Source organism: Cherax quadricarinatus, chromosome 16, assembly GCF_038502225.1.
Source record: "Cherax quadricarinatus isolate ZL_2023a chromosome 16, ASM3850222v1, whole genome shotgun sequence".
Taxonomy (NCBI): domain Eukaryota; kingdom Metazoa; phylum Arthropoda; class Malacostraca; order Decapoda; family Parastacidae; genus Cherax; species Cherax quadricarinatus.
The window spans coordinates 42,626,768-42,698,856 of record NC_091307.1 but is presented as its reverse complement, the minus strand read 5'-3'; the positions used below and the strand labels follow the sequence as shown (position 1 = coordinate 42,698,856).

Here is a 72,089-nt window from a genome sequence, read left to right as displayed (position 1 = left end):
ACATGGTGCAACCAAAGTTGAATACGAAGGACCAGTAGATGAGGGGAATCAAATTGTTTAATGCCTTTAAAGTGCTGAGGGAATCTGAAATGATCACAAAGCTGAAGGAGACATTTAAACATTATGGAGAAGCGTTATCAGGATGACTTACAACTCGGGAGTAAAAATTCTAGCTAAGTCTAACAAATGCCCCCCTACAACATCGTCAGGGTACACAGCCACAAACCCATTACTGTCAGAAGATTTAGAACCATCTGCGTAAACAGCAACGGCACCAGCATCTGACTAGAAGTGATGAAGATAACGAGAACAAGAAGTATCCATAACTAGGAAAGATTTAGGACACGGTAGTACGGAAGAACAGATACGAACCGTCGGAACCTTCCAATGGGGAAGGGAAAAGACAAATGCTATATGAACATATAAGGGAGGCAACTGGAGAGAAGATCGGAATGAAGACGAAGAGAAAATGGTCGGAGTAAGCAGGGGTGCCGGAGAAATAAAAGGTTTTACTAATGTCAGAGACCAATCTATACCTAGAAGGAACATGGTCATGAGTGTGGACAAAGTAACGAAGGCAACGAGCATCGCAAGGATCGCCTAAGGAAGGAACATTTGCCTCAGCATAGAGTCTTTCAACAGGAGATGAACGACAGGCACCAAGGCATAAATGTAGATCCTGATGATGAAGGGGATCTGACTTAGTCTATTCTGCGGGAAGCCGCAGAATAGACTTGGTCACCATAATCCATCTTAGACAAGAATAGGGTGGAATGCAAATAGAGGAGAGTCTGGCAATCTGCTCCCCCATGAATGATGTGCAAGAATTTTAAGGAGATTCAGCCGACCATAGCAACCTGCCTTCAGTGTCAACTGGCGATCAAACAGAAGGCCAAGAAACTTGACTGTATCACATTCTGAGATACGTAAGCTGTCAGGCTGATTGCCCTTAACCTCTCCTCGTCGGGCATGCCCCTTAGCTCTTGGACGTCTTGTTTCTAACCTTCACACTTTCTCTGGTTTCTTTATGTGCTTGATGTGGATTTCAAACTGGTGCTGCATACTCCAATATAGGTCTAATGTACACGGTGTAGAGGGTCCTTAACAATTCTTTAGTGAGATGTCATAATGCTGTTCTGAGGTTTGCCAGGTGCCCGTATGCTGCAGCAGTTATTTGGTACATGTGATCCTCAGGAGACGTTCCTGGTGTTATACTCATCCCAAGATCCTTTTCCTTGAGTGAGGTTTGTAGTTTATGGCTTCCTAGACTATACTCTGTCTGCGGTCTTCTTTGCCCTTCCCCAATCTTCATGACTTTTCACTTGGTGATGTTGAACTCTAGGAGCCAGTTGCTGGACCAGGCTTGCAGCCTGTCCAGATCCGTTTGTAGTTCTGCCTGGTCCTCCTCCGATTGAATTCTTCTCATCAACTTCACATCATCTGCAAACAGGGACACTTCCGAGTCTATTCCTTCCGTCATGTCGTTCACAAATACCAGAAACAGCACCGGTCCTACGAATGACCCCTGTTGAACCCCGCTCATCACAGGCACCCACTCTGAAACATTGCCACGTACGATGAATCTCTGTTGTCTTCCTGACAGGTATTCCTGGATCCATTGCAGTGCCTTCCCAGTTATCCGTGCCTGGTCCTCCAGTTTTTGCACTAATCTCTTGTGTGGATCATTGTCAAACGCCATCTTAAAGCCCTAGAAAATGCAATCTATCCACTCCTCTCTCTTTTGTTTTACTGCTGTCACACCGTCGTAGAACTCCAGTAGGTTTGTGACACAGGACTTCCCATCCCTGAAACTGTGCTGGCTGTCGATGATAAGCTCATTCCTTTCTAGGTGTTACACCAATCCACACCATACTATAAATGTCAGTGACACTGGTCTGTATTATTATTATTATTATAATCAAAAGGAAGCGCTAAGCCACAAGGGCTATGCAGCGCTGCAGGGTAGGGAAGGAAGCGAGAGTATTGGGCGGTAGAAGGGGGGAGGGATGATCAGTAGGTTACAGAAAACAGCAGGGCAGTGGATTGTGCAGGGGTAGAGGGCAGCAACAGATTGGGGTAGAAAGGGCTGAAGGTATCATCAGAGTTTGTGAAGTAAGTTGTTGTCAAAAAGTCAATGAGAGAGTCCGGATGAAAGGTGGGTCCATCAGCGAGATGGGAAGGTAAAGAGAGAGCAGTGGAGCGAAGACGACGGAGGTATATTCTGCATGCTCGTTGACAAAGTGGGCAGTCTAATAGAATGTGGCTAACCGATAATGGAACCTGACAATTCTCACAGAGAGGAGCAGGATGCCTCTCCATGAGATAACCATGAGTAAGACGAGTATGGCCAATGCGAAGACGGGAGAGAGTAGTCTCCCAACCTCAATACTGGTAACAAGAAGACGACCAGTAACCTATACTCAGTTTAATAGATTGAAGTTTGTTACCGAGCAGAGTAGACCAACGTTGTTGCCAACGGGTGTGAAGGTGGGTAGCTATTGCAGCAAAATAGTCCGTAAATAGAACATCTCTATATGAAACTGGTAGGTCATGTACTGCTGACTGCACAGCAGTGTCTGCCTGTTCATTGCCCTGTACGTCAACATGACCAGGGACACAACAAAAAACAATATCTTTATGCTTGGAAGAGATGCCGCATAGCCAAAGTTGGATACAGAGGACTAAGGGGTGAGGTGTATCAAATTTCTGTATAGCCTGTAAAGCACTAAGAGAATCTGAGACAACCACAAATGATGACACAGGCATAGATGCAATACGGACAAGTGCTGCAAGAATAGCATGCAATTCAGCAGTAAAGATACTAGCCGAAGATAGTAAATGCCCTCGTACGATGCTGTCCGGAAACACTGCTGCGAATCCTATGCCGTCAGAAGACTTAGAGCCATCTGTGTACACTGCAATGGCATGAGAATGAGAGTGGAAGTGGTTAAGAAAAAGAGAGCGGGAAGCTACCATAGACAGTAGGGCTTTCGAGCAAGGGAGTGAGAAAGAACAGACTCGAACAGCTGGAACTTCCCAGGGGGGTAGGGAAAAGGAAGGTGCTACATGAACAGAGAGTGGGGGTAATTGAAGAAAAAACAAGAGCAAATGTAGGCGAAGAGAGAAGGGATGGAGCAAACAGGGGCGGCGAACAAATAAAGAATGTCTACTAATATCGGTGACCATTCTATAAATGGAAGGATTGCGGAGATCATGAGAGCGTACATAGTAGCGAAGGCAATGGGCATCACGGCGATCGGATAAGGAACGTTTGCTTCTGCATAGAGGCTCTCAACAGGGGAAGAGCAAAAAGCACCAGGCATAAACATAATTCTTGGTGGTGAATGGGGTTAAGGCTAGAGAGAGTAGCAGGAGAAGCCGCTGAATAGATCTGGTCACCGTAATCAAGTTTCGATAAAATGAGGGTGGAATGTAGGCGAAGGAGAGTTCGACGATCAGCTCCCCATGAAAGATGAGCAAGGGTTTTAAGAAGGTTCAGCCGGCTGTGACAAGTTGCCTTCAGAGAGGTAATGTGAGGTTTCCAGGATAACCTATGGTCAAACAGGAGGCCTAGAAACCTGGCTGTATCACGTTCAGGGATACGGGAGCCATAGAGGTACAAAGGATGATCTGAGATGACAGAGCGTGTAGTGAATAAAATACAGTTTATGAGGTCTATACTTTCAGATTTACAGATGATAAAGATTTAGAAAGGATGTAGAAAAGTATTAGTTTGGAAAATGGGTTAGTTAATGAGTGGAACAGTCTACCTAGTTTGGTTATTGAGGCTAGGACTTTGGGTAGTTTCAAATTTAGGTTGGATAAATACATGAGTGAGAGGGGTTGGATTTGAGTGGGACATGCATATCAGAGCTTATTTCATGGGTATCATTGAAAATTGGGTTGGGCAAATGTTTTGTTAGTGGGATGAATTGTAAAGGACCTGCCTAGTATGAGCCAACAGGCCTGCTGCAGTGTTCCTCCTTTCTTATGTTATGTTCTTAATTTGATGAGTTTTGGTACTGGAAAATTTAAACCCATGTGTGGTGGCCCAATTGGAAACACGGTCGACCGCATGTTGGAGAGAAACTGTAATGAGGTGACAGTCAGCGCCTGCACATGCAATAGCAAAGTCATCAACATAGAGTGATGACCAAATATTGAATGGAAGACTAGAGGCCAAATCATTTATAGCAAGGAGAAAAAGTGTTGTGCTCAGGGGAGAGCATATTATTAACCCGAACACGGAAATGTCTGTCAGTTAAAAAGTTCTTAAGGAAGGATGGAAGATTGACTCGAAGGCCTAAGGAGTGGGCTTGGGCTAAAATATTATACCTCCAAGTTGTGTCATATGCCTTCTCAAGGTCAAAAAATATGGCAATAACTGAGTGGTTATTCGCAAAGGCATTACGAACATACGTATCCAAGCATAGTAAGGGGTCTATGGTAGAACGGCCTTTACGAAAGCCATATTGACGAGTGGAGAGACTGTTGTGTGTCTCTAAATACCACACTAAACATCTATTTACGAGGCGTTCCATCACTTTGGAAACTGCACTGGTAAGAGCAATGGGACGATAGTGGGAGGCTTCATGTCCCGTAGTACCCGGTTTGCGGAAAGGGAGAACAATGGCAGATTTCCACAGCTGTGGAAGAACTCCCTGTGACCAAATAAGATTGAAAAGGCGTAATAGGACTACAAGGGCTGACTGATGTAAATGTTGTAGCATATGAATATGAATGTCGTTGGGCCCAGCTGCCGATGATCGGCAAGCTGAGAGTGTTGCCTCCAGTTCCTGAAGTGTAAAAGGCACATTATACTGTTCTTCTCTGAGAGAAGAAAAGTCGAATGGTGCTAACTCTCTGGCAGACTTTGAGGAAAAAAACGAGGGGCATACATGGAGCCCCTGAGAAATACAGACCAGATGATTGCCAGTTTCATTGGCAACATCTAGTGGGTTTGCTATATCAACACCGGCAACCCGCAGAACAGGAGCCGGGTCAGGAGAATATTTACCACTCAGTTTTCGTACTTTTTTCCAGACTTCACTCATAGAGGAAGCAGAGGTGATGGTGGAGACATAATCTCGCCAGCAAGTGCGTTTAGCGTCATGGATGACACGGCGAGCGATCACACGCTTCTGCTTAAAATCAAGAAGTCTCTCCGTGGATCTATTGTACCGGTACCTGCCCCACGTAGCGCGTTTCAAACGTACTGCACGAGCACAAGCAGGAGACCACCAAGGCACGCATTTCTGAGAATGCCTGCCCGAAGTTTGGGGTATAGAATGAGAAGCTGCGATTTAAAACGGAGGACGAGAAGAGGTGTAAAAGCTCATCAATGGAGGACGAAGAAGGAACCTCTCTAAAAACAGTTAGTTGTGAGTAAAGGTTCTAATTTGCTTGATCAATTTGCCAGCGTGGGTTACGAAGAGGTGGTGAATATGAAGGGGAAGTAAGAATGATTGGGAAATGATCGCTGTCATGTAAATCCGGGAGAACAGACCAGGTGAAGTCTAATGCAGAGGAGGAAGAGCAAACTGAGAGATCGGTGCAAGAGAGAGTATGAGTCCGAGGATCAAAATGTGTGTGAGTACATGTATTTAAAACATGGAGGGAGTGGGTAGCAAGAAAAGCCTCTAACTTAATGCCATGGGAATCACGGTGAGACCCTCCCAGAGGAAATGATGGTCATTAAAATCGCCAAGTAACAGAAGTGGTGGCGGTAATGACGAAACAATAAAGGCAATATCTGGGATAGATAATGCCTGAGGAGGAGAGAGATACAAAGAACAGTGTGTATACCACCTATGCAAGTGGATACGGGCTGCTGTGTAATGCAGTGAAGTACGAACAAATAGCTGATAGTATTGAATATCAGTGCATAGAAGAAGGGCACTTTCATTAAAGGTCCCATCAGGAAAAGGATCTGAAGAATACAATAAATTATAGCCTGAGATAGGATAGATAACGGCAGTGTAATTTTGGTTCCTGTAAGCAAACACCAACAGGGAAAAACTGGGAGAGCAATATCTGAAGCTCACCCCGATTACCCCTGAGGCCGCGAATATTCCACTGTAAATAGGCCATGATTGGCAACGATAAAGATACCTGAAATCCGCAGGTAAGGGTACCTACGGACTAGAGGGGATAGAAAAGTCCACATGCAGTGGCAAAGGAAAACGTTCAAGTAGCGAAGGAACGATGCATTGTGAAGAAAGGAGTTGCACAGATGGAGAAGAGGAAAGAGAAGGAACAGAGGGTGGATCAGTGTCCATTGATTGTTTGGTCTCTACAATATATTCATAGATTGCTTCAAGTGTTTCGGAGTTCAGAGACGTCTTATGGGAGACAATATTGGAGATGGAAGGAGGAGGAGTTTGAGTAAAGATCGGAGCTGTAATGGACTGTACGAAGGTAGGGGGGGGGCGAAAGGGTGGAGGGAACTGGAGAAGTGTGGGAGGGGACAGAAGAGGCAGAAACATGGGAGGTGGCAGAAGAGGAAGAAACGTGGGAGGAGATAGGGGAGGAAGGCACAGTACGAGGAGGAGGATGAACCTCCACACTTGTAACAGAGCCAGTGAAAGGGGAAGACTCAGGTACAGAGACAGGAAAGGTAAAATGTGGAGGTGAATGAAGAGAAGAAGGGTTTAAAGGAGATTTTTTGGGCCTCTGAGAAGTAGAGGGACGATTGGGAGGAGGTGTTGTACGAGGTCTTGTCCATACCGGGGTTTGTGAGGGAGGACACGAAGAAGTGAGGACAGACTGAGTAGTTGAAGTAGGGACGTCTGAGCCCAGGACAGCAAAAGAATTAGATACAGGAGTGACTATGGGACTGGCAACCGCAGAGGATGCTGCAGAAGATGTGACCCCAGAAGTGGGGGGATGCTTTGAAACACGAGAATAAGAAACATGGGGCAGTCTCCCTTGGAGGCAGAGATGAGAAACCACCATAGCATAAGGGAGACCTTCTGCCTCTTTGAGGCAACGAATTTCCCGCTCATTTAAGTAGACTTGGCAACGGCGAGAGTACGAAGGGTGAGCCTCATGACAATTGAGGCAAGAGGGAGTTCGACTGCAAGACGTATTAAAATGGTCATCGGCACCACAGACTGGGCATTCGGCTATAGATCTGCAATATTTTGCTGGGTGGCCAAATCGTCAGCAATTCCTACACTGTTGCGGTGTAGGGATCACCTTCCGAACTTGTAACCGATGTCCTGCTACATAAACAGAGGATGGGAGTTCATGGCTGTCAAAAGTTAAACGAGCCACATTGCAAGGGTATCGTCTTCGCCCGTGGGCAGGAAGAACATAAGTGTCTACCTTGAGAATTGGGAGATCTTGGAGTTACAGCTGTTCGAGAATGTCAGTGCCACATGTCTGGAAATTCTGTTGGAATATGGTATGGGGCAGAATAACAGTACCACTACAAGAATTGAGGGAATGATGTTTTTCGATAGTGATAGAAATAGTATCCATATGTGAAAGAAGAGAAAGATCATGAGCTTGAGTAGAATTCTGGACTGTGATGATGCACGTACCACTCTTAAGAGCATGAAAGGAAATATCTTTACCAACGTGGCATAGGAGCCCTTTGCCAATACTATGGTCGGAAAGATAGGCAGTAGAAGAAGTCAGTCTTAATGTAAAGAATTTAGTCCACTGTGTGGTCTGAAACTGAGTGTGGAGAGGGTGTGCATGACGTGTCTGTCTTTTCCGAGTAGAAAGGGAAATTAACGAAGTAACATCATTGGGAGATTGTCGTTGACGTTTAGAAGTGGGACCAGAGTCGGTCCGACGTGGGACGGGCTGGCGATTCGAAAATCGCCGCACCGTAGAGGGAGAAGCCAGAAGCATAGTCAAAGGAGAGTGGAGGTCAGACAAATCGAAGGAGTCAGTGGAAGCCCCGGTACCTGAAGCGGGTGAGGAAACAGCACCAGCAAGAAGTACAGGGGCCTTCGGAATGTCCGAAGAGTGGCCAAAAGACGAGGCAAGGTCAGAACGGGGTGTGGTAACAATAACGGGCCCGGGGGTAGTGGGGTCATGGATCGGGTACCCCATGGTACCCGAAGAATAAAAAAAAAGGGGGGACCGGGGAGGGATAGTTCCTAGGAGGAATGAAAGGGCCAGAAATCTCCCTCCACGCCCAAGAGGACCCCAGCACTGCAAGTAGCGCAGATGCAGCATGGAACCCGTGCTATATCCTACCCATCATGCCAGTAAACCAGCAATCTGGGATAGCAACCTCACATCTGCCGAGCTACCTCGGTAGACAAAAGAGAGGGCGGCCGGATATCCACCACAAAGCATACCTCCTTCGGCCACCACCCCCGGAATCCGAAAGGTGGCTTCCAGAGATACACCCGTCGCTCGAAAGACACCCAAAGCCACCCTCCAGGATACCGGAGAGGGATCGGGACATCCCCAGACGATCCAGATTCCACGGCAAACTACGCCACTGCCAAGAACCTCAATGGAATGGGATAGACCCTAGTACCCTTTCCCCTACCCAGGAATTAGCATGCCTGTGGGAAAAATCCCAAAGGCCAAAAAAGGAAGGGCAAAAAGGAGGGGTGGGGAGGAGGAGGAGGAAAGGAAAAAGGGGAGGATGGGGAGGATGGGATAGGGAAGGGGGGATTGGGGGGTAATTAGGTTCGGTCTGAAGAAGGAGACCGACAGGTCTAATTCCTCAGATCAAGACACACTGGTCTGTAGTTTAATGCTTTGTGTCTGTCTTCTTTTGTAAAACTTGGGACTATGTCTCCAGTCTTCCACACCTCAGGTAGTCACGCTGTTTTGATAGATGTGTTGTAGATAGTTGTTACTGGTACACACAGTGCCTCTGCTCTCATTTTTAGGACCCATGGAGAGATGTTATCTGGCTCCATTGCCTTTGAAGTATCTAGCTCGCTAAGCAGCCTCTTCACTTCTTCCTCGGTTGTATGTAATGTTTCCAACACTTAAAGGTGTGGCCCACCTCTCTCTCTCCTCTGTGAAAACTTCTTTGAAACTCAGGTTGAGCTCATCACATACTTTGCAGTTGTTTCTTGTGATCCCCCCTCCTTCTTTCCTCAGCCTGATTACCTGATCCTTGCCTGTTGTTCTCCTCCTGATGTGGGGATACAACAGCTTCAGGTAAAATTTGGCTTTCACTGCTAAGTCCTTTTCGTATTGTTGTTGGCCCTCCCTTCTTACCTGTGCAAATTCATTTCTGGATTTACGACTTCTCTTCTTATTCACCTGGGTCCTTTGCCTTCTATACTTCTTCCATTCTCTAGCACACTTGGTTTTTGCCTCTCTACTCCTTTGGGTGAAGCAAGGATTCATCCTGTCTTTCTCGTTATTTCTGTTACCTTTGGGTACAAACCTCTCCTCAGCTTCTTTGCATATTGCTGTCACTTATTCCATTATCTTATTTTCTGACTTCCCTACCAGTTCTTTGTCCCACTGAACTCCATGCAGGAAATTCGTCATGACTGTGTAGTCCCTTCTCTAGTAGTTTGGCTTCATTCGCTCTGCCCTTCCTACTTTCCTCTCCACTTGTAACTCTACTATTTATTCGAAGCTCAGAGCCACGTGGTCACTGGCCCCGATGGGTCTTTCATATAAGTTGTCCTGAGTATCTGCACTACTCAAGGTGAATACTAGGTCCAGTGTTGCTGGTTCATCCTCACCTCTCTCTCTCTCTGGTAGTGTCCCTTACATGTTGGTACATGAGGTTTTCTAGTACCATCTCCATCATCTTAGCCCTCCACATTTCTGGGCCCCTGTGTGACACCAGGTTCTCCCAGTAGATTTCCTTGTGATGGAAGTCACCCACAATCAGGAGCTTTGCCCTGTACACATGAGCCCTTCTGCTCACTTCAGCCAGTGTGTAAACCAATCACTCCATTACTTTCATCATACCCTTGCCTTGCCCTCGTGCTGTTCTGTGGTGGGTTATACATCACTGCAATTACCACCCTGGGACCTCCATACTGAATGTTTATATTATGTAGTCACTTGCTTCTCTTCTGTCTTCTCTCTACAGCTCATTAAAATCCCACTGGCTTTTGATGAGTAGTGCTACTCCTCCCCCACACTCTGTACCCCCTGTCTTTCCTCAGGATCTGATATCCCGTTGAAAAGATGGCATCTGTTATCATTCCTGTGAGCTTGGTTTGTAAGAGTTATGATGTCCAGTGATGCCTCTGACTCTTTTGTGCCACTCCCACAAATTCGTTATTTTATCAGTGTTTGTGTACTATACCTTCAGCTTCGTCTCCACCACTGTGTTATGGGGGTCTGTGGGGGTTTGGGACCTGGCAGTGTGCTGTGGGGTTCTACAGCATAGTGTGGAGAGGGGGCTGTTAGTGTGGACTGTGGGTTGTGTTGTGATAGCATGTATGGTTGTGGGGTTCTAGGGGTGTTTCTGTGTATGCTTGTGCTTGTTGCTCTGCCCTTCTCTGGTTGTCCTCTACTGACTCTGTCCTTCTCTCTCTTCCTAGCTCCTTTCATTTCTATGTCCTCTCCCTCAGCTGCTGTCATTCTGTTCTTGTCCTGTTGCAGTCTAGAAACACCCTCTTGCATGCTAATGATTCCTTTAGCTGTGGTTTCACTTGCAGGATCCTGTTCCACCCCGTTTCTGTCTTGAAAACCAGTTTGACTGGCCAATTTCTTCCCTTTAAATACCCCCCAGTCTCTGAAAATTTACTGTCTCAGTCATGTCCTCCTCATCTATTTCTTTGATGATGTTTTCAGTCTTCTGTTTTTTTCTTCTTACCATCTTTAATTGTGTGTCCTCTCTCTCTCTCCTCTAGCCCATGAATAAATACTGACTTCTCCCTCTCCTCCTTCCATTGCCTTTCCCTCTGTGCCTCTGGGTCCCGTTTGTGGCCATTGTTCATTTCCTGTAACTCTTGGTGGCATGGTCGCGCCTCTGCATGGGACCTGTCCCCTTCTCCACCTTTTACCCTCCCTAATTGCTATCACTGCTCCCAACAGCTCTCTCCCTTCATTCCTCGGTGCTGCTTGGTAGACTGATAGGGCCATAGCATATGTCCTGTCTCCTTCCTTTCCGGTGAGCTCCTCATTCAGTAGAGGTGTACCTGCTTCAGATGCCATGTCTCCTCTGGGTAACAGCCCTGTAACTTGTTTCAGCCTATTTACCTCATAGTCTAGGGCCTGCATCCTGGCTTCTGCTTCAAGGGTGATGGACTGATTACATCGCCTTCACATCTCTGCTGTTCCTGCCTACTTTCTGTATTCGACTGAAGAAGCCTACTGTGTAGGCGAAACGTTTCGGAATAAAGTTGCCTAACTGTTGCCTATGTGTCTTACCTACCAACCTGTCGGTATTGTATACCATATTGATGTTCATATATTGAGTTGAAGAACAACCTGAGGACTTCTATTATTTATACTTCTAGATATGAAACCAAGAATTCTATTAGCTTTATTGCGAACACTAATGCACTGTTGTCTTGGTTTTAGATTACTGCTAACAAGAAATTCTTTTTGCAATCAGTAGTATTAAGGTCTACATTATTTAGTTTAAATGTGGCATGGTTATTTAACTGTCCAACATTTAGAACTTTGCATTTGTCAATATTAAACTGCATCTGCCAATTCTCCGACCACTGCATCAGTTTATTTAAATCATCCTGGAGTGCTCTAGTGTCCTCAATAGAATGAATTGGACGGCCTATTTTGGTGTCATCAGCAAATTTACATAGGTTACCTGCTTACCAACCTTCACCCTCGGAGAAGTCAGAAGACAAACTTTTGGTAGAATGTATATACCTAAGAGGGCACCAGGAGCTGCAGTTTAATATCTTTCGGGACCTAGAGAACTCAGAAACATCGGATTTGGGACATGAGTTGTAGCACACACTCATCTTTGACTAATGCTGGTCATTGTTCGCATCGCTATTGGGCCGTGCGGACGGGCTGCGCAGTAGCTCCCACTTTACCTGGTTTCTGCGCAGTTTTCACTGATCAAACATGGCGGATTACAACGGCAGGAGGATCAACACAGTTTGCATTGAGTTGTTAAGGGGTTCTCTGAGCCCTGCAACGATGAACGTACTGCTTCCTGCAATTATTAGGGATCTATACGGCATCCCTAACGAGGAACTGTATGGTGTGGCCCTTAACGGGTTGAAAAGAGTATTTGTGAAGTTTACGAGGGCCAGTTTCTACAGCAGTGTGGTGGAGGAGTACCAGGAACGCCGAATGTGCCTCAACTCGACGATGGATGTGTGCATGCATGACGTATCTACTTACTACACGTGGGTACGAGTGAGAAATGTACCTTTTGAGGCGACCAAGTTTGGTATAGAGGACGTTTTCCGCAACTACGGAGTCGTTCATGAGGCTAGAGGAGGGGTATGGCGGGATGGACCATATGAGGGCCTCCCGGAAGGTTCATACACCAAGATGACATTAAGGAAGCCTATACCTTCATATGTTATGTTAACAGGCAACAGAACTCAGGTATATGTGTCTTATGCGGGACAAAGGGGGACGTGTCGTCTTTGCAACTCTTATGAACATATAGCGGCGCAATGTGCATGTAGAGTTGTCCCAGGGGTGCCAGCCCTGGTGGAGGAGGTCCAGCAGACGAGTGTGGTGGCGACGGCGAAAACTGGGACTCCTCTATGGAGTGAGGAGGTGGAAAAGGAGGGAGAACAGTTGGGGACGTGTGTCACACGCCCGGTGGAGGATGGAGATCCTCCTTCAAAGCCTGTGGTGGTGGAGGAAGTGGCGGAGTCGACACAGGAGGTGTCCTTAGAGTCTGTGCTCCAGGAATTCTTGGAGGAGGCTTTGGTAGGAGAGGACATGGATGGACGGCCCAGTGATAGGCAGCGATTGCAAGGGCTGAGTGAGAAGAAGGGAGTAACAGGGAATAGTGGACAGGATACAGTTGTGGTGGCAGAGGTACACAGGGAGGATGTACCTGAAGAAGAGATGGCTTTGGGAGGCAGCTCTAGGAAGCGGCCAGCGAGGTTGACTGAATTAGACGACGTTTTAACACCTGGGCAAAGACGAGGTAAGAAGGCATGGGCAGAGGCGGTACAAAAATCCCCTACAGGGGGGGGGAAGTACAGGGAAAATCGGGGGGGGGAGGGACAGGGGGGGTAGAGGGTCTTATTAAAAAGAGTAGTAAGGAAAGTGTGAGCAGCTTGAAGGGAAGTGTGAGCAAGCCACAGCGGCACAGAGGTAAGCCGCCTTTCCTTGACCATTCACGTGTGTAACACTAAATGCTAATGGCCTCAAGACTGAAGTAAAAAGGGTATGGTTGGAGTGGTTCCTCAAAAGGTATGACGTGGATGTTTGTTTCCTACAGGAGCATAACCATAAGTCAGGTAGTGAGTTGCGATTGAGAGGATATAAGTTGTTTGTAAGCATGGCAATGCTTTTAAAGGGAGTAGTGGCTGTTTTAGTAAAGGAGACCAGTCCATTGCGAGTCATGAGGTGGGAAGAGGGTGGAAGGGGGAGGGTTGTTCGAGTGGATGGGTGGTGGGGGGAGAGCAGGGTATGTTTTGTGGGAGTTTATATGCCTGCAATTGGTAACGTGAGGATAAAGACAGACTTTGTTCGGGACGTATTGTTATACTATCTCAGGGGTTTACCTGCTATCGCGATAATTGGAGGTGATTGGAATTGTGTGATTAGGCATGGAGACGTAATACCTAGGGGGGCGGGGTGTGTGTTGGGTGGCTTACAGGATGCTTTTCGAGATGTCGGGGTCGTAGATGTGGTCGGCAGGGGGAGTGTCAGGTGGAGCACACCTATGTACAGGGGTGTTATGAAGCAAGGTTGGATAGGATTTATGATAGGCAGGGGATAGGAGTGGAGAGGGTTAGAACAGTAGACGTGGGTTTGTCTGACCACAGAGCAGTGATGGCTGACCTTCGGGTGGATGGTATTCCGAGAATATATCAGAGTTATTGGAAATTAAATGTGAGGCTTTGACAGGAGGAAGATCAAGGTTGCTCCTTTCAGGCATGGTGGAAAGGGTTTTGGGAGGCTAGGGATGAGGAGGTGGATTTGCTAGATTAGTGGGAGTTGCAGGCAAAGGTGCAGATTGCAGGATTTTTTAAGAAGAGGGGCAGGGAACAGGCACGCTGGAGGTTTGGATTGCAGAATTATTTAGAGGGCCAGTTGAATGATTGTTATGGGGGGGGGGGTAGGGAAGGTGTGGGAGGAGTTATGGGGGAACTTAGAAGTCGTTTAGTGGAGATGCATAATGAACGTTTTGATGCACTCAGGGTCAGGGCAGGCTTGGAGGACGTACTAAAAGGTGATAAGCCAACCGGGTATGTACTCCGAAAATTCAAGGACAGACAGTTGAGGAATACCGTGGCACATATTGTCGTGGAGGGGGGGGAGGGTTATGTGCAGGGACAGGGTCTCTCCGACAGATTGTATCAGTAGGTATACTGATTATTGGTTTACAGAGAAATGGAAGAGAAGGGGAGGGGTGGTTGGGTTAGAAACATTTAGAGCTATAGGGGTTCATCAGGGTTTGGGGCAGGGGGATCGGGACATGTTGGAGGGAGGCATTAAGGAGGCAGAGGTGGGGGAGGTGGTGAATGGGTTGAGTCAGAGGAAGGCACCGGGAATAGATGGGTTATCTAATGATTTTTACAGAGCACATTGGGAGGATCTGAGGGAGTGCCTAGTGGCGGTTCTGAATTATATGTTGAAACGTGGTAGGATGGCGCAAACACAGAGAACTGGGGTTGTTGTTTTGGTGCCAAAGAATGGGGGGGGGAGGAGACAGATTTGGGAAATTATCGTCCGTTGTCGTTAATGTGTACAGATTACAAAATTTTTGCGAAGGTATTGGGTAACAGGTTAAAGAAGGTAATTGGGAATAGCATACACGAGGGTCAGTATGGGATACCGGGACGGACTATGAAGAATGGGCACAGTGGGATAAGGGATTTTATAGAGAACTGCCAGGGAGGGGGCGTCCTTGGCTTGGATTGGGCTCAGGCCTATGACTGCGTGAAGAGGGACTTTTTGTGGGGCTGTTTGGAGAAATTGGGTTTTGGAGGGGGGGTAGTGAGGTGGGTGCGCACTCTATATGAGGGGGCTGTCATGAGGGTGCAGGTTAATGGAAAGCTGGTGGGGACGGTGATGATGGAACAGGGATTAAGGCAGGGTTGCCCACTGTCGCAGTTGCTCTTTGCATGTGCACAACATCCTTTCTTTGAGACTGTGGAGGAGGAATTGCGGGGGGTAGGGGGGAAGCATGGGGGGAATAGTAGGTTATGTGGATGACACAACTGTTTTAGTTACGAGTGGGGAGGCTTTAAGAAGGGTGGGAGAGGTGATAAGGAGTTTTGGGAATGTTTCAGGAATGGTAGTTAATTTAGCAAAGTCTAGGTTATTGGAGGTAGGAACATGGGTTGGGGGAGATTGGGGGAGGAGATGGGATGGACGGTTTGTGACAGAATTAGGGTGTGTGGGATATGGTATATGAAGCAGTTGCAGGAATGTAGGAGGATTAACTCAGAAACAGTCACGAGTAGGGTTATAGGCAAGTTAAAAGGTTTGAGGGTTAGTGAAGTTGCGTTACAGCAGAGGGTGTTGGTAATTAACTCGCTGGTGTATAGTAAGGTCTGGGGTGTGGCGGAGGTGTTCCCTTTGAGGGTGCAGGATATACAGGAAATACAGAGTTGAGGTTTGAGGTTTGTGTGGGGGTTTGTGAGGGCCTGGTTGTCCAAGGAGGTGGTCATGATGGAGGTGAAACGGGGGGGACTAGGTTTGTTGGCCTTAGGGCCTAGGGTAATGGCATTATATATTAAGCAGAGGTATCTAAGGGTGGGGGGAGAGGGGAGTTAGGGTGGATAGGGTGATGAGGGATGCTAGAAACTGGTGGTGTGGCAGGGATTTGAGAAAGTGTGAAGATGTAATAAGATTCTTGTTGACAGTGAGGCAGGTTAAAAGTTTGAAGGTAAACACAGTGGTGGGTGTAGTGTGGGGAAGGGGTGTATTGCAGGGGGTTGCAGTATACCCCATGTATAACTGGAGGGTCATATGGGGGGAGTTCAGGAAGCTTAGGATACCAGCAAGTGTCAGGGAGATGGTATACAGTTTTCTCATGGGTGTGGTTGCATCTAAGCAAGTGTTGCATAAAATGGGGTTGGTGAGAGAGGCAACATGCTCATTTTGTGGGGAGGAGTAAACTGCCTATCATGTGGTATATTTTTGTTCATCTTTGGGCGTGGTGAGAGTCTGGATGGCAGGGTTTATTAGGTTGTTGGAGGGAGGGGAGTTGGTCTTTTCTTAGATCTTTGTCGATGGATGTTAGTGGGGTAGCAAGTGAAGTGGGGAGGGCTTTGATGTATGTTATGGCAGATTATTTGCATGTTTCTTGAGGAATGAGGCAGATTAAAGGGCAGTTGAGGATAAAAGCGTTAGCAGCAAGGTTCTTTAGGACAAGGTGTAGGAATAGATTAATATATGGGGGGAGATGGGAATCAAGTTTTTCGGTGGGTTATCGTAATCTCACTGTAGCACAACTTCTCAGGGAACAGGGGGGGCAAGGGACGGGTCTCCTTTAATGTGAGGGGGGGTGTAAGGTTGTGCTAGTAGTGTGGAAGGTGATGAGAGAGTGAGCTAGTGAGAGCATACATTCGTGAACTGGTTATGTTCCTGGAGGGTTATTTTATATTTGCGTTCAGTACCATGGTTTCATTCAGTAACACCTAGAACGTCATACATTTACATATTTTGGTTTGGGTATATTTATTACACTCACTGTCAAGGATAGGTGGCTTACGCAGCTGTTATGGTGTTTTATGTCATGCAGTACTGAACATGTACAACAATGATACTGCCAGTGAATTCTAGTAATCCTTTTTAACGCTGAGCGGTTGTCAGCTGTTGCTCCTCAGTCCCGACACCTGGTGGAGGAGTGTTTACAACATCAACAACAATGGCGACTGCGTTTCACTGCCACGTTAATACTGTTTGTATTCAACTAACGCAGGGATCTATCACCGGCGAATCAGTAAATGTGTTACTGCCAGCAATCATTCGTGATACTTATGGCATTCAACATGAATCCTTGTGTGGCGTCGCCTTGAATGGAACTACACGGATCTTCGTCAAGTTTTGTGACACTCAGATGTACGAGAAGATTGTGACCCAGTACCAGGATATAAGTAAGCAAGTCACCCCAGCAGTTTCTGTCCAGTTGCATGACGTTTCACGGTACTATACGTGGGTACGTGTGCGAAACGTGCCTTTTGAGGCCAATGAAGTTGATATACGTGACGTTTTTGAACGTTATGGGAAGATCCACCTGGTCACCATGGGTAGGTGGTCTGACGGCCACTATAATGGCCTTCAGGAGGGGTCATTTACGTTGAAAATGTCCCTGCGTCAGTCGATTCCTTCGTACATTCAACTGGAGGAGTTTCGTTCCCAGGTGTACGTTACGTACCCTGGACAGAGAAGAACTTGCCGCCTCTGCGGTGCTCTGGATCACATAGCGGCTCAGTGTGTCCAGCGCCAGCCGCCATCGGGGCGTGGTCGTCGACCTGACGGTGAGGTACCCCGTCAGGCTCTGGAAGAGGAGGTTTTCGAGACATCGCCGCGTATGACATCATGGAGTGCTGAGGTTGATAGGGCCATGCTACTAGAGTCATCTTGTGTGACTCTACCTGGGACTGCCTCCCTTGACGAGGTGGAACATGTGAACAGTGAAATCCCTATAGCAAGAGAGGCAGGTGAGATGGAAGCCGACATTGTATCTGCGTTAAGTGACCTATTAGCGTCGCATGAGTCTGATTCTGTGTTGTGTTCTGATGAGGGGAAATTACGTGCAGATGATGCTGATCAGATAGCTAAAGTGAGAGATTTTGAGAGTTCGAGTTTTCACACTGTTGAGGCAGAAATTCACAAGGAGAACACCCCAAGTACTGACATGTCTGAAGATGCTGTTTCTAGGAAGCGTGCGGCTACCCCGTCCGACTCCGATGATGTCTTGACCCCTGGACAACGTTCAGGGAAGAAGACGTGGTCGGAAATCACGGGTGCGGGGAGGTCGCGTGAGTCCAGGACAGCAGGTAATATCACGGGGATTGCCAAAGGTGCCGGAAGTGCCTTGGGTGCTTGCCGGCGCAAAGAGACAAAGGGAGTGGTAGCCCCTAGAGGAAAGCCACCTTTAACACAGTTAGGTGTGTAACTATTAATGTTAATGGTTTGAAATCTGTCAGAAAGTGTGTGCAGGTGCGTGAGTGGTTGAATCGTTTTGCAGTGGATGTGTGTTTTTTGCAAGAACATAACCATAAAGTAGGAAGTTTGTTTGAGATGGATGGTTATGACATTTATGTGACTCATTCCAGACGTCTGAAAGGTGGAGTGGCTGTGTTGATAAAAGCAACCAGCCAGTTTGTGCTGAGACATTGGGAGGAAGGAGGGGAGGGTCGCGTGGTGCGAGTCGTGGGGGATTGGGGTAGTAGAAGAGTTGGTTTTGTAGGGGTATATGGGCCGGCTGAACATGATGTTAACATTAAAAATACTTTTGTTAGAGATGTCTTGGTATATTATTTGAGGTCCCTGCCAGAAATTACAGTGGTAGGTTGTGACTGGAACTGTGTAGTGCGCCGAGGGGGGTGGGGTTCTGTTCGCTTGTTTTGGGTGACTTGTTGTCTGGTTTGGGGTTGGTAGATGTATGCGGAGGACGTGACTTTGGGATTGAGCATACTTTTGTGCGTAGGGGCTATGCAGCATGTTTAGATAGGGTGCATGTGTCTCGGCGGGTGGTCGTAATCAATGTGCGTGTATTGAATGTCTTTTTCTCCGACCACCGGGTAGTTTTTGTGGAGCTCGACTGGGGAGGTCTCCCGCATCGTTTTAAGGGATACTGGAAACTGAATACGTGGATGCTACAAAGTGCGGATGATAGGGAACTATTCGAGGACTTCTGGGCGTCTATGGGAGTAGACTCCTGGGAGGGATGGGATTTAGTACGACAGTGGGATGAGGTTGTGAAGCCTCGAATTAAGGATTTTTATGTGAATCGATGTAAGGAGGCCACTTGCATGGAGTATGGTTTTCAGAGGTACCTGGAGGGTCATCTACGACAATGTTATGCACAGGGAGAGGCATCTGGGGTTTACCCAGTGGATGAGATCGATGCTATTAAAGAACAAATCCAAGTAATGAAAAATAAGGTTTTCGATGGGGCGCGCATTTCGAGTGGGGTGGAGGAGGCTTTGTGGGGTGACAAGCCGTCTGCTTGCGTCTTACAAAGTCAGACACAAAGGCGAAAAGCGACTGAAATTGTGAGTTTAGTGGTGCAGGATGAAGTTGACGGGTATAGTGAGGGACAGGTCTTAACAACAACTGAGGGGATAAGTTTTTATGTCGATACTTGGAGTAAGATCCAGATGCAAAGTAAAGACGTGAGTGAGCATGCAATACAGGATTTGGGGAGAGGCGTACGATGCGAGTTAAATGATTATGATCGCCTTCTCATGGGTGGGCCTATATCTGAGGCAGAGGTGTGGGAGGCACTACAAGGAATGAGTAAGGGGAAGGCTCCAGGCATTGATGGCATCCCTTGTGAATTTTATATCAAACATTGGGAGGTAATACGGACTTTTATGGTTCGTTTACTCAATGCGATGAAGGAGGGGGGGGTGTTAGGTCTGTCTCAGCGTACGGCGGTGTTGGTCTTAGTTAGGAAATGTGATGTGCCGTTAGCGATTAAGGACTACCGTCCCATATCGTTGATGTGTAGTGACTATAAACTATATGCGAAAATATTGATGAATAGAATTAAGAAAGTGTTTGATAAGGTAATCCATAAGAGTCAGTTTGGTGTGCCAGGTAGGTCAATGTATGATGGTCATGGGAATATCAGGGAGTTTGTTGAGGAATGCGGGGTGAGGGGTGGGGGTGGTGTTTTGGCTTTAGACTGGCGAGCCGCTTTTGATAGTGTGGAAAGAGAGGTTCTGTGGAAATTTATGAGATGGCAGGGTTTTGGAAATGAGGTCATCATTTGGGCCCGTTCGTTGTAAAATGGAGCGGGTTTTAAAGTACAAATTAATGGCAAGTTAGGTGTTTTTGTACACATGAGCAGGGGCATTCGTCAGGGATGCCCCATGTCTCAAATGTTTTTTGCATGTATGCAGGACCCTTTTTACTGGGCTGTTTGTGGGCGGGCAATAGAGACATCGTTGGGTCCGAGTAGTGGTCGACCAACCCTTGTGGGTTATGTTGATGATACTACTGTGTTATTACGTTCACGGGAGCAATTGGGTTTTGTTGGGAGACTTGTTGACATATTTGGCAAGGCTACGGGGATGTGTGTTAATAGAGAAAAATCGAAAATTATGGAGTTGGGGGAGTGGGTGGAGGATGGGGTGGATGCAGAGGGGTGGACTGTGGTTGATCGTATCACTATATGTGGTATTCATTATATGCGGGAGTTCGATCAGATGAGGGCGTGCAATTCGGGGAGGGTTGTACATAGTGTCTTGGGGCGCTTAAATAGTTTACGGCCGCGACATTGCTGCACTGTATCCTCTGTTGCAGGGGGACGTCAAACGTCTTTTGCATAGAATTTATCGATTTTTGTGGGGTTCTGGATGCGATTGGCTCACAAGAGCGGTGGTGGAGACACCACTGCATCAGGGAGGGTTGGGTCTCATTCCTCTAGAGGCTCGTGTCATGGCATGTTACGTGAAGCGTCGTTTTCTCCGACTGGGTGGGATGCATGGCGGGTTAAGCGAATTGTATCACGACCTGCGCAGGTGGTGGAGAGGGAGGAATTTAATTTGGTGCGACGCGATGCTTCGCGTATTATTGAACATGAGGGATGTGCGCTGTGTAAAATTATGTACCTTAGAAAGGGCGGGTAGGGAGGTAGTCGTGGTGCGAGTTGAAGGAATGTATCCCATGTATGCGTGGGGTGATATATGGAGGCGAGTTCAACAGTTGCGTCTGCCTGCTCAAGTACGGGAAGTGGTTTTTAAATTTTTACATGGAATCTTGCCGTCTGGGGTGGTGTTGTATAATAGGCGTTTGGAGGAAGACTGGAGTTGTCCGGTGTGCGGGATGGAGGAATCTGTTTTTCATGTTGTGTATTTCTGTGAGACTTTAGGTATGGTACGAGAGTGGTTCAGTAGGGTTTTGCGTTTGGTAGGGGGGGGAGGTTTGTCGGTACTCCGGGCGTTGAGTTTTGATGTAGGTGGGGTTGACTTGCGTGTACAACGTGCGGTGTCGTATGTTGTGGCCGATTATATTTTCGTGTCATGGGCTATGAGGCACGTTGATGGTAACAGTAGAATTAGGGTGTTAGCAGGGACGATTTATAGGACAAAATGTCGAAATAGGTTGGTATATGAGGGGAGATGGGAGAGAGACTTCCCGCCTGAATATAAAGCCTTGGAGTTACGAGATTTGAGATAGTTGTGAGTGTTCAGTGGGTAATCTAACGGGCTGGTCTGCTGTGTCTAATTGTGTTTGTCAAGTGCGTGAATGTTTTGTGTTCTCAGAGTTTATGTTCGTCTCCTATGTAACGGTGATGACAAAATATCTTACGTGCTTTGTATATACAACTTTTAGGAATGTTTGTCGTCTTTTATGCCTCATTTACAAGTCATTGGTGTACTTTTTGTATATGGTGTGCTTCCTAGCACAGTTGAAACGTTTTTCTTATTTCCGTTTATACTTTATGCCGTGTCCGTGTGCTTTTCAATAATATATGTATATATGCAAGTTTTCGTTTTCCTGTAAGCTGTGATGGAGCTTGAACTATATGTGGAGGCAGTATTTTTCAATGTGTGCATCTTGTCAGTATATAAGTTCACTTATAGCTGCTGGCATTTGTGTTTTATTGAGATGTCAAATATCACAGTGTATTTTCGTTTTGTTATATTAGATATTTTCATTGTAGTAAATGGTAGCGTCATCCTGATCCACCTTTGAACTGTAGTGCCTATTCTTAGTCCATGATAATAACCCTGTGATAGTCGCCCAAATTAACGTATTGTTGTGCACTTTAAGGCACCTGAGTTCTTAGAATAAGTCTTGGATACGTTGTGTGTTGGCAGGCGGAAGCCACGCCTAGTAATATGCCAGATGAAGTATCCCGTTGTATAATACGTGATTGCTTGTGTATGTGTGTAATTCTGTGTGCTTGTTTTTGTCACATTGTTTATTTGTATAGTGTTTATTTTCCTGTGTTTTGACTTTATTATTTATTTATATAAGAATCTAGTTAGTGCCTGGTATCTCGTTGACATATTTATTTTATGCACCCATAATTTTTTTTTTTTTTTTTTTTTTTTTTTTTTGGTACCTGAGTTTTCAATAAAATAAACAATTCTTATTGTATAGGGGTTAATTTTGGGAAGAGCATGTACTTGTTTTTAACTGAGATTGTGATGTAGGTCATTAGTCTGATTATATACTGTGAAGGTTGTGAACCTTTGTCATAAGGCAGTCACAGTATGTTAACTATACAAATCTGAAAGGTTTATATAATTTATATTTTATATAGTTTATATAGTTATAGTTTATATTGTTTATATTATAGTAGTATGTTATATGGAAAATTTGGTGAATGTATATGGGTAACCTCTTTTATGTCCATTACAATGTGTTGGTAAAACTTGTTAGTGTATGTTGTGTAGGATTGAGGATCCTACTGTACCCATTTTATATCTTTATTTAATATTAAGCTGTAAAGTTTTTTAAATAAAATATAAAAAAAAAATCCTTTTTATTAATATGAGATGTGTTAAAAAATTAAAATAAAACAAGGAAACACTGTAGGTCAAGTGTACGTTAGTATGGGATGATGCTTGTATTTTTGTAGTTTTAAACATGCAGCTGCAAGTACTTTCCTTTAAAGCTGTACTCCTATATAGAAGAAGGATTGTAATACTTTTACACACATTCATGTAGTGAATATTACTATGTCAAGGATGTATACTTTGTGTTTCAGATAGGGAGATTAGGATCTTATGTCCAGTCATTAACAAGTTTGATCTTAAGCTAGGATTTAGTTAGTTGTAGGGGAGTACCTGTATAGTCTTCATTGAGGGGGTTTCTTGCCCCGTCCTTGTGTGGGGAGAACCAATTTGACATGTGTCAATATGATAATTCTAGTCTTGGATTATATTAAATATTTACATAAGCTAGTTTTAAAGATGAGGTACGTGTAAACTCCATGTTATGCAATGTTGTTATGACAGTTTGAATTTCATGGTTGATGCATTATTATTGATATTAAATATTGTGGGTGAATATTCTTCCGCTTATACAGGTGTGTGTGTATAGGAATGTAATGTCCATATCTGTTGTCGTATGTACTTTTATATTTTTTTTTGTTTTTTGTTCATGAATCACCAACTTCTGGTAAATTCCCATTAAGGTTTAATGAGGTAACGGTATAACCCTAATTGTTAGGTTACTTAAGGTATTTCTTAGAACGGTGCATGTAAATATTTTAGTCTGCACTGGCATTATTAATTATTGTAAAAGGAGGAGTTTTGTAGGACATGTTGTTGGATGTGTAACTGGTTGTAATATGGCTAACAACTATAGTGTTAATTTAAGTACTGTGATTGTGTGATAGAGGTTATTGTTAATATCCAGTATAGTTCTTCTTTTATTAAACTCGTATACATTCTTGTATTTGTTGTAAGTTTTAAATAAAAAAAAAATGTACGATGTGGTTATTCTGTGTTAGGGACATTTGGGATACTTGTGACTTTAGTAATTTTCGTGTACCATTTCATAGTTTTTCCTACGTGACATATTAACGCTTATTGTAGGTTTAGCGTTACTATTTTGCTTATGTTAATGTAATGCATATTGTCATGTTTTGAATGCTGTATTGTATAAAACTTGTGTATTATTGTATTTCAAATAGGTGGAAACTGGGTCTTATATAGGGACTGGGGAAGTTTGTATTGGCACAACGTTGAATTGTCCGGTGTGTATTTTGACTATGTAAATTTATTTTACTGTGGAAGAGTCGTTTTGTGCACTTTTAATTATGCTGATGTACTGTAATGTTTTTAAATAAAATATAAAAAAAAAATGCTGGTCAAAATATGTGTAAGTCCATGAAAACTCTTAACTAATCACTAATTACATTTATGGATAAAAACTCATGAGGAAAATAAACCAAAATCATGGAGAGTCTTGGTTCTGCTGACACAGTTTTGTTCCAAGAATCTGGAGCTACGCCAGAGCGAGGATCTATACAGGTCAGAGAGTCTGAGCCTGTGAAGGTTCACTCAGCCCTGTCAGACCCTCAGAGTATTTGACAAAGCTGGCTCCTTCTTAAGGAAATAAAAAGATATAAAATTCAATAACAACACATTAAGATAAACAATTTTATTAATCATCAAAAATTAGTAACGAACGTAAAAACACTCAAACATGAAATTAAGCCGTAAAAATGACAAAATAAAAAATATAAAGAATTATTGATTCAGAGCTAATATGTAGCTCGGATTGGTGGTTTGGGAACGCCAAGCCGTTGTCGATCATGAGCGGGGATGAAGGGGGGGGGGTCACAGCTGGTCATGACTAACCCAATCATCAGTGTCCCAACACGCTTATATATTCTGCCGAGGAGAGGATGACTGACCCTCTGACCACAATACTAGTAGTTCAAGCAGTTAAGTAGCCAGTCTAGAACCACCATGAACGATGGTGTAGTTACAACTGGGAGTAGGTTATTTGAATGTTGTGGAGTTGACTGGGTGGTCGGCTACATGTGGAAGGAGGACCAGTGTAGGTAGAAAGGTGATGGCTAAGATCATGGCCAGATCACTGCTGCCCTAATCTTTTTCCTGCATGAGCTGGATGAGCCAAGCCGACAATCAAGGCTAAAATGAAAAAACGACATAGTTACACAAGACTCGATAAATAACTAGCACAACAAGTGTACGGCCTTTAAAAGAGATGGTGAGGATTACAAGATGACAAAATTACGTAAATTCAAAATAAAAAGCAGGAATCAATTTAAGTCTAAAACCTATATAAGAGTGAAGCTCTTAAGAACAACTTAATCCCAAATTATTATAAATTACACAGGAGCAGAACAAATACTTACAAATTTGATGGGAGCCGCAAGTCAAGTGACTAACCACAGGTCAGAGATGCACTCGTCACATCCCACCAGGTGGAGAAGGATAGCGGGAACTATGCGCCTACCCTAGCTGAATAAGCATACTACCCACCAAACTACCATTCATTCATCCACAATTCATTCAATCATCCTTTCACTACTATCTACTGAACTTTTCCCTCACAGAGCCACAGCTTGAAAGACCCCAAATTAAAAAAAAAATTTGTACCAAAAGTACCTTAGAAAACTTACCTAACCTCATTATAACAAGCATATTTTATTTCGGTCTAATCCAACGAAATTTATGTGGCATGCAAAGAGTACGTAACTATATATATATATATATATATATATATATATATATATATATATATATATATATATATATATATATATATATATATATATATAAATATATATATATATATATATAATTATATATATTATATATATAATATATATATAAATATATATATATATATATAATTATATATATTATATATATAATATATATATAAATATATATATATATATATATATATATATATATATATATATATATATATATATATATATATATATACACAAATATATATATATATATATATATATAAATATATATATAATTATATATAATATATATTTGTATATATATATATAAATATATATTATATATATATATATTATATATAGAGATATATATATATATATATATATATATATATATATATATATATATATATATAATATAAATATATATATATATTATATATATAATATATATATATTATATATATAATATATATTATATATATATATTATATATATAATATATTATATATATAATATATATTATATATATAATATATATTATATATATAAAATATATATTATATATATATAATATGGTTAATGTTGCAGTTTAAAAACTGTACTGTAAAGCACCCTTCTGGCAAGACAGTGATGGAGTGAATGATGGTGAAAGTTTTTCTTTTTCGGGCCACCCTGCCTTGGTGGGAATCGGCCAGTGTGATAATAATAATAATAATAAATAATATATATATATATATATGTCGTGCCGAATAGGCAGAACTTGCCATCTTGGCTTAAATAGCAACGCTCATCTTGCCATATAGGACAAGCAAAAATTTGTGTATGCAATAATTTCGCCAAAATCATTCTGAACCTAACGAAAAAAATATATTTCATTGTGTTTGTTTAGTATTAAATTACTGTAAACAAATCTAAAATATATTTAGTTGAGTTAGGCTAAAATAAATTGTTCTCGTTATAACAAGGTTAGGTAAGTTTTCTAAGATTCTTTTGGTGCAAAATTAAAATTTTTTACATTAACATTAATGAAAAAAATATATCTTTAAAAGTATAAGATAAAATTTCAGAAAGGACTTAATTTTAAATGAGTTCTTGCTAATTGACCAGTTTTACATATTCGGCACGACATATATATATATATATATATATATATATATATATATATATATATATATATATATATATATATATATATATATATATATATATGCACTCAAGGAAAAAGATCTTGGGGTGAATATAATACAGAGCACATCTCCTGAGGCACACATCAATCAGATAACTGCTGCAGCATATGAGAATAGCGTTCCGATACCTCACTAAAGAATCATTCAAGACTCTGTACACCATATATGTCAGGCCCATACTGGAGTATGCAGCACCAGTTTGGAATCCACAAATGGTCAAGCACGTCAAGAAATTAGAGAAAGTGCAAAGGTTTGTAACAAGACTAGTCCCAGAGCTAAGGCAATTGGCCTATGAAAAAGGTTAAGGGAAATCGGCCTGACGACACTGGAGGACAGGAGGGTCAGGGGAGACATGGTAACGACATATAAAATACTGCGAGAAATTGACAAGGTGGACAAAGACAGGATGTTTCAGAGATGCAACACAGAAACAAGGGGTCACAATTGGAAGTTGAAGACTCCTGTGAGTCAAAGGGATGTTAAGAAGTATTTCTTTAGTCACAGAGTTGTCAAGAAGTGGAATAGCCTAGAACGCGATGTAGTGGAGGCAGGAACCATACATAGTTTTAAGACGAAAAATGGAAAATGCAGTACAATGTGAAGAAATGAAAAATCCTAATCATTGGGAAAGAAAATTACCCCAATACTTATCAGATAGTTAATATAGAGCTTGATCATACACATTGTTTAAAAGAACTTGGTAGTCATGGTAAGTACAACTCTGAAATAGTCATTCGTAGCTCGACCTCTAGTGAGTGGACGTTCGTTACACTGCCCTCTGCTGGCCATTGAAGCAAACAGATTTTCTCAATATGGCACAGCAGACACGGAGGCGGATCAACACTATCTGTATAGAGCTGGTGCGTGGGGCTGTGACGGCCCAGACAGCTTCTGTTATCCTGCCAGCTATCATCAGGGAGACTTATGGTATTGCTGATGAAGAACTTTATGGAGTGGCGCTTAATGGGGCCTACAGGGTCTTTGATAAGCTCCGAACAACAAGTGTTTACGAGCGGTTGGTCACCAAATATCAAGACATTTGTGTGGTTGTTAACCCGGCAGTCACAGTGAGGCTCATCGACGTGTCACGCTACTTCACTTGGGTTAAGGTGCGAAATGTGCCTTTTGAAGCCGATGAGACTGACTTACGAAATGTTTTCAGCAGGTATGGAACTGTATATGTGGCGACTATTGGAAAGTGGATGGAGGGCGCATATGCTGGCCTCCTTGAAGGAACCTTCTCACTGAAGATGACTCAAGCATCCCATACCATCGTATGTAGTGATGACAGATTTTCGTACACAAGTGATGGTGTCCTATGCTGGTCAACGCCGCACTTGTCTTTGTGGAGAGTCAGTGGAACGCCTTCCATCTGAACAAAAAACTAATGGAAAAATTCATAAAGAAAACGCTGGGAAAAATAAGAATAATGACTTTTGAGGATTTTACTTAAAATTTAAATATAATAAAAATGGCCTCTGGTTCTGGTGCTGTAGTTGGGCAGGAGTAGGTAAGGCCCTGGACAGATCTCTCATGTTAAAGATGTAGGTTATCCTGGGCGGATGGCAACAGTCCGATGTTTTGGAATCTCCTCTACCACTTGGTTGGAGCACCACAAGTAGAATAAATAAGGGCCGGTAGTAGTCAAATAATGTTAATAAGTCCAGTTAACAAGTGTCTTGCTCCTTTATCTGGCATCTATCCTGGATGACCACGCCAGGAATAGAGCTGGTAATAAGAAAAAATAAACTGGTTGCCAATGGTTATGATAATATAACATTTAAGAATGAAAAGGAGTGGTAAATGCCAATATCATTACTGGTAACCAGCAAACAAAAGAAAGCGACGAACAGTAATACTCCTGGTAGACCACCTTACCTGATCAAGAGAAGAGTGGAGGTGAAGTGACTCCAAACTTCAACCCACACCAGGTAAGGTCAACACTACCAGGAGAAGAAATTGAAACAAATCCGACACCAGGAACTAGAGTTTCACCCCAGCCCGCCAGAGGGAGGGGGGTGCGCGACATAACTCGCTAATGGTTCCTGGTTTCCTGAACAACCCTAACCCCACTTACACCCACTTTTCCCTCACAAAAGTATGACCACTTTGCAGCACAATGTGGTCGCCAACAGTTGAAGAAGGATGAAGGGCGAAAAACAATGGAAGAACCTGTCCAGGAGGTGACTGTTGTGCCTGAGACGGGTGCACGTCCAAAAACGTTATTGTGGAGTGAAGAGGTGGAGCGAGGAGAGCTGCTTGAGGAGTCTCGTGTGACTCTACCTGGGGAACCTTCCTACATTGGCCCGGTTATGCTTGGTGAGAAGGGCAGGAAGGCCATGGACGAGGGAGTGGACGACACATTAGCGAATGTATTGAAGGGATTGTTGGACCCATCTGGTGAGGTGGAAGGGGAGGGGCCTGCACTACCCCTTGGGGATGAGTCTTGTGTACTGTCCCAGGAAGTGGAGCTGGTCGAGCAGCAGGCTGCTGGGATAGATATAATCACCGTAGAAGCAGTGGTGCATAACGAAAGCCTTCTGGAGGTGGCTATGGAGGCAGAGGGAGGGTCATGCAAATGGGCGGCAGCACTGTCAGACTCTGATGATGTCCTCACCCCGGCGCAGAGGTCTGGCAAGAAGATGTGGGTAGAGGTGGCACAGGGAGGCCCTAAGGGGCCAAGGGGCACGGTGAAGGATACAGGAGGACCTCCAGTGTCTGGTCGTGTGCATGATGGGAGACAATGGCAGATGTCTAGAGGCAAATCAGTGCCGAAAGGGCAGAAGGTATAGCCGGCTTGAAGTGTGTCTCAGTAAATGTAAATGGGTTGCGAGACAAAGTGAAGTGTACATGGTTTTTGGGTTTTCTTCGTAGGTATGGGGTGTATGTGGCTTTTGTGCAAGAGCACAATTATAAAGCCAGGTGTGAGTTAAAGCTGGATGGATTTCAGGTGTTTGTTGTGCATTCGACTCGATAAAAAGGGTGAGTCGCCATCCTTCTGTATCGTAGTGAGGAGGGAGAGGAGGGGCGGGTTGTGCGAGTGGATGGGCTGTGGATGGGGGAGAGGGTGGCACTAGTGTGTGTCTATGGGCCCGCAGAGGGGGATGGACGTGTCAAGAATGCCTTTGTGAGAGATGTGTTTGTATACCACCTCCAGTCGCTTCCCCCTGTGGTAGTTGTGGGAGGTGACTGGAATTGTGTGGTGAGGAGGAATGATGTGGAGCCTCGAGGGGTGGGGTTTTACTCTGTAGTGTTAGGGGATCTTTTGCAGGGGGTGGGGTTGTGGGATGTGGCTAAGGGTGAGGCATGGGAGGTGGAGCACAAGTTTGTGCAGGGAGGGTATGCTGCTCGTCTGGACCGTTTGTACATAACGCGGACTGCAAGGGTGGAAAGGGCGAGTGTGGTAGAGGTTGCATATTCAGATCATCGAGCGGTTTTTGTTGAAGTCGGGTGGGACGGGTTGCCAAGGAGGCATAGGAGTTTTTGGAAATTAAATGTTTGGCTCCTAGCAGTCGAAGGGGGCAGGGAGGGGTTTGCAGGATTGTGGAGGGAGTTGTCGTCAGGTGTGCAGGCTGTTGGGAATATGTTGGTGTGGTGGGATGAAGTGGCAAAGGAGAGGATCAGGGTGTATTATGTTAGACAGGGTAAGGGAGAAGCTCAGATGACTTTTAGGCTTATAAGATATTTTGAGGGGCGGTTGAGGGATTGTTATGCAAGAGGCGGGGAGGGGGTTATCCTGAGGAAGAAATGGAGGGGCTGAAGCAACACATCAGGGAATTGCAGAATGAGAAGTTTAATGCAGTGCGAGTCAAGGGTGGGTTAGAGGAAGTTTTGTGGGGCGACAGGCCATCAGCATGTGTTTTGCGAGCTCAGAGGAAGCTGCAGGCGGCCACAGAGACGGAATGTTTGTTAGTGCACGAGGAGGTCGGAGGATATTGTGTGGGACAGGTGCTTTGTAAGATGGAAGGGATGGGTCGTTTTGTGGATGAATGGTTTGGGACTTTTTTGAGGAGTATTGGTGTGAAGGGGGGGGGGTTAGAGCAGGTGGGAGGGCATGTAGTCAATGTTCTGAGTAGGGGGGACCGTATGGCGCTGGGAGGGGACATTGAAGGGGTAGTGTGGAGAGCATTATCGAGTATGAGTAGGGGTAAATCCCCAGGAATTGATGGTCTGCCATGTGAGTTTTACTTACAGAATTGGGGCATACTTAAGGATTTCTTAGTGAAGTTATTGAATGAGACGAAAAACATGGGTGAGCTGGGAGTTTTGCAGGCTACAGAGGTGGTAGTCTTGGTCCCGAAGGTGGCCAGTCCACACACGGTGAAGGACTATAGGGTTATTTCTTTACTGTGTGTGGACTATAAGTTATTTGCTAAAATATTGGGGAATAGGTTGAAGTGTGTGAACAATAGGGTGGTGGCAGCAGGCCAGTATGGGGTACCAGGAAGGGCCATGTATGAGGGGCATGGGGTAATTCGTGGATTTGTGGAGTGTGTGCAAGGACATGAGGGGTGGTGTTGGCCTTGGATTGGCAGGCAGTGTATGATAGTGTAGAGAGAGGCATTATGGTCGATATTGAGGAGGCAAGGGATTGGGGATGAGATTGTGAGGTGGATGCAAACATTGTATCATAGAGCAGGTGTTAGGGTGCAGGTGAATGGGAGGGTGGGGGATCAGATCCCTATGGGTAGAGGTCTACGACAGGGATGTCCTTTATCCCAATTACTTTTTGCATGTTTGCAGGATCCGTTTTATAGGGCAGTGGAGGTATGTGTGAGAAAGGAGCAACAGGGGTGGGTAGGACGAGGTGTGCCAGGAATTGTCGGTTATGTCGATGACATGACGATTCTTGTGCTGGAGGGGGAAGGTTTAGGAGGGGTGGGGAGGATTGTGAACCTATTCGGAGAGGCTACAGGTATAGGGGTGAATATAGAGAAGTCTAAGTTTATGGGGTTGGGGGTTTGGGAGGGGAAGGAAGGTACTGGGAGGTGGGATGTTGTGGACTGGGTCAAGATTTGTGGGATTGAGTATATGCAGGATGCAAGGTAAGCTAGGATGATTAATTCAGGGAGTGTCATGAAACGGGTGACTAGACGGTTAGATGGGTTGAGGCCAGGTCATTTAACGCTTCATCATCGGGTCATTGTAGTAAATGTCTTACTATATAGTAAAATTGTGGTTGCTATGTATCCGTTGTTGCAGTCAGATATTGGGGTATTATTGAGGAGAATCTTTCGGTTTATTTGGGGGTCGGGATGTGATTGGTTGAGGAGGGGGAGTTGTTACTCTCCCAGTGCGCAAAGGTGGGCTGCAGTTAATTGATTTAAAGAGTAGGATCATGAGTGTGTATGTGAAGAGGGGGTTCCTTCGTGTGGGGGGTGTATAGGTGGTGGGTTGCATCCTTTGTATGAGGATATCAGAAGATGGTGGGGAGGGAAGGATTTGCGTGTGTGTGAGGATATGTTATGGGTGCTTTTGTATGTTAGGGATACGAAACACATGAGGGTGAGGGTTTTAGAGAAAGTGTTGGGGAAAAGGGAGGTCGCGACAGTGGAAGGAGTGTATCCAATGTACACATGGGGGGATATTTGGGGGAGGTTGTGTAGGCTATGCATCCGGCCGCGGGAGCAGGAGGTGATGTTCCGGTTCCTCCATGGGATCCTGCCATCAGGTGCAGTTCTTAGAGACCGGAGGATTAGAGAGGAGGGTGTCTGTGGGGCAGAGGGCACTTGGTTACCTTATTGTGGATTTTGTGTTTGTGTCGTGGGCAATGAGGGGTCAGTTGGAGGGGGGATGCGTAAAAGAGTATTGGTAGCGACCTTTCATCGTACGTTGTGTCGAAATCGGGTTCTTTACGGGATATGGTGGGAGCGGGATTTCCCTGTAAGCTATCGTGGTTTAACGGTGGGGGTCCTCTTGGGGATGTATGGGAGGGAAAGGGTCAGGGGATGCGGCGGGCTGGTCTCCCTGGGAGAGGGGGGGCAAGTGTGTGTGGGAATGAATGGAACACCTATCATATGTCAACACAGAGAAATGGTGTTAATGGTGTGTAGGTTGTGTGAGTATAGGTATGAGGTTCTATGGGTGTTGTAGCGTAAGTATATATTGTGCTTCTTTAATTATAGGGAAAGTGGCAGGTGAGAGTTCCCCATTGCATGCTCGTGATTTCAACTCATGTAACCTGTGTGTGCTTTAGGACAATATGGAAACTTGTATGTGAGTGAGTGTTTTTTTTTTCACAGATACTGTTATATACAGATACTGTTATATGTTACGTGTGAATGTGTGTGTATATGTATGAGAAAGCGCGAGTGCATACGTGTGTATTTTATATACGCATGTATATATATATGCGTATGTGTGTAAATGTGTATTGGTATAAATAGATGTATATGGGGACGAGATGGCCCCTTGTGAGATGAATCTTGTGGAGGTATAATTTTACCACCTTTCATCATGGGTTTGTTTAAGGAAGGACGTATTATGCTTTGATTGGCTTAGTTGCCGTGTTTACTGAAATTACTCATACTCATTATATCGGTGTGATTGTGTTGGTTGTGTGTTTAACGAGTAGCCCTTGTAATGTCAGAGTAGGTGGCAGTACACCTATGTACTGCAGTTTTTCAGTACACAACATGAGGGGTTATGCTTCGTTGTTGAGTGTGATTTTATGTAACGCGTATGAAATAGTGGGTATGCCTACCCATTAGGAGGGACGAGTGGGGTTGTTGGCATTTTGCCTGTATTATTGTATGATGTACATATTATGCTAGTGGCTCATATTCTTTTTGGGAAATTGATTTATGGTTGCTGTATATTAGACATGGGGTCTATGTTGAACGACCTGGTGTTGTGACAGGTAGAGTTCATGTTTATTATTGAATATTGTATTTGCCCCTACCCATGTGGTGGATATGTCTTAATAACAGAGGTATTATGCAGTGCATTATGTATTTTGGATGGAGTGTGTTTTTTTTATGGTTTATGATGTTGGTTCCAGCCTATTCGGTTAATGCAGTTGTCAAATGCGATATGTTTATCGCAAATGTAATTTATTCCATATAGAGGAATTGTTATGGAAGACCATTGTATTAAATTGAACCAACGTGTTGCTAGATGGTTGGTCAGACAGGTCATTGGACCTTGTATTTTATACTGTAAAACATATATGCAAGAAATGAATGTAGCCCAAGTATAAGGATACATGTTTGATGATATTTAATTTATTTATGTATTAATGTTTAAGGCTTTAATATTGTCAATGTTATACGTATTGTTGTATGCTTTTATATGATGTTTCATGATGTATGGTTTAGGGAAATACTAGTTGGCTTAGGTGTAAATAGCGGATGTGTGAATGCAGCGTTCATTATATGTTGTATAATGTTGATGTATTATGTTTTGTATACCTGTTTAATGAAGGATGGGTTTTATATATTTAATATGTTATTATATGACGGTTTAAATAAAATATAAAAAAAAAAAAAACTCTGAAACCTAGACAATAATGCCTGAGTGTGAGTGATAAAGCTAACAGAATACTTGGATTTACGTAACGTTGCATAAGAGTTGTTGAATGGTTATTTTATAGCTGAATAAGTTATTACTAAGGACTCAGATTTTGTACTTTGGTTTTGGTCTCCACACTTCAGAATGTATATATGTATAAGTGTATTGAAGTATATACAGAAAACTCTGACAAATTTAACCCACTGAAGAGGGAATCATCCATTCATAGACATACAGAGAGCCTCGATACTTTCTGTGAAGGACAGAGAATGAGGAGAGATATCGTTGAGGTGTACCGGTGGAAGTAATGCCCAATATTAAAAAAAGTACTAAGGAAATTAAATTAAGGGATATCTCAGAATAATGGATTTAAATTGGATAAATTTAAATTTTGGAATGACATATGAGAGTATTTGTTCGTTAACCGAGTTCACGATGAGTGCAATATTGTCTAGTAGGGTCACTGATGTTAAAACATTAGGTTTCTTTCAAAACAAGTTTAATAAATGAACAAGTGAGAAGTGTTGAGTTTAATTATGACCTTGAACAAGCGAACCTACATTAATCCAATGGATGTGGAGTTGTTGGAAGATCACTAAAAAAAAATAGATGTTCATTACTCTGAACATTGATGTGTCCAGGGGCTCAGTAAATAAATTCATTGTGCCTGCTAGGAATGTAACATGTTCAAAGATTTATACAAAGAACGATACTATGAGAAGAGTAAAATAACTAGACAGTCTGCAACGCATTGTCGGATCCCAAAGCAATCTGGATGCAATGTGTATGGCAGCAGTGAGAATTCTAAATAACTCCGCAGTGAAAACACTGATCGATTCTAATAAATGACCTTAGATATTTCTGTCTGGAAAAACAGCTGCATACACGACACCGTAAAAGGATGTAGAATCATTAGTGTACACCGACATAGCAAGACGTTTTTGTAGGCAATGGAAATTTGGCACATGGAAGCAGGAAGGAGCCAAAGTGAATCGTAGGAACTTCTCAAGGAAGGATGTAAATAGTAAGATACAAGATGAACATAAAAAGTGAGTAAATCAAGGGAAGCCAGTAGAGAGAGGAATGGGGCGTTGTAAATGAGGGATACGATCAAATAAATTAGTTTTGCTCATATTAATTGCTTTCCTAAATGTTGAAGGATCGTGAAGGTCGTTGAAGTGGGTATAATAATGAAGACAATCGTCATCGTATCGATCGTGCAAAGCTGGAGTGTTCACCTCTGTGTTTAAGCTCTCGACTGGGAATGATCAAACAACCACCCAAACAAGAATACAATTCTTGATGATCAATGAGATAAAGTTAAGAACGTGTACAGAACGAGGCTGAAGAATGCAGTGGATAACGGAAGTCTATTTAGATAAAATTAAAAGATGGGCGAAAGGTTCAGTAGGCTATGTGTGAAGGCTTACTCAGCTCTGTAACAACTTCAGACAGTATTACCAAAGCTGGCTCCTCCTCAGGAAAATTAATGAATAGAAAAAGAAATAATAACAGACAAACATGAATACTTTATTATATAGAAAATATAAAATATAAAACACTTAAATATGAAATATTAATCCTACATTAAAGAAAATGAAAAATGAAAAATATAAATGATAACTGAATTCAATGCTAATATAAAACTTGGGTGTCTGGTGTTGGTGACACTGCTTGTTGAAATCGTAGTCGTTGCCGATGATGGGGGAAAGGGTCGCAGGTGTTGGTTACAACCCACTGGCTAGTTCTTCACAGTATAGCCTTGAGTATTCTATCCCGATGACAGGAAAGCAGGTTCTTTACCGCTGCAATGATGAGGGGTTACGTCCTGCAATTTCATACAGGTGCACAGGTAATTAAATCCAAAAAGGGGAAGTCTCAGGACATTCGTCCATCTCCATCAGTTCTACTTGTTGATTGGCAGGTGACCCTCTCTGTCATCCAAGCTGGAAAGATAGACAGGTTACCCACTGCTTAAGAAATCACTCTCCATGATAAGTACAATACCTAAGAGATGTGGTGATTATTACAACGGTCAACTTAGAGCAAAACTTAAAGGACTAAGTTTATAATTGGTCAAAAGTGAAGCTTTCAACCAATAAATCCACTAGAATACAAGGCAGGCATGTACTTACAGTAGTGCTGGGAGCTGTGAGTCTAGTGATTACTGTTTGGACTGGAGCCCCACACGTCACCTTTCGGGGGGGAGAAGAAGGAGGGGAAGGGATAGCGGGAGCTAGACTGACCCTACTTTAACAAGCTGCTGGCAGACAAACTATCACTTTTGGGGAGGGGGAAAAAAGGCGGGAATAGCGGGAGCTCAACTTACCCTACCTTAACAAGCAGCCGGCAATGAAACTATTGTTACTATATACTCCATTGCTACTCCTATCTATTGAATTTTTCCCTCACACTCCCCCATACCAAGACTTATAGTCAAGGAGTATAAGAAGAATAGGCGAGGAAAAAGTTCTAACATGTGGAAGTCGCGTAAGGCAACAAATCTTCTACTGACTGTCACGACTTAACCAGTCAGAGAAATAATTGGATGAACCATTGATATACACAATATGGAACTTAAAAGCTTGGAGTGCCAATGTCCACCTCAAGAGGCGACTGTTGGTTCCCTTAAAAGTTTCAAGGTATATCAAAGGTTTGTGGTCCGTTTCTAAAATGAATTCTTTTCCCAGCAAATAAAATTTAAGTTTGGAGATACCCCACACAAGAGCTAAACATTCCTTTTCTATTGTGGAGTATCTCGTTTCTGCGGGAAGGAGTTTCTGGCTTAGGAAGCATACAGGGAAGGGAGTACCATTATGGTATTGTAGTATCACCGCACCTAAGCCAGTATAGGAGGCATCAGTTCTTAAACAAAATGTTTTATTAATATCTGGAATCTTAAGTATAGGGTCTTTCGAGAAGATATTTTTAATCTCATTAAACTTTTCCCGAGCTACGTCGGAAAGTTCAAGAGGTTCCTTCACAGACTTTTTAAGGAAGTCGGATAAGATGCCTGTAAGATCAGTAAGGTTCGGGATAAAACATGCATAAAAATTTACAGAACCAAGAAAGCTACGCATGAGCTTCTTGGTTTTGGGGAATTTAAATTCTAATAAAGCTTTGATCTTACTGGGGAGAGGCTGCAGAGAGTTATTAGAAAGTATCAGTCCAAGATATCTAATCTTGTTATACCCAAGGAAGCATTTCTTCGGCTTGGCAGTGAGGCCATGTGAACGTAACCTACGCAAAACTGCTGTTAATGTTTGGATATGTTTGCCCCACGTGGATGTCATTACGTAAATGTCATCAAAATAAACTGAAACATTTGGCATATTACCCAAGACCTTTCTCATCACTCTCACGTAGGTAGCACAGGCAGTTACCAAACAGAAGGGCATAGTTCTATGTTGCATCAGTCCTTGGTGTGTAGGAAAAGCGGTGTACTGCTTAGAAGAAGGATCTAACATTACATAAAATTTGTGTAGATCGCTATCTATTAAGGGCATAGGCTCAGCATCCCACCGAGTTATAGCATTAAGGCCTCTGAAGTCAATAGCAAGTCTACATGAATTATCCTCCTTCTTAACCATGACTACTGGTGAACAATATGAAGATACTGAAGGTTCAATGATCTTTAGTTCTAATAATTTGTCTACCTCTCGGTCAAATGCATCCCTAAGGTGAACTGGAACTGGGTATAATTTTCGTTTGATAGGATTGTCCGTCACTAGGCCAATCTTATGGACTACCGTGGAGGTAACACCTGGAATATCAGTAAAGACGTCTGAAAAGTTACTCACACATTGAAGTAGTTCATGTCTCTTATGGTCATCCAAAGATTCATTAATATTAATGTTGGTTGCGCCCAAGTGGTCAAGAGTCACCAAGTCATGTAGTTCTTCATCATAGTCTATGTTAGAGGTGTCAATTACGCACACCTTACATTCTTCAGTTGTCGCATCAAGTTCGTGTGGAAAAGTTAAAGTTATTAAGGCAGTTAACCGAATTTCTTCGGTAATAATTCTTAAGGATGTTGATATGATAAAGCTTAGGTTTTCCCTTGACTTCTATGAGGTAGTCAACTTTCCCACAAGTTTTTAATACTTTATATGGACCTTTCCATGCTACTAATAATTTATTTGATCGCAAAAGTACAAGAACTTCATCCCCTACTTTAAAACTTCTCCTCTGACTTATGGAATCAAAATAGGTTTTGTACTGGTCCATTGACAAGTGTAACTTTTTCGAAACTATGTCAGAGGTCTCCTCAAGTTTGGATCTAAGGTCAATGAGAAACTGGTAAGAAGACAACCTCAGCATTTACCTCCTCATTAGTCCATAAGTCATGAAGGATGGACAGTGGACCTCTGGCCTGTCTACCATAGAGAAGTTCAAAAGGTGAAAACCCCAAAGAGTCACTGGGAACTTCCCTCATGGCAAACAAAGCACAGGGAAGGTAACGATGCCACTCCTTAGGTTTAAGGGAGCAAAGTTTCCTTAAAATGGACTTGAGAATCGAATGCTGGCGCTCAATCCTCCCATTACAGCTGGGATGATAGGGTGTGGTGAAGAGAGGCTTCACTCCCTGAAGTTGGTATAGATGTTGCATTAAGTCAGATGTGAATTGCGTCCCACGGTCAAACAAAATTTCTCTAGGGATGCCCACTCTGGAGAAGATGAACAAAAGGGCTTCAGCCACCTCTGTAGTGGTTATGGTCTTGAAGGGTATGGCTTCAGGGAAACTCGAAGCATAATCAACTAATGTTAATATATATGTCCCCCAGATGAAAGTGGAGATAAAGGACCAACGATGTCAATAGCTACTCTTTCAAAAGGTACCGTAAAGACTGGCATTTTGACCATAGGTACTCGCCTGGTACCTCGGGAGGATGACGGTTGGCAAACTTTACACGATCTACAATACGTAGTGACATCTGAGGACATTTTTGGCCAAAAATAGGTTTCCCTAATTTTATTTAAGGTTTTACGATGCGAGAAATGTCCGGCCACTGGCAGGTCATGAGCCATTCTAAGAACAGTCTCTCTGCATTGACTTGGAACAACTAAGATGGAATAGTCTATCTCATCTGAATTTAATTTGAATACTGACTTGTACAAGATACCTTTTATATATTCAAATTTATATGAAAAGTTTTTCCTTTGGATCACTTGATTTTGTTTAGCGGCATTATGGCAGTCCTGAAGAGAAGGGCAATTACGTTGTAAATTGACAAAGGAGTCCTTCGATAAGTCAGGGAAAATCAAAGGATGGACAGTAGGAGAAGCCTGGGCTTTGGTCTGAGCCATAGTCAAGACATTTATAGTATCGGAGGTGATATCTTCACTTTCATCTAATGAGTGAACCGGTGATCCTACTACCTCGCTTTCGAGAGTAGCATCACTGGTTTTTAATCCCACATGAATCTCACGAGACATTATCTCATCTGAACTTTCGAGGGGCTTCTCTGACTCTACAGAAAGAGGATCTGAAACACCTATGTCCATCTTTGGTGATGAAAGGTCAACCTCAGAAGGAAGAATGGCACCTTTTACATTGGCCGATTATTATGAAATATCTCAACAATTGATTGGCGAAACAAAAAGTAAGGAAACAGTGACTAAATATGCCCCTAAGAAAGGACGATCCAATCTTACAGAGATGCTTCGCATACAGAATCCTTACCCGACCTCCTATGATGCCTCCACGCCCATTAATAATAAATTTAGATCTAACTCTAGGAAAAGTTCAAAACCACTAAGGCATAACAGTGAGTTGAACTGCACTTATTGTAATAAGAAAGGGCATTTAAGGAAACACCGTTATTGGCTAGAGAGGGATACCAGGAACGAGCGACTTCGTTTCCCAACTCAGGTAATATCTTCATCGACAACTCAAAAGAAACTGAACCCTAGTACCGAACAAGGTTCACAAGAACAAATCAGTAGTCATTCTAGATGACTCAATACTAGAGCTGTTTCAGAAAAAGATATTCACTCAGCTATGAGTCCCTACTTTGCTAAAGTGAAAGTTGGAATAGACGAGACTCAATTAGTTGAAATTAATTCCTTCCGTGATACTGGAAGTTATTTAACATTGTTGAAGCAGGACATACTTCCCGTAAGTGATATGACTCGCACAAAGCTAGATGTCTTATTAGAAGCCTATGGAGGCGCCATTATAAGAGTGCCTCTTCACAGGATATACATCCAAACACCAACCTATACTGGCTTTGTGTCGGTAGGTATATCCAGTGAAACTTTTCCTATTCAGGGCGTTGACTTACTCATAGGCAATGATCTAGACTATCCGGGTATAAGCCGAGAGCCTCTAGTTATTGATAATTCTACTGACGTTAACTATGCCATAGAAGCTAGAAAAGAGGCTCCTACCTTATTTCCTCTCAATGTTATAACTAGAGTAATGTCTAAAGCGCGTCAATATCTTTTATCAACTGAAGTCCTAAATGAAGGAGAAGATTTAGGTCTCGATTTATTGTTCAGCCGATCCTTACAACCCGGATCTTCAAATCTGAAATATTCTATGATCGGCCCTTCTCAAGATTCTGATATTAAAATGCTATGGAAAGAAGATTTAATAAGGGATCAGTTCCTTGATCCATCCCTAGAGAAATTACGAGAGATAGCTATTACAGAAGACGACGCCCAAGACCTGGACAATTGTTACTATCTTGCTAATCTGGAGTTTATCTGGAGAGAGTTCCGGGGGTCAACGCCCCCGCGGCCCGGTCTGTGACCAGGCCTCCTTAGGTCAGTGTCCCAGGATGCGACCCACACCAGTCGACTAACACCCAGGTACCCATTTTACTGATGGGGAACATAGACAACAGGTTGAAAGAAACACGTCCAATGTTTCTACTCTGGCTGGGAATCGAACCCAGGCCCTCACCGTGTGAAGCGAGAGCGTTAACCACCAGGCCACCAGAGCCTGAGAAAGGAAAAGTCTCTTTTGTCTTCCGACGATCATCTGTCTACCAGCAAACATCTAGTAGTGCTACCTAGCACCTTTAGAGAATTGGCTATTAGTTTCTCCCACCATGGTCCCATGGGAGGACATTTGGGAGTAAAGAAAACGCTGGGCAAAATAGCCAAGCATTTTCATTGGCCCAGAATGAAGGAGACTGCGGAAAGCTATCTAAATGGTTGTCAAGTCTGCCAAGTGACCGGCAAACCTTCGCACACACCTCCACCAGTTCCCCTCATTCCGATTCCCGTCAGTGGTAAGCCCTTCTCACGCCTGATAATAGATTGTGTTGGTCCGTTACCCAAGACTAAACAAGGGAATCAATATCTGTTTACAATTATGGTTGTCGTTACTCGATATCCAGAGGCTATCCCTTTGAAAAAAATTAATTCTCGCATCATTGTTCGAGCTTTGCAAAAATTTTTCTCACAGGTGGGGATTCCCCGAATAATTCAATCCGATCAAGGTTCAAATTTTACCTCTAAGATATTTCGCGATGCCTTATCTCGCCTCGGAATTAAGTCCGTATTTTCTGTTGCTTATCACCCTCAGTCGCAAGGAACCCTCGAACGATTTCATCAAACATTAAAATCAATGATGAGAGCGTACTGCGAGCAGTTTTCCAGAGATTGGGACGAAGGAATACCATTCCTCTTGTTCGCCTTAAGGGAAAGCGAACAAGAAAGCGCTGGGTTCAGTCCATTTGAATTAATTTACGGACACCAAGTACGCGGCCCCCTCGCCGTACTAAAAGATTCATGGACCGGAAAATCAAAACCCTCGCTTAAAACAACTCCAACTCTAATGCAAAAGCGTTTGTCACAACTGAGGGAATTAGCCTCAAAAAACTTAGCTAAGGCCCAATCCAAGATGAAGCATTGTTATGACAAACACACACGCTCTCGTTTCTTCAAACCAGGTGACAGTGAGATGGCACAGAAATTCTTACCTGGACACGCTCTGCAACCTAGATACGAAGGTCCTTTGGAAGTGATTGAACGGCTCAATGAGGTAAATTATGTACTACAAACTCCAGGAAAGACAAAAGCAAAACGTACTTATCACATAAACCAACTTAAGGCTTACCACCCTAGTATCGTACCAGTTTCGACAGTTCTTCCTTTAGCTGAAACTGAAAATGGAAGTCTGCCCAGCATCTCTAAAGCGATAGAAGTATGTTTAAAAAATTCAGAGACATTGCAATCTCTTGATACCTTTCTTATGGACCTTGATTTGAAGAAAGCCAAAGATATCAAAGACTTGATATTACGTTATGAGGTTTTATTTGATGATGTCCCTACGTGTTGTACATTGGGAATTCAAGACGTAGATGTACAAGGAGCAAAGCCTTGCAAACAGTCACCTTATAGGGCTAGTCCACTCAAACAAGAAACATTAAACAAAGAAGTAGAATTTTTGCTGTCCCATGGACTCATAGAATGGAGTAAAAGTCCGTGGGCCTCGCCATGTATATTAGTTCCCAAGCCTGATGGAACTTCTAGAATGTGCACTGATTATCGTAAGGTTAATGCTCTCACGGTACCAGATGGTTTCCCACTACCCCGTATTGATGATCTAATAGACAGAGTATCAGGAGCCGCCTATGTCACCCACCTGGATTTATTAAAGGGCTATTACCAAGTGCCGCTTACCCAGCGAGCCCAAGAAATATCCGCATTTGCTATACAGGAGGATTATTCAATTATCGTGTTATGCCCTTCGGGTTGTTTAACGCGGCCTCTACCTTTCAGCGCCTGATGAACCTGCTGACCAATGATTTAGAAGGAGTGGATGCATATCTAGATGATCTTGTTATATATAGCAATGAGTGGGAGCAACATTTAATTCGCCTGGAAACCTTATTTAAGAAGCTAGAAAAGTACAACTTCACCATAAATTTAGCTAAGTGTCAGTTTGGACAAGCCAAGATTAAATACCTCGGTTTTTGTATAGGTCAGGGTGAGGTACGTCCTGTTGATGTAAAAGTTAGAGCCATTGCCGAGTTTCCTATCCCTCAAGATAGAAAGTCTATACAGAGGTTCCTTGGAATGACTGGTTATTATCGACGTTTCTGTCCTAATTTTTCTCAGGTTGCATCTCCTCTTACTGAGTTAACCAGTAGTAAGATGAAGTTTTGCTGAATGAAAGATTGTGAGATAGCTTTTAATTGGTTGAAGCGGTTGCTTTCTTCGTCACCCGTATTGAAAAGTCCTGACTTTAATCAGCCCTTCTATTTACACATCGATTCCAGCGGTTATGCTGTGGGGGCGGTGTTACTTCATAAATCCCCCACTACTGATATTTTGCATCCTATATCTTATTTTTCTTCAAAGTTAAAACGTCACCAAAAGAATTACGCCACTGTAGAGAAAGAAGCTCTTGCCCTAGTAATATCTTTGGAACATTTTGACATTTATCTGGGAACCTCCCCCCATAAAATTATGGTATTTTTTGATCACAACCCTTTAATTTATATTAATTCTATGAAATCAAAGAACACCCGAATCCTCAGGTGGGCTCTGAGGATTCAACCTTATCTGATTAGTATTCAACACTTAAGTGGATCCCTTAACATAATTGCTGATGCCCTTTCTCGCCCCTAAAAAAAAAAATATGTACCTTAAAATGTAAAGTTAAGAAATGAGTACTCTTAGAGCCTAATTTATATATATATTATATATTTTTGTTAATGATTTTCTTTTATATTGACAGTATGACTATGAAAGCCGTTTCGTTGATGGGACGAAGAATTAAGTCCACATGGATGACCCTGACAGTCATGTCCGAGACTCCTATTCTCGAATTATGATGGAAGCCACTCCAGATAGTTCTTCCGGCCATTGTTCCAAAAGCTCATCCTCTGGCAAATAACCATGCTGATCGAGTTATTTCTTCTCCATTCTTCCGTCATACTACATGCCTTATTTACCAAGAGGACGCTTATTATAAAGGAGATATTACCAAGGATGCTTGCAAACTCCCTACTGCGACCTATTGTCGTACGGGGGGGGGGGTTGTTATATCTTCGAAATTGGTCATCCTGTTTTATTTAACTATTGTAAGACAATATGTTCATCACTTAATATTATAGCGCGAAAGTCCCCGTTTATAGCTAAAATAGAGACTTTCGGTGTTATATTATTATCTGTTAATAAATGAAAAATACCATGGTATTATCACTATTATCACTTATCACTATTTTGTTATTATCATTATTTTGTTATTATCACTATTATTTTATTATTATTGTTAGGTAGGATTTCTTGTGTATGTAGAGTAGAGTTTAAGTCTCGGAACCATCCAGTGAATTGTTCAATTGTTTATGTCCGGCTGACTGACGTTGGGTCAGGTGATCCAACCTGACGACGCGTGAACAGACTGGCAAGTAGTCAGTCTGCTCCCTGCTCTAGCCCTGACAACTGATCGTATATTGGCTCTTACGGTGTACAGTTTGAATGGTTTTGAGAATTGGACTCTAGAGCTGACTCACTTTGTTCCTCATTGCTTTGAAAGACTCTTTTGATATTTATATTCTTGGTCAGTTCAGTAATCCATAGAGATACTTTATGGCCAGATTCAAAGGTCTTCTTAAATCTTGTACCTTTTGAATTTTGAGTTTACAGTCTTGTTAAGACAAAGACGTAAATGTTATTGAAGACTGAATTACAGGGAGAATTATTAAACTTCCTTATTAATGTGACATTTCCATGATTCTGAACTAAATTTATATGGTAAATTTATTGTACAAAGTATTAAGTTACATTAACTACAAAGAGAAGATAAAGTATTGTATTTAAATACTTTAATAAATTTGATTATTCTATGGAGTTTCCCAGTTGAAATTATTTCTCCTAGACTCTAAAATACCTATAACTCGGATCCAAAAATCTTGTTGCATAAGAAATAAATGGTAACAGGCCACATTCTGAAGTTCTTTAAAAAAATTTCTTATTCGCAACAGTCATCCAAGCTGGAAAGATAGACAGGTTGCAACAGTCATCCAAGCTGGAAAGATAGACAGGTTACCCACTGCTTAAGAAATCACTCTCCATGATAATTACAATACCTAAAAGATGTGGTGATTATTACAACAGTCAACTTAGAGCAAAACTGAAAGGACTAAGTTTATTATTGGTCAAAAGTGAAGCTTTCAACCAATAAATCCACTAGAATACAAGGCAGGCATGTACTTACAGTAGTGCTGGGAGCTGTGAGTCTAGTGATTACTGTTTGGACCGGAGCCCCACATGTCACCTTTCGGGGGGAGGAGGGGAAGGGATAGCGCAAAGCTAGACTGACCATACCTTAACAAGCAGCCGGCAGTCAAGCTATCACTTTCGGGGTGGGGGAAAAAAGGCGGGAATAGCGGGAGCTCGACTTACCCTACCTTAACAAGCAGCCGGCAATGAAACTATCATTTTCGGGGAGGGGGAAAAAAGGCGGGAATAGCGGGAGCTTGACTTACCCTACCTTAACAAGTAGCCGGCAATGAAACTATTGTTACTATATACTCCATCGCTACTCCTACCTATTGAACTTTTCCCTCACACTATGACAGGTAGCATTTAAGGTGCTTATGTGAGGCTTTGGGGACATATGACGATCATACCCAAGACCGAGAAATATAGCTGTATTATGATCAAGGGCTAGGAATCCCTACTGGAATAGAACCATATTAGGTATATTAAGGTGTTGTATGAAAGTCATCTAGTGAGTTTTAGCAACCAAAAAATTAAGCCTGTAAGAGGTGGCCTAGTTGGAAACACAATCAATTGTACAGAAGAGAGAGAGAGAGAGAGAGAGAGAGAGAGAGAAGGAAAGAAAAAGAGAGGAGGAGCATTACAAAGTGAGAGTCAACACCTGCACACTCATCGACACAGAAAACATTGATAAGGTCGTTGTTGCTTTGTTATGCGCCTTAGCGCATAAGTGATCCTCCTCTTCCTGTAGACAATGGATTTTACTCACACGTAAAAAAAAATCAGACAATGGCTCGAAAATGTTGCGTAAGCTCCACAGTTAAAGCAAGTGTGTGGCTGCCTATATGAATGATTAATATAATTCGCTGCACCGCAGATTGGGCGGCATTCTGCTGGTGATCTGCATCGTGTCTGCAGTGTTGTCAGTTTGGTGACAAGGAGATTCTGTAGCTAAAGTTACCTTTGAGTATCTGGTCCACATTACGCACATTCTCGCAGAATTATAGTATGCGAAATGAGGATAGTGTCATAGGTAAAAATGAGAAAAGAATGTCTGTGTATAGTAACAGGGGTGACTTCATTAAAGCGGAGAAGCGAAAGATTATCAGCTTGTACAGTATCCTTGACGTTGACAATACGCATCCTATTCTTCAGAGCATGGAAGAATACGTTATCACCATGATGCCTCTTGAGCTCTTTGCCAATGTTATGATCAGTATTGGTAATCAATAAGTATTGGAATTTTTCCGCGAACTGCCTCCTAACGTGCAGCTAATCTAGCTAAAACTGTTGACACAGATATCCCGAGATACCAACTCCGGCACACCAATGGCTCGTGCAAGAGATATCCACAAGATTTTTGTTTGCTGTTTCCTAAGAGTACACGGCAATTCTACTTCCTTGAAACAGAGGAAGAGCTTCACTTCCTTACACGATATCTCAGAAATTGATGGGTTACGATGTTGCTCCTCCGTCAAAAACTCCCAGGACATCCATGTTCCACGCTTCAGCAGTAAACTGGCCAATAATGTTGAATATAACGTAAACCCGGTCCGCTGGGGCTTGAAAGAATGTTAACAGTTATCCTCAGAAGATTGGATGGCAATAAGTTCCTCTTCCTTAGTAAGAATTGCCGGTGCCCTGGCAACTCTAGGTCACACATCTGCTCTTCTAGACAAGTGAATTCTAACTGACTAACCAGTGTCTCTCCTGATCTCCTGAATTTTGAAACACTGGCTACTGTCTATACTACTGTATTTGACCTATTTCTAACTATTCTAGGTCCTATAACGATGTTATTTTCTCCTAAGATTATTGTAGACTCTGTGTAACTACTTAAATTTGTCTAAAATGTCAAATATTATTTATGTAAGTGGTTATATTACTGTTTATGTAAGTGGTTATATTATACTGTTTATGTAAGTGGTTATATTAAGGCTGCTTATGCTTACACCATAAACGTTTCCGTGGAATATTGTTTTTTTTTTTATTCCAAAATAATTTCCACAAAAGGTGTCGAGGGACGAAGAGGAAAGATTTTTCCAAAACTGTCTTTAACCATGCCCCTGGTTTCTTCCACGATGGCGTGTCAATTTTCGCGTCGTTCGCACGTCAGAGGCCGGATTGGCTCGATGCCATCATTCAAGCTGCCTTGACCCAGACTTGACTATCCTGACATTATTGATGATGCACCTCGCTCCTCTAATAAAAAACACGCTGCCTGGAAACCTCTTTCCCTCCAAGCTGCAATTTAAAGTAGAACGAAGATAAAAAGTATCCAACGGAACACCTCAAGCAGAGTCAGACAATGATGTGTTTCCCAAAGAGCCGTGTACATGAAGGGGTCGGGTAAGAGGCCTGAGCAGAGGTATAGTATAGCTGTGACTATTCATGATCATTTCATTTTTTAATTTTTATTTATTAAAAAAAGGGGGAGAGTAGTGGTGATGCTACATGGAACCCTTTTTAATCTAATTGGTATACCAGAAATCCATAACACCATGCTGGAACCTTCAGAATAAACAAAGCCAGGCTCAGCCAACAAGAGAGTTAAGTGACCAGAAATGCGAAATACTGGAAATCGTACCCGTTCAAGTATCACTCAAACTCATGTTATACATGTAATACAGTAAGTATTAACTCCAGTTCCTTCCTATCAGAGGCCTGGGTTAGCCCATACCAGTCCCGCCCCTTCGTCTCACAGGCAACATCACTAGCGCCCCCTACACATAAGAAAACACCTCTTTCATGGTATTGGGTTACTGCAAATTCAAAGCGATAACTAATCTAACACTATAAACAAGCGTATTTATTTAAATAAAAATAATAGTAAACCAATTTATTTAACAATATGAAATGGTTAATTTAAATCTTATCTCCAACTAAACTGTCTTCACCAGGGCCGGATTAAGAAGTCTCCGGGCCCTAGGCTATTCAGATTGGCGGGGCCCCTTTGAGTTACGGGTAAGCGAAGCGACCCCTTCCAGCTTGGGGGTGGAGGGTGGGGGGTCGGTGTGAGCCTGTTTAAAGTCTGATTAAATACATTCTGGCTATTTAGATTAAATTTAATAGGGAAAGTACATCAAGACAACCAAAACCATTTACTAACAGCCATTATAACTATCTTGTTAAATCATGCATTTTAAAAAGAACAAACTCAAGACAGCATAGTATTACTAGATTAGGCTATTAAAGTAGTAACATCATGTACCTATTATATTCAGCATAACCACTACAGCACTATTATTCCCTTTATAAATCACTGACCATTATTGTTATCATTGCATCATGCATAAGACTATCAAATCATATAAACTCAAGAAAGTAAAGAATTGTTTATATTCACAGGCACTTCTTAAATAAACTTTTTTCTGGATTTCATATTGGCAAAATCATCAATTATATTCTGAAAATCAATATTTCTTGTTAGATCAGACTCAATGGTCAACAAGGCTAGGTTACACAATTTGTCTTGGCTCATTGTTGAACGGAGATGGTTTTTCACTCTTTTCAAAATAGAAAATGAACGTTCTCCTTCACAATTAGTAGCTGGAAGTGTTAGGTAAAGGCGATACACTATGTCAACATTAGGGAAGGTTTCTGAGATACCTGCATTTCTTAAATGTTTCAAAGCAGCTGAGGGCGCACATTTTTCAGGTGGAGCTTTAATCTGATTCATATACCCAGAAAAATGAACTATTTCTTCAACAAATGTGTCCTGAACATCTGCTGAAAGGTGTTGTTGCAACTTTAATGCAGCTTCTCTCAATTCTGCATCTGGCATAGTAGTAATTTTGAACAGAAATCCAAACTTGTCATTGAGATTCTGGTAGATTTCTTATCTTTTCACCAATTCTGTAATCAGTGAATCCAGAATGACGAAGTATGTAGCTGTCTTACATTTCTGCCTTGGTAGCAACACAATTTCATTGTCTGGCTCTTCAAAATTGCGTTTCCTCTTCCATGACCGCTGATGATCAGCCCGGTAACTGTAGTCTTTCACCAGCAGTTTAGCTTTCTCTTCAAACATTTCAAAAGCTTCATCATTGCGAAGTGAGCTTACAAATTCCACTAAGCCTGCATAGAGGTTAGCACAAGTAGCCATTTCAATTTCAATTTTCTGAGATGTCTTGTTCGTGGCATTTAACCGTTCCAGTATACAGTCCCAAAGCACACAGAGTAAGGCCAATTCAAAATCTTCCAATCTTGATGTTAAGCTGGCTGCTTCGCTTCTTGTAGTTGCTGTCTGGTCTTCATCCTCTGCTATTTGGATCAAAGCAGAACGTATTTCAGCAAAGCTGTCTTTCAAAGCATGTGTTGCATCATGCTGCGCTGACCACCTTGTTGATAATGATTTGATGACATCTCCATGAATGGTTGACTTGAGTATACTCCACCGATGCGTTGAAACAGAGAAAAAATTAAAGAGTGCTTGTAAAAGTCCAAAAAATGAAACTGCAGCGACACAACACTCCGCAGCACATGACCCAACAAGAGAATGTGCTGAGCAGGGCACATATTCAGCAAGTGGGTTGATTTGCTTGATACGGGCTTGCAATCCATTATATTTACCCGACATGTTACTTGCATTGTCGTAGCTCTGGCCACGGCAATCCATAATAGAGAGATCATGTTCAAGCAGAGTATCCAGTACTACATTCATCATTGTTTCTCCATCATGGCCTGAAAGAGGAATAAATTTTATAAAGCCCTCTACAGGCTTACCACTGGAGTCGACAAAGCGAACAATGAATGTCAATCGATCTGTATGTGAAATATCTGGTGTTGAATCTACACTTATTGCAAAGTATTTTGCAGTTTTAACAGCTGCTATGATGTTATTGAGGACCTTCTTAGTCATCAGTTCAACAAATTCATTGCATATAGTAGCTGACATGTAAGATACAGTGCCTCTTCCTGCATTCCCAAGGTGTGACACATGATTTGCTAAGAATGGATTGAATTGTGCTAACAGTTCTATGATCCCTAGGAAATTGCCATTGTTTTCCGAACCAAAAACCACATTTTCTCCACGGAAAGCAAGTCCTCTTAGAGCTAAGAATTTTACAACAGCAACAACTCTTTCTAGAACTTTTCTCCAATAAGTGCGCTCTTTTTCAGTTTGATTTTCCAAATGAGAATCCAATAAGCCTTTTTTCTGTGCACGAAATACACTGGCTAAAATGCAGCTCCTGTGAGTGGTGCTGTTCTCATGTTCCTCGAAACGCTTGGAATTTTTCCAGTCATTGAACCCCTGTGTGAAGGTATTTTCTTTGGTAGAAAATAGCTTGCATGCTGAACAGTACGCTTTTCCTGAGCTTTCAGAGTATACCATCCATGATCTTTTCACAGTTTCTGAATTTGCAAGCTTCCTATAAAACATAGATGACTTTAAACAACGACGACTTCCATCATCATAAATCCTTGCTGATTTCCTAAAGTCAATGTTCAGAGTTTGACCGAAGTTGTCTGCAATGAAAGCATTACGTAGAGAATCTGGGATTACATTTGGCCATGAGGCAGGATCTTTTAAGACAAATCCTGTGGATGAAATGTCCGTTGAGACATTGAGAGGAGACACAAAAGAAGTAGATGCTGGCTGAGAAATAATGGAGGGAGGGCTTCCTGTATGATCTGACGTATCTGCAGATTCAACTGTACTGGTAAAATCAGAAACTGTTTTCGTGAGCATGTCTGCGATCTTTCTGCAGCTTCCTACATCTTTCTTTTTCTGTTATTCTTCTTAAATTTTCTTCTTTCTTTTCTGTGACCCACTCGCATAAGAACGTCCAACATCACGTTCACGAGATGCCATAATGAGGATGTATCACTGTCTGTAATCATGCAAATACAAATTTTTCCTTATCAATTATTATTAATTTTTTAATTATTTTTTTTTTCTGTCAATTGGGGGGATATGGCCCTTGTAGCCCCCTTTCCTCTGGCTGCGCATCTAAAAATTCAAACCGTTACCAGAAAGGAGTCATATACAGAACTTTTACCATAGATTAGGTTAGTGATTTGGGCTACGAATATTTTACTAATTCATCCTCCTTGATCTCCAATTTACTTAAACAGAAATCATACCAAGTCCAAGAACAATGCACAATGGTATTTATATTACAATTTTCATAACTAAACTAATCATTATGTTTTGCATGATATATGGCCTACCACCATAGATGAGGACATGAGAATTAAAGAATGCAGGGACAATTTTCAGTTTCACCCAACCAACGATTTTCTGATGTGGCTTATGTGTTTCTGGGGAAATATGTAGTAAATTAATTGATGTTCTACATCACTTCCGTCGCAACTTGAAAACTAAGCATTTGCGACGGAAGTGATGTAGAACATCAATCAATTGAGATCTGTTATTGAAATGATAAAGACTTAAAGACAAGACATCAATGTCTATCAACAACACTTCAGTTAATTTGTCACAGTACAAGTCTAGATAACGTGTAATTACTACAGAAAATTGGAGAGGAATCTCCCATACTCACCCATTAGAGGGAAAACACAGCTGTTCTGATGTAAACAAAGGCGTGTTGAGTGTTGCCATCTATGGTTAGGTTTATTTTTATTTTATTTTATTTCATTATTTATTTTTTTTGATTAATTTTTAAAAATCAATTTTAGTCTCCAAACACTTGAACTTTTTAGGTAGGACCCCTTTGCACTTGCACCACGTGCGCAGTCTTGGATGAGCCCCTGAACCCCTTGGACTGCGGGGCCCCCAAATGCGCGGGGCCCTAGGCAAATGCCTAGTTTGCCTATGCAGTAATCCGGCCCTGGGTAGAGGGCAGCAAGAGATTGGGGTAGAAAGGGCTGAAGGTATCATCAGAGTTTGTGAAGTAAGTTGTTGTCAAAAAGTCAATGAGAGAGTCCGGATGAAAGGTGGGTCCATCAGCGAGATGGGAAGGTAAAGAGAGAGCAGCGGAGCAAAGACGACGGAGGTATATTCTGCATGCTCGTTGATAAAGTGGGCAGTCTAATAGAATGTGGCTAACCGATAATGGAACCTGACAATTCTCACAGAGAGGAGCAGGATGCCTCTCCATGAGATAACCATGAGTAAGACGAGTATGGCCAATGCAAAGACGGGAGAGAGTAGTCTCCCAACCTCAATACTGGTAACAAGAAGACGGCCAGTAACCTATACTCAGTTTAATAGATTGAAGTTTGTTACCGAGCAGAGTAGACCAACGTTGTTGCCAACGGGTGTCAAGGTGGGTAGCTATTGCAGCAAAATAGTCCGTAAATAGAACATCTCTATATGAAACTGGTAGGTCATGTACTGCTGACTGCACAGCAGTGTCTGACTGTTAATTGCCCTGTATGTCAACATGACCAAGGACCCAACAAAAAACAATATCTTTATGCTTGGAAGAGAGCCACATCTCTTCCAATGAGCTGGATGAGCTGAATGAGCTGGATGTGCTTGGTGCAGGAACATCAGCTTCTCAACATCAGACTTGAAGGCACTAAGCCTTCAAGTTTCTTTGCTTGGAAAGAAGCTTGGTGACTCTATTGAAACGAATGCGAATTATGACCAAAGCTTTCGTAAGATGGGGAAGGAAGAAGAATGGGTAAGGATGGAAATATGGGAAAAGGGTGGGAGGGGGGGTAGAGACGGTGGAGTAATAAAAGTGGCCGTTAAGAATTTTTGACGGCATAACTTAAATAAAAGTCGTGGTTCCTGAAGGGTAAACAACCTGCTATGTCTAGGGGCATTTATATTATTTAAAATAGAAAAAAACACTACTCTAGGGCCAGCTTGTACCTTCACAAAAAACCTGGAACGTAAATTAGTCAATAATTTATTATAAGAAAGGACATAAAAACTCAACTTTTCAAAAATAATAATATAATAATAATAATAATGATATATATATATATATTTTTCTTCTCTTTTTTAGTAATTGTATACAGGAGAAGGGGTTACTAGCCCATTGCTCCCGGCATTTTAGTCGCCTCATACGACACGCATGGCTTACGGAGGAAAGATTCTTTTCCACTTCCCCATGGACAATAGAAGAAATAAAAAAGAACAAGAGCTATTTAGAAAAAGGAGAAAAACCTAGATGTATGTATATATATATATGCATGTGCGTGTCTGTGAAGTGTGACCAAAGTGTAAGTAGGAGTAGCAAGATATCCCTGTTATCTTAGCGTGTTTATGAGACAGAAAAAGAAACCAGCAATCCTACCATCATGCAAAACAGTTACAGGTTTTTGTTTCACAGTCATCTGGCAGGACGGTAGTACTTCCCTGGGTGGTTGCTGTCTACCCTACCGGGGTAGGGGTCGGCCTAGGAAGGGTTGGAGGGAGGGGGTAAAGGAGGTTTTGTGTGCGAGGGGCTTGGACTTCCAGCAGGCATGCGTGAGCGTGTTTGATAGGAGTGAATGGAGACAAATGGTTTTTAATACTTGACGTGCTGTTGGAGTGTGAGCAAAGTAACATTTATGAAGGGATTCAGGGAAACCGGCAGGCCGGACTTGAGTCCTGGAGATGGGAAGTACAGTGCCTGCACTCTGAAGGAGGGGTGTTAATGTTGCAGTTTAAAAACTGTAGTGTAAAGCACCCTTCTGGCAAGACAGTGATGGAGTGAATGATGGTGAAAGTTTTTCTTTTTCGGGCCACCCTGCCTTGGTGGGAATCGGCCGGTGTGATAATAAAAAAAAAAAATAAAATATATATACATATATATATATATATACATATATATGTATATATATATATATATATATATATATTATTTTTGAAAATAATATATATATATATATATATATATATATATATATATATATATATATATATATATATATATATATATATATGTATATATATATTTTTTTTTTATTCGCCGGTATTCTCCGGCCCGGGTCTTTTCCAAGTAGTGGTGGCCCGGCCTTGGCTCCCTATCTGGGGAGTATCTCGAGACCTAAGTCTCCCATGGGAGGAGGCACAAGTACCCCCTCATCTTTGGGATATATATATATATATATATATATATATATATATATATATATATATATATATATATATATGTATGTATATATATATATATATATATATATATATATATATATATATATATATATATGTATGTATATATATATATATATATATATATATATATATATATATATATATATATATATATATATATGTATGTATGTCGTGCCGAAAAGGCAGAATTTGCGATCTTGGCTTAAATAGCAACGTTCATCTTGCCATGTAGGACAAGTGAAAATTTGTGTATGCAATAATTTCGCCAAAATCGTTCTTAACCTAACGAAAAAAATATATTTCACTGTGTATGTTTAGTGTTAAATTTCTGTAAACAAATCTAAAATATGTCTAGTTGGGTTAGGCTAAAATAAATTGTTATTGTTATAATAAGGTTAGGTAAGTTTTCTAAGATTCTTTTGGTGCAAAATTAAAATTTTTTACATTAACATTAATGAAAAAAATATATCTTTAAACGTATAAGAATTTTTTTTAGAAAGGACTTAATTTTAAATGAGTTCTTGCTAACTGACCAGTTTTACATATTCGGCACGACATATATATATATATATATATATATATATATATATATATATATATATATATATATATATATATATATATATAGTAAAGTAACATATACAACCTTCAATCTACTCTACTACACATACCACATCACCTTAACTCACTCATTCACATTATCTCACTGATACTAGTGAGTAAAGCAAATATAAACATTTATAAACAGGGAGGCTCCATGACCTCCCCCCCCCTTCTTCTACAGGCTACTTATCCTGCAGGCTGTATGAGTACTTTCCTAAAACAGGCCTCTGCACACTAGGGCCTTACAGGTAAACATGAGAGCACTTAAACACTAAAATTACCTAAGGTATAAACTAGAAAAAAAAAAACTCACCAACTCGCCAGGTCACACAACTACATCTTGCTCTATCTGCTGCTTCACATGCTGAACAAAACATTCCTTACTCTCTCCTCTCCTGGCCACTCTGACTGATCAGGAATAATATGGGTCCAGTTTCAGTATAAATCCCGCAAAATGACATTATATATGGAGCAATTTTTTTTATAAAATATTCTCTACAATATACTGTGTAATAGTGGCCTAACCACTTTGGTACATTTTAATACAAGAGTGTGTGTGTAGTGTTAAAAGTAGCCACTGACATGTCTGCTGAAACCTTTTTCCTTTACCTTGTCCCAGACTGATAATTTCAGACAATACAGAGAACTTTGTTGCAGGTGCTGCTTTTATAAGAAAGATCTTTGATTAACCAGAAGTACAACAGATGCTGAATCAACGCATTTGTCGTTGGAGACACATTCCTCCTAAGGCTCCATGGCTAGGCAGATTTTATGAGAGAATGATAGGCGTCGTAGAACATTGTTTAAGAAAGACTCTTCATCGTCAGCGAAATGACTTACAAGAATTTTGAACAGTCGTAACTGAAGTAGAAAACAGTCAACAACTGACCTCTAGCTGGACAGTTTGGAAGTGTTAAGTCCACCTTATTTATTCTATGGCAGAAGGCTCGATCCTGTTCCTCCCATGAATAATAAAGAGGTCATGGAGGATCCTACATATCTTGATCCGGAGCAACTCAGACATAAATTCAGGCACCTTAAAGTGACTGAATGTTGGGAGAAAATTTGGCGAGAAGACTGTCTCACTTCACTGAGAGAACACTTCAATGGAGCTGGTGTTCCTCAAAATCATATACGTCCTTAGGGCCTAGTGACATAGTGATTATTGACAACGATGATCCAAGGTCTCAATGGCCTCTTGGAAAATAGTGACCATACATCCTTATGCAAATGGAACCATCAGGACAGTTGAAGTTTTTAGCAAAGGTGTAGTGAATAAGTGGACAATAGATAAACTAGTGTTGAAAGTAAACTTAGTGATTTTCCAGAAACCCCATAGACTAAAGTTGTTAAGAAAAGGCAATCAGTAGTGGTGGTGAGTGACAAAATCATAATAATGTTAAGAGATAATTAGTTCACCTACAGCAAGTTTTTGCCCACCCCCCAGTGTGGAGAAAATTCTCCAGTAAAGGGGGTATCTCTCAGCCCTCTTCAGCTCTTTGAGGACTCTTAGCCTTCCCGGCTGATGGAGTCTTACTTCCTCATAAACACATTAGTCAAACATGTTCATACCAGTATCACAAGACATGCTATCTTCTCCTTGCTAGAGTTTGTTGCAAGTACAAGTGAGAGTTTAACTACAGTAATTACACTTTCCACTTAGCAGAAAAATTAAGGGAAAACCTGCACACACTTTATCTACAATTTAGGACTATTATGAATTGTAGTCTATGGCTAAATAACATGAAATCTACCATCTTGTATTGAATACTTTTGTACTATTTAGCAAGGGAGAGAAATCAAGCTGAGTTCAGCATATCCTTTGTGGGGACACAAAGGGACAGTAGTGACCAGTGCATTCTTGACTCTTGTTCTTCTGACAGTCTCAGGAAACTAGGAACTTATATAGGCCAGGAAATTCACAGTAAAACTAATCACGCTGTGTTTTTGTGCATCCTTGTTCTTCCTATTGTGGATAATTCTGTCCAGGTCTCTTTGAAGTTATGCCTGATGCTCATCTGATTTAATTCTCCTCATTAACTTCACATCATCTGCGAACAGGGACACTTTTGAGTCTAACCCTTCCATCATGTCATTCACATATACCAAAAATTCCACTGGTCCTAGGAGCGACCCATGGGACCCCGCTCGTCACAGGTGCCCACAGTGATACTTCATCACGTACCATGACCCGTTGTCATGGTACGTGATCCATTGGTACGTGATCCTCCATCCATGGTACTCTGATCCATTGCAGTGCCCATACTGTCATATACACCTGATCCTCTAGCTTCTGCACTAATCTCTTGTGAGGAACTGTGCCAAAGGCCTTCTTGCAGTCCAAGAAGATGCAATCAACCACCCCTCTCTCTCGTGTCTTACTTCTGTTACTGTGTCATAAAACTCCAGAAGGTTTGTGACACAGGATTTGCCTTCCATAAATCCATGCTGGTTGGCGTTTATACTCTTGTTCCATTCCATGTGCTCCACCACTCTCGTCCTGATAATCTTCTCCATGACTTTGAATACTATACACGTCAGTGATATGGTCTATAGTTTATTGCCTCTTTTCTGTCTCCTTTTTTAAAAATGGGAACTACATTTGCCATCTTCCATACCTCATGTAGTTGCCCAGTTTCAAGGGATGTGTTGAAGATTGTGGTTAGTGACACACACAGCATATCTGCTCCCTCTCTAAGGACCCACGTTGAGATGTCCGGTCCCATTGCCTTTGAGGTATCAATGTTCCTTAGAAGCTTCTTCACCTCCTCTTCAGTTATATGTATGTAATCCAACACTTGTTGGTATATTCCTTGCTAGTGTCCCCCTCTGTTCTGTCCTCCCAGAGGCCGTCCTGTCTCCACTGTAAATACTTCCTTAAAACTCATGCTGAGCTCCTCACATACCTCTTGATCGTTTCTTGTGAGTTCCCCACCTTCTTTCCTCAGCCTGGTCACCTGGTCTTTGACTGTTGTCTTCCTCTTAATGTGGCTATACAGCAGTTTCAGGAGAGACTTGACTTTCGATGCTATCTCGCATTCATACTGTCGCTGGGCCTCCCTCCTTACCTGCGCATACTCGTTTCTGGCTCTTCAACTAATATCTTTATTTTCCTGGGTCCTTTGCCTGCTGTACCTTTCCCATTCTCTGGTGCACTTAGCTTTTGCCTCCCTACACCTTCGGGTAAACCAAGGACTCACGGTGGTATTCCTATTATTTCTCTTGCCCTTAGGAACAACCTTTCCTCTGCCTCCTTGCATTTTGTCACATATTGCATCATTTGGTTTACTCACTTTCCTATCAGTTCTCTGTTACCCTCTCCACTTGTAACTCTACTATATATTCAAAACTCAGAATCACGCGATCACTAGCTCCAAGGGACCCCTCGTAAGTGATGTCCTCAAAGTCTGAACTGCTCAGGGTGAACACAAGGTCCAGTCTTGCTGGGTCATCCTCCCCTCTCTGTCTGGTAGTGCCCCTGACATGTTGATGCATGAGGTCTTCCAGTACCACATCTATCATCTTGGCTCTCCATGTTTCGGGACCCTCATGTGGCTCCAGGTTTTCCCAATCAGTCTCCCTGTGGTTGAAATCGCCCATAATCAGTAACTTTGCTCTGCTCGAGTGAGCTCTTCTTGCCACCTCAGCCAGTGTGTCCACCATCGCTCTGTTGTTTTCTTTGTACTCCTCTCTTGGCCTCTTGCAGTTCAGTGGTGGGTTATACATCACTCCAATGACTACTTTATGTTCCACAGACTGAATTATACCTACTATGTAGTCCCATTCTCCAATCCCGTCCATGCCTTCCATTTCCTCAAATCCCCATCGGTGCAGTGCAACCCCTCCTCCCCTCTACTCGTTATATCTTTCCTCAGGATCTGATATCCTGCTGGGAAGATTGCATCTGTTATTGTCTCAGCTAGTTCCGTTTCTGTGACTGCTATGATGTCTAAGGTTTTCTAACTGATTCTTTCATGTCACTCCTCATATTTATTCGTTATTCCATCCGCGTTCTTGTACCGAACCTTGAGCTTCTTTTCTAACAATGTGGTTCCGGGAGAATATTGGGGTTTTGGAAGTGGGAGCCCTGGTGGTGGCATATGGGGAGTTATGGTGTGGGTGGGGTTTGTGATGAGGGGGTGGGGTCAGAATGCCCATAGGAGGCAGCTGTAGGGGTTGGTGGCAGAGGGAACAGTGTGTGGATTTTGGTTGAGATTGCTCAGTTGCATTGGGGTTGTTGCAGTTGGAGTCCTTCTGCAGGAGTTTTTGGGGGGGGGTGTTTGCCCTTCCTCCTGTTTCTGGGTCCTGCTCATCTTCATCATTGCCTCTTGTTCCTCCTTGCGTCTTTGTACCCTCCCTTTCAGTATCGTGTATTCTTCTTGTGTTCTGTCATGGTCGAGGTATACTCTCCCATAATCTGTTTTGTGTGTGTGTGTGTACTCACCTATTTGTACTCACCTATTTGTGGTTGCAGGGGTCGATTCATAGCTCCTGGCCCTGCCTCTTCACTGATTGCTAGTAGGTCCTCTCCCTGCTCCATGAGCTTTATCAAACGTCGTCTTAAAACTATGTATGGTTCCCGCCTCCACTACGTCACTTTCTAGGCTATTCCACTGCCTAACTACACTATGATTGAAGAAATACTTCCTAACATCCCTTTGATTCATCTGAGTCTTCAGCTTCCAATTGTGACCCTTTGTTTCTGTGTCCCATCTCTGGAACATCTCGTCTTTGTCCACCTTGTCTATTCTGTGCAGTATTTTATATGTCGTTATCATGACTCCCCTGATCCTCCTGTCCTCCAGTGTCATCAGGCCGATTTCCCTCAACCTTTCTTCGTGGGACAATCCCCTTAACTCTGGGACTAGTCTCGTTGCAAACCTTTGCACTTTCTCTAATTTCTTGACATGCTTGACCAGGTGTGGATTCCAAAGTGGTGCTGCATACTCCAGTATGGGGCTGATGTAAATGGTGTACAGAGTCTTGAACGATTCCTTACTGAGGTATCTGAAAGCTATCCTTAGGTTTGCCAGATGCCCGTACGCTGCAGCAGTTATCTGATTGATGTGCACCTCAGGAGATTTGCTCGGTGTTATACTCACCCCCAGATCTTTTTACTTATGTGAGGTTTGCAGTCTTTTGCCACCTAGACTATACTGTGTCTGCAGTCTTCTTTGCCCTTCCCCAATCTTTATGACTTTGCATTTGGCAGGGTTAAACTCAAGGAGCCAGTTGCTGGACCAGGCTTGTAGCCTGTCCAGGTCTCTTTGTAATCCTTCCTGATCCTCGACCGATTTTATTCTCCTCATTAATTTCACATCATCTGCAAACAAGGACACTTCTGAGTTTATCCCTTCCGTTATGTCATTCACATATACCAAAAACAGCACAGGTCCTAGAACTGTCCCCTGTGGAACCCCGCTTGTCACAGGTGCCCGCTGTGACACCTTGTCACGTACCATAACTCGTTGTTGCCTCCCTGTCAGGTATTCTCTGTCCCACTGCAGTGCCTTTCCTGTTATGTGTGCCTGATCCTCTAACTTTTGCAGTAACCTCTTGTGAGGAACTGTGTCGAAGGCCTTCTTGCAGTCCAAGAAAATGCAGTCTATCCACCCCTCTCTCTCTTGTCTTACTTCTGTCACCTTGTCATAAAACTCCAATAGGTTTGTGACAGGATTTTCCTTCCCTGAAACCGTGCTGGTTGTCGATTATACACTTTTTTCTTTCCAGGTGCTCCACCACTCTCCTCCTGATGATTTTCTCCATGACTTTGCATACTATACACGTTCTTGACACAGGTCTGTAGTTTAATGCCTCATGTCTGTCTCCTTTTTTAAAAATTGGGTCTACATTTGCCGTCTTCCATACCTCACGGAGTTGCCCAGTTTCAATGGATGTGTTGAAGATCTTAGTTAATGGCACACAGCACCACGGAGAGATGTTTTCTGGTCCCACCGCCTTTGAGGTGTTAAGTTCACATAGCAGCTTCTTCACAACCTCCTTGGTTATGTGTACCTCATCCAGCACTTGTTGGTGTACCTCCCTGTTCTGATTTCGTGGAGTGCTACCGGTTTCCACTGTAAATACTTCTTTAAATCTTGTGTTGACCTCCTGACTTACCTCTCGGTCATTTCTTGTGAACTCCCCATCACCCTTCCTCAGTCTGATTACCTGGTCCTTCAATGTTGTTTTCCTCCTGATGTGACTATACAAAAGCTTCGGGTCAGACTTGACTTTCGATGCTATGTCATTTTCATATTGTCGCTGAGCCTCCCTTCTTATCTGTGCATATTCGTTTCTGGCTCTTCGGCTAATCTCTTTATTTTTCTGAGTTCTTTGTCTTCTGTACCTTTTCCATTTTCTAGAACACCTAGTTTTTGCCTCCCTACACCTTTGGGTTAACCAGGGACTCTTTCTGTTCTTCTCATTATTCCTGTTTCCCTTGGGAGCAAACTTCTCTGCCTCCTTGCATTTTATTGCCACATAGTCCATCATTTCTTTTACTGGTTTTCCTGTCAGTTCTCTCTCCCACTGAATGTTTTGCAGGAAGTTCCTCATATCTGAGTAGTCCCCCCTTTTGTAGTTTGGTTTTCCCATCCTATTCCTGCCACTCTCTCCACTTGAAGCTCAACTATGCAGTCAAAGCACAGAACCACATGATCACTAGCTCCTAGGGGCCTTTCATACATGATATCCTCGATGTCCGAACTATTCAGTGCGAAAACAAGGTCCAGTCTCATCCTCATCTCTCTCTCTGGTAGTGTCTTTAACATGTTGATGCATGAGATTACATAAGTACCACATCCATCATCTTGTCTCTCCATGTTTAGGGACCCCTATGGGGCTCCAGGTTTTTCCCAGTTAATCTCCTTGTGATTGAAATCACCCATAACTAGTAACTTTGCTCCCCCAATGTGAGCTCTTTTGGCCACCTTGGCTAGTGTGTCGACCATTGTTCTGTTGCTCTCATCGTATTCTTCTCTTGGCCTCCCGCAGTTCTGTGGCACATTGTACATTACTGCGATTATTACTTTATGGCCCTCAGACTGGATTGTTCCTACTAAGTAGTCCCTTTCACCCGTGCCATCCATTCCTTCCATTCTCTCAAAACCCCACTGGTTTTTAATGAGCAGTGCAACTCCTCCTCCCCCTCTCCTCCCTCTGTCTTTCCTGAGGGTTTGATATCCGGGTGGAAAGATTGTATCTGTTACCATTCCAGTGAGTTTTGTTTCTGTGAGTGCTATTATGTCTGTGGATGTCTCCCTGATTCTTTCATGCCACTCCTCACACTTATTTGTTATTCCATCTGCATTTGTATACCACACCCTCAACTTCTTTTCTAAGACTGTAGTCTGGGGGGTACATTGGGATTGGGGAAGTGGGAGACCTGATAAGGAACTATGGGTGGTTGCTGTGGGGGTGGAGTTTGTAATGAGATGGGTTGGGGCATTGGATATTGCATGGATGTTTTGGGTTAGAATGTTGGGTTGCACTGGGGTTGTCCTGGTTGGGAGGCTTCTGTAGGTAGTTGTGAAGGAGGCTGTATTTGGTCTTCTTCCTGTGTCTGGGATCTCCTGTCCATCTATATCTCCATCTTCTCCTCTCTTTTCTCCTTTTGCCTTTATACCATCTCTCTCAATTTCTGCCTTTCTTTTTGTGTTCTGTCACGGTCGCGATACACCTTCCAGTATGTGGGCATGTCCTTTAGTCTTGCTTTCTCCTGCAAGATCCTGTTCCGAGTCGATCTGCCTTGAAAGTCACTTTCATTGGCCAGGTTCTTCTTCTTGCAAACCCCCCTATTCTCGAAAAATTTTCCAGCTGGGTCATGTCATCTTCTCCTATTGCTTTTATGATGCTTTCGACTGCATTTTTTCCCCTTGTTTTCTTGCTTCGTAAGTTTCCCCTTCAACTTCCTGGAGCCCATACACAAAGATTGACCTCTCCCTTTCATTCTTCCACTGCATATCCCAATGTATCCACTGATTCAATTTGATTTCCTCCATTGCAGCTTTCCTTTCTTCAGTTTCACTATCTATTGTACTTGGGCACAGTGGCCTGTCATTTTCCCTCCTCAGCTTTCCCTGGGCTCTGCTGTGGTCTGTTAGGGCCTCCACATATAGCTTAGCTCTTTCATTTACTACAGTCCCCTCTCAGAGGGCTTCAACATGCAGTTTTGTTCCTTCATTCCCTACAATCCACCTGTTTGTGACTGAGGTAGCAGTCTCTGATGTCATTCCCAAATTATTTTTTAGTTCTAAAGGCTGTTTCAGATTTTTCAGTTCCTCTTCTAATCTCTGTATCCTAGCCTCAGCTGTTATGACTTGCCTCTGCTGCTATGACTTGCCTCTCCCGCTTCTTGCTTTCCATATTTATCCTCTCTTCCATTCTCATGCTAAGTTCATCTAGTTTCTTTCCCTATTCATGTTCCCTTTTCATGAGCTCTGTTGCCCAATCTTCCTTTGCAGATTCATCCTCCTGTCCCTTGGTTTTCCTTCCTGCTCTCTGGCAACTCATTCTTTTTTTTTTTTTTTGATTGCCTCAGAAAGGAAAACTAACGTACTTCTGTGTGTTAGGTTTGTGGTGTGTTTGTCTGAGTGTGGGGGGGGGGGAGAGGTAGAGGAGTAACTGTAGACAGTGGCTATACAGAGATGGGTGGGGAGGGGGATTGTGGGAGGATTATGGGGAGTGAGGAGGAGGGAGATGCAAGGGGAGAGAATGGGAGAGGGGGAGGGGGAAAGAGGGAGAGGTAGGGAGAAGAATGGTGAAAGAGAGAGGGGGGGATCAGGGGAAGGAATGAGAGATTGGCAGGGGAGGGGAACAGGGGGGGAGTGTATGTGTTAGTCTGTATATGTGGGAGTGTGTGTGTGCGTGTGTGTTTAGCTATATGAGGGTTTATTAACCCTTTAAGGGTCCAAAGGCCAAATTTCAAAGTGCGCACCAGTGTCCAGAAATTTTCAAAAAATAATTTTGTTATTTTTTTCTTATGAAATGGTAGAGAATCTTTTTCTGAAGGTAATAAAACAAAAAGAACGAAATTTGATGGAAAATTGACGAAATTATGCTCTCGCGAATTTTGATGTGTCAGCGATATTTATGCATAGGCGATTTTGCCGACTTTGACTCCCATTTCAGACCAATTATATTACTCCAGTCGACCAAATTCTTAGCTATTTCACTAGTATTACTTCTATTCTATCGATTGAACACAAGAAATCTGAAATTGGTAATTTGGCCAATTTAATGCAAAGTTCAAAATATTCTAATTTCAAAATAGGGTCAAGAATAAACAATGCAGGAATTCCTGAAACTAAACTAACATTTCTTCTGTTCATTAGTTACATTTTCCGGCTTTTCAAATGAATTCCATAATGAATTTTTATTCAAACCAAAAAAATATAAGAGTTACTGTTATGTAATTTGTAATATTGAAATGGTTTGATTAATTGACGAGTGCTTTTCAAGATTTTTTTTGTCTCTGGGTGTCCTAGTCATTGCCACTGTGCAGTGCGTTTTGAAACTAATAGTTTTATAATCAATAGTTGCTAAAGTTTTGGTTTGAATCACATTAGTTATCCAAGTCTTCATTTCCACTTGTGCATTTGGAAATTAATTGTTTCTGACGTTCATTAATGTTTCTCCTACGTATATTTTGTTATTATTGTTGCCAGTGATTGTTTAAACTAGCAGGGTTATGCTTTGTTGGAGGTAACTGTTACTAGCAATGATCGTGATCATAGTGCAGCAACTTGGATACTGGAGCTAAAAAGAGTACTAGAGATGAAATTAACAATAGACTTACAAAGAAGGACTATGTATCTACTTTTCATCGTTAACGTTATATGTACACTGTCCGCAGTTTATGATGAAGTGATGGTATTGATGTTGGTAAACCATGATCAAGGGAAGAGCATTCATTCTCAAAGAATTAGCTACTGAACTTATGAAGAGTAAGCAGGAATCCTATGATGACCTTGCATTCAGTCCTGGTGTCATAATGCGAATAAAAAATGAGAGATCGTATTGGTTGGTGAGGCTGCGGCAGACTTTTAAGCACAGTTCAGTAGAACGTCGTGGAGAGTCATCAACTTGCTCTTTGAGTTTAATGGGAGGGAAGAGTTGTTGCATACCCTGAATGCAGTATTTATATTCGATGTGCGTCACATGTAACCACATTCCTGTATAATGTCAATAACCTGCTTTAAAGAACGGTAGTTCATCGCCCGTCTGAATGACTGCGTCATTCGAACTTGGGGTGACTGATAGATTGTGCTGGAAGTATGCGAGCAAGGGATGAGGGTGACGCGGGGTGGGTATGCCCAAGTGATAGCTAACTTGCTTGTAGTGGTAGCCCGGGAGTTTAATTCAGAGTCTTCGAGCTGTTAACAGTATAATAGTCTGTCTTATGTTTGGGAGTCTAAAGCAAGTGATAGTAGTCACACATATGCTCTATCTCTCTTGCCAAACTCATTCACTTTATCGTATTTGTTAAAAACACTATATATTGTGTACACTTATAAATAAATCTGGTAATGAAAATACGGTTGCTCGAGAAAAGCTTCCATCATGTGTGTACTTAATTTTTCATTATCTTGCCTGGTCTGTTGACTGCTTTTGTGTTAGTATCATGCATGGTTAGTAACAATAGACCTATAAAGGCACTTAAGTTCTTGATAAAGTTCGTCTTGGTTGAGCTTATGTTGGAGGTTTGGAACATCAACACTACTAGGACATCAGGAGACCAGGGAGTAGATGATGGACGAAAACCGTTCAGCTTCTAATTGTTCTATGTAAGAGATCACTAGCAGACAACTCAGTGAAGAACCTATAGGTTAACTGATAATCTGTTAACAAGAGACTCTTCAATTAGAGAGCAGAACTGTATGACCCTGGTAGGTTTAGCACTTCCTTTTGATTAAAGTGATAATTATCTTCAATTAGAGGAGGTTATACCTCTTGAGGAAGTTGTAGATATCTTTCAGTTTCTCCTTTTGTGACAATAAAAATATAATATATATATATATATATATATATATATATATATATATATATATATATATATATATATATATATATATATATATATATATATATATATATATATGTCGTGCCGAATAGGCAGAACTTGCGATCTTGGCTTAAATAGCAACGCTCATCTTGCCATATAGGACAAGTGAAAATTTGTGTATGCAATAATTTCGCCAAAATCATTCTGAACGTAACGAAAAAATATATTTCACTGTGTTTGTTTAGTATTAAATTATTGTAAACAAATCTAAAATATATTTAGTTGGGTTAGGCTAAAATAAATTGCTCTTGTTATAATAAAGTTAGGTAGGTTTTCTAAGATTCTTTTAGTGCAAAATTAAAATTTTTTACATTAACATTAATGAAAAAAAATATATCTTTAAACGTATAAGAGAAAATTTTAGAAAGGACTTAATTTTAAGTGAGTTCTTGCTAACTGGCCAGTTTTACATATTCGGCACGACATACATACATACATACATACATATGTATATATATGTCGTGCCGAATAGGCAGAACTTGCGATCTTTGCTTAAATAGCAACGCTCATCTTGCCATATAGGACAAGTGAAAATTTGTGTATGCAATAATTTCGCAAAAATCATTCTAAACCTAAAGAAAAAAATATATTTCATTGTGTTTGTTCAGTATTAAATTATTGTAAACTTATGTAAAATATATTTAATTGGATTAGACTAAAATAAATTGCGCTTGTTATAAGGTTAGGTAAGTTTTCTAAGATTCTTTTGGTGCAAAATTAAAATTTGTTACATCAACATCAATGAAAAAAAAATATATCTTTAGAAGTATAAGAGAAATTTTTGGAAAGGACTTAATTTTAAATGAGTTCTTGCTAATTGACCAGTTTTACATATTCGGCACGACATATATATATATATATATATATATATATATATATATATATATATATATATATATATATATATATATATATATATATATATAAATCCAATTAATAATAATCAAATAAGGATAAAAATAATAATTTTTATTTCGGTAGAAAATAGAAAAAATTGGCATCTAATTAAACCTAACAAACATAACAAAAAAAAAAGGAAAAAACATATATGAAGGTGAACATAGCTAACAAGGGATAAATTTCTGTGAGCTATGTGGGAGCTGGGATCTTGAAGGCTCGAGTTATGTAGGGATACATAGAATATGGAAGGAGTCTATGTTCAGACGTTGGTAGTTCACGCGATGTTGAGGCTACTTGAAGAATAGACAATGACAGCCGTATCGTAGATTCAGCCTAAGAGCAGTCAGGATCTTGTGTCAAGAAACAGAGTGCCTTCTTTCGTAGGTAGCTTCTCGCGGTTCATGAACTAGAATGACCCAACATCAATTCAACGGACAGAGAAATATTAGAGGTTACCAGAGGATAATAGTTACGGCATAGAGACACGCGAGTGGCCAGATTAAAGCCAATGAAGGAAACATAGAAGAGAGCGAGCAATCACAGAGGACTACTTACAGAGAACAGAGTCAGGGTACAGTGACACTATTACTGGATTACCCTGATCGCTAGGTAAGGTACGTGGGAAGGTACGTGGCATTAACTGTCAAAACAACTCCAAGTACTTGAATAGAGAGACTACTATTTTACCCTTATCAAATTAAGATATACATTTATTCCTCACGTACCTAAAACATAGTTTAAGTGGGGGACGCCATCAATTCCAGGAGATTGTTCTTAGTGGGATTACTGATTTGTGAAAGAAAATCCTAGCGAGTCTGAGCTTGCTAGGGAATGTGAGAAATAATTTCTTTCTTTCCTCAGAAATTTCAAGATGTGGTGTGTTTGGCGAAGGAAAGTGTTTATTTTGAATTGGGGGTCAGTTATGTTAAGAATGGCCGGACAACCTTGTTATGGAGGAGGTGGCGACGCTGAAGCTAACGTCTTCTGTTAAGATTTAGAGAGCGATTATGTAAGGTGAGAAACGTGTGGAAAGCAAGGTCAGGAGAGGGCAATGGTGATTTCTTTGAGTAACCTTCCTAGAAGTTGATGTCTTGCTGACTTTTTCAACAATACAGTGAAGACCTTCGTGGCTTCCGTGTGCCTTTGGCGAATTTGAGATGTTGAGGGATTAATCTTAGATGAGCAACATTTCTTGCATAATGTCCGGTTTTTCAATATCTCATTACATTGTCTTCGCTGAACTGAATATGATTATCTGTTAAACGTTGGTAGTTGTGATTTATTGAAAATAAGATAAGTGGCACGTCTAACAGTATTGTCTGGGAGTGCTATATATATCCACTTGACAGACCATCAACATCCTGCACCAGAAGACTGGCAACTTCAACGTACTCGTTTCTGCCCGAGACTTTATAGAACTCAGTGAACCAAGTGTTGGATATAAACTTTTAACTTCTGAATTCTCAGTTTGTGCTGTGTTGGCGAACTATTAAATGGAACAACTGAACGCTGAATAATTTTTCCAACATCAATCCCTTCCCGGTCACATGGCTTCGCTATGTCTACAGATACTCGTCTAGATGAGTCGACGTTCCTACCCTGTAACACTGGCTAAACCAGATAGAACTTCTCCATCAAATTTACACTCAAAGAGGAAGTCAGCAGCACTTACCTTTCTTCATTGTTTTGTTTTGCAAATCTGATTATGAACTACGTTTCAAAGTCTACTATAAACCAGCATAATGTCCTTCACTTTCACTCACAAAAAGTTGCCAGGACCAAGCGAGAGCTCATCATAGTCTTCTTCGTAAGTGCTTATTGTGTCTGCATTAGCAAAATTATTAAGGAAGAAAGTTTTTTTTTTTTAACTTTAGTAAGTGTTTTCCTACTTTCACTTCCCTAGATACGGACAGCAGACACCGTGCACGTGACATGAACTCACCCTAGATACGGACAGCAGACACCGTGCACGTGACATGAACTCAGACAAGACACCACCTAAAGAAAATTAGTTTTCCCACTTATAGGTTCATTGTTAATCATGTCTCAATAATTTTCTACAACAAATTCGAAGTAGCCATCACCGCCTCACTTCAATCATCAGCTTCTCCAATATGAAACTCAAAAAAAAAATGGAAATTCACTTTCCCTTGCAAAGACTGAGAAAATAAACATTGGAAAATCTAAATCTCATTTCCGAACTGTAGTTCGCTGGATGTATTTGTAACTCGGAGAACGCATGAATTTCTCACCGACATAACCACAAATATTTTACTAATAATAAGGTCGCACTAATTGTCAAGAACAAGACACCAAGATACAAACAATTCTTGAATCTGCAATTATCAGCATATTAAATAATTTTAGGTAGAGTAACTGTTTTTTCAACACAGCAAATCTTGTTTACAAGATACTTCTAGATTATTTCTTGTGATAATGTCAGTTCAGATCAACTCTGCAACCGACCAGCAGACCTGGCTCATCTGCATTGATCACAGCAACTCTGCAACCGACCAGCAGACCTGGCTCATATGCATTGATCACAGCAACTCTGCAACCGACCAGCAGACCTGGCTCATCTGCATTCATCAGAGCATACTTGTCTTATTCTTCACACGTGCGCTCCTCACGTGCACTCCCTGTCTTACACCTCTCGAGCACTCCCAGTTTACATTTCACGTGTACTCCCAGTCTTACACCTCACGTGCACTCCTTGTCTTACACCTCACGTGCACTCCCTGTCTTACACCTCACGTGCACTCCCTGTCTTACACCTCAAGTACACACCCAGTCTTACATTTTACGTGCACTTCCTGTCTTACACCTCACGTGCACTCCCTGTCTTACACCTCTCGTGCACTCCCAGTTTACATTTTACGTGTACTCCCAGTCTTACACCTCACGTGCACTCCTTGTCTTACACCTCACGTGCACTCCCTGTCTTACACCTCACGTGCACTCCCTGTCTTACACCTCAAGTACACTCCCAGTCTTACATTTTACGTGCACTCCCTGTCTTACACCTCACGTGCACTCCCTGTCTTACACCTCTCGTGCACTCCCAGTTTACATTTTACGTGTACTCCCAGTCTTACACCTCACGTGCACTCCCTGTCTTACACCTCACGTGCACTCCCTGTCTTACACCTCACGTGCACTCCCTGTCTTACACCTCAAGTACACTCCCAGTCTTACACCTCACGTGCACTCCCTGTCTTACACCTCACGTGCACTCCCTGTCTTACACCTCACGTGCACTCCCTGTCTTACACCTCAAGTACACTCCCTGTCTTACACCTCACGTGCACTCCCTGTCTTACACCTCAAGTACACTCCCAGTCTTACATCTTACGTGCACTCCCTGTCTTACACCTCTCGTGCACTCCCAGTTTACAATTTGTTTCAGTAATTACATAGAGAGATCAATTACAGAGTAAGAAAAACAGGAAAGACATTTCAGTATTACTCAACAAATTATGATCTCGGTGATATATCCTAACGCCTCCCTATCAATAGGCAACTAATAATGGCCAATAAATAGTTACATACCTGTAGTGGAAATTAATCCATTGGGAGGCGTACATGTGGTGGGAACTTCCTTAACCCAGACAACCCCGTCTCCTTTTATTCTCAGTACTAGTCTGCCAGTTCATTGTTCATTGTTTATATTGTCACTGTTTTATATTATATCTGGACCCTTCCAGATGCAATACACAATAGTTCTTCATTTCATTAAAAGATTTGGCCGATAAATATCCATTTTCAAGAGAGTTAACACTAAACACTTCACAGAAAGGCCACTTGGGATCTACTGCCCAAGAATATACACCCCTCTCCACGTTCCCCTTCAGTTTGGAAGTACCCACCGGCGCCCTTACTGGTATGTTGGTTGTTCTGTACTTTGACAAGTCACACCAACATTACACATTTACATTACATTGTATGAACATTATTATATCCTTCAATTCTTACATACTAAGTAATGGAAAATTAAAAAAAATCGGCAATTATTATTATTATTATTATTATTATTATTACTATTCTTGTTTATGTACTGGCATTGCGAAATATTTTCACTCTTTACGTATCTGCAACTGTGAACTCATGAATAATGAATCTAAGCAATGTAACATCCGAAAATAATTATTAATATAAACATTCCTGTAAAAGTCGGTAGTAAACAGAAAAATATATTAACATATGGAGCTTCATGATTGTTGATGTTTGGTTGTTTAGGAGGATCCAATGTTTTCACTGGTATTTACTAAGTCCAAAATATTTTTTTTCATTATTCTACGTCAGGTTATTGTTTTAGTTAAATTTTATTGTAAAAGTGAAGATAATAAATTCGGGTTGTCTGTCGCATCGGCAATTTCTAGGCGAGTAAACTAGAAAGTTCTGAGGTCAGTAAGAAACCAGGTATGAATCATAAATTTTGATTATGTAATTTTGTTTACGAGAGATGGAACTTAAGTTGAAAATATCTAAGTCTTATTTTGCCCAATATTCTAGCAAATTTCTTGGGCGCATTGTTTCAATGGAGGGAATTACACCAGATCTAAAGAATTTACAAGTTATTAGAGAGGTCATGACTTCTCCCACAAACCAGAGACAAGTAAGACGTTTCCTCGGAATATGTGGAGTCTATTGTAAAATTATCAACGATTTGGCAAAATTTGCGGCACACTTGACGTTTCTAAAAGGTAAGAACATTAAATTTATATGGCGTCCAGAATATGATGAAGCTTTTAACACCTTTCAACAGAAATTGATGGAGGCTCCTGTATTAGTCACTGCAAAAATGAATAAAGAGTTTGAGTTACATGCAGATGCAATTGATCAGCATATAGATGCCGTGTAAATGTAGAAAGGTGATATTCTTTCCAACATTTTCCAACGTTTCCTTTGGGGAACACTATTTAAAATTGCAACAAACCATCTACTATTGATTCGTGTTTTTATGATAAAGACCCATAGTCTCAAAATGAGTAGAAACATTATTGAGATAAGATATTACAATTTCAGAAATGTAAGAAAGGTATTTGTCCCAGAGTACCAGATGCTTTGAATAGTCCTAATTATGCAGAAAGGAAAATTAATGAACCATGACAGTTAAGAAGAACTGATGTGAAAGAGCTGATAAGGAAACAAAATAAAGATTCCAAAGCGGAAAGCACTGACTATTTCTTTTGACGG

General features: G+C 41.8%; 1 long non-coding RNA gene across 1 annotated transcript; it reads right to left on the bottom strand.

Annotated features, from left to right (window-relative positions):
• Nucleotides 1–24,285: 24,285 nt before the first annotated feature.
• Nucleotides 24,286–70,770, bottom strand: LOC138852801 (uncharacterized). The gene is made up of 3 exons (XR_011392088.1): nt 70,443–70,770; nt 55,242–55,336; nt 24,286–24,857 (listed from the first exon to the last, which is right to left on the bottom strand). It is a non-coding gene; the product is annotated as an uncharacterized lncRNA (long non-coding RNA).
• Between the last annotated feature and the right edge of the window lie 1,319 nt (nt 70,771–72,089).